The sequence below is a fragment of the Peromyscus eremicus genome, chromosome 13 (genome assembly GCF_949786415.1).
Source record: "Peromyscus eremicus chromosome 13, PerEre_H2_v1, whole genome shotgun sequence".
Lineage (NCBI taxonomy): Eukaryota > Metazoa > Chordata > Mammalia > Rodentia > Cricetidae > Peromyscus > Peromyscus eremicus.
In genome coordinates, this window is record NC_081429.1 from 47,479,319 (window position 1) to 47,551,407 (window position 72,089).

Genomic DNA, 72,089 nt, shown 5'->3' on the forward strand with positions numbered 1-72,089 from the left:
TTTGCTCAACCTGGGGCCACTCTACCGGTAGCCTTTACACCACTGCTCCCTCAGAAGGAGCTGACTGTTAGCGCCTCCCGCTCAGTTCAGTTGCAATCTCTACTATTATTCTCCCTTTTCACGTCACAGGTTTACTCCTAGGAAGCTCTTGCTTTGCCAACTTCAGCTTGGCATGTTCCTCCCAGGCGACCGTGATTCTTTCTGCCTGCTAATACTGTGAGTGATCCCATCAGGATGGACTAGGATTAGGTCCCTCACTCACCAGTAGGAAATGGTGACCCTTTGCCCCAATGGCACGAATAAACTCCAGGCAACCAGGCACGTGGTGGAGACCTGAATGCTAAACTTCCTTGTTGAGTCAGGAAAGGACTCTTCTGGTCAGTGCGACGATTCAGGTGAGAGTGAACAACGCGTACAAAGGCAATGGAATTGGCTGGATTTTGCTGAATGATATTGATGCCAGACAAGGGATAATGGGAAAATGAAAGCAGTTAGCAAACATTTAAAACCTAAATGTGAGAGCCAAAGGGCCTCCCTGGCAGCTTCCAGAAAAGCTTTATCTTTTGCATGGAGAGAACAAACACAGCTGTGGAGAGAATCCTGGATTGCCAAGCTTCCCAGATGACGGAGTACTCATCTAATAGTCTGTTATGTGAAGACCCATGCTCTGGATAAAAAGTACAGGACCCTGAAATGTGAGACAGGGATGGATCCACAAAGGCTTAGGCTCTCAGAGGCAGATAACCTACACCCCTACCCCCAGCCCCTGTGCGTGCTCATGCCCCAAATGAACAGTTTGATTTAACACTTCCCCTAAGCAGTAAGATGCTAAAAGACCACTCGCTCCCTTGCAAAGCAACTGTCTCTGCTCTCTGAAGCTTACCCGCACTTCTCACCTGCCAAATCAATTACTAGTCTCTAAAGTCCAACCCAACACAACTGTGTGTGCATGCTGAAAATGATAAGGGGAGATTAGATAGGATGTTCTAGGAGAAGGCACACAAGATTGGATTTCAAGTATGTGTGCTCGATCAAGTCCTGTCCAAGCAATGAGCTTATGATGTAGAGACACTCTCACAACACAGGATTTAACACCCTGGCAAGGACACAAACAGACAGGGTAAACTCATTGGTAAAGTGTCTTTAAAACCTTAAAACAGCCGGGCGGTGGTGGCGCACGCCTTTAATCCCAGCACTCGGGAGGCAGAGCCAGGGGGATCTCTGTGAGTTCGAGGCCAGCCTGGACTACCAAGTGAGTTCCAGGAAAGGCGCAAAAGCTACACAGAGAAACCCTGTCTCGAAAAACCAAAAAAAAAAAAAAAAAAAAACCTTAAAACAAACAATAGCCTTCACTGGATGAGCTTGAAATGTAAGAGTCACCTTGGGAGGCAATGAAGAAAATAATTAGAAGATTTGGGGAATGGGGCATTCTGGGATTGATAAATTGTTTGAGCCAGCAGATTAATCAGAGGATTATATTATACAAGTGACACTCTAGTCATGAAGAACATTGGCAGGGCAGTAAGAAGGGTACCAACATTGCTAAGGAATTCAAGGTGGCCCTCCTCTGCAAGACGTTAGTGAGGCTGAATGCAAAGGTAACAAACTAATTTATTTGGCAGGGGAAATTTCCAGGCAGCATAACTTCCAGGCTGTGGCACCGTAATTGCTTACTGCTTTTGGTCAGATCTATGGTGGGAGAGAGCAGAAGTACATGAAAGAATGTGCAGTCTGGCGAGGAGAAGAGTGTGAGGGAGTTTAAAATTCCAGACAAGGCAAGCACAGAGAAAGCAATGGTTGTTACTGAGATCAGCATCTGTGTTACTTTTTTTCATTGATGTCTCCAAATATCTGAATGCAAACATCTTAAAAGAAGAAGAAGAGTTTGCTTTGACGTAGAATTTAAGAAAGGATACAGCCTATCAAGCCGGGAAATGCACGGCAGGAGGAGTGTAAGGCACTGGGCCGCGTGGCATCTGGAAATGCAACAGAAACAGAAATGCAGAAGGAAACAGGACAGAACATGGGACTGGACTATCAGACTTCCAAGCCCACCCCTGGTGGCTGACTTTCTCCAGCCAGTCCCCATCTCCTAAAGGTTCTACAACGTTCTGAATCATTGCCACCAGGTGGTGGGGACAAGGTGTTGGAATACACGAGCCTGTGAGAGACATTTCCCATTCAAATAACAACAGCACTTGGGCAGCACTTGGGCTCGTCACTGGGACAATAGGTAAGTTTCCCTAAGGGTGAGGCCCCACTCATCAAAGACTGACACTCATAAAACTGCAGTTGCTTGAGCAGAGAGACACCGAACTGGGAATGCAGCTGAAAAGGTTCCCTGCTCAAAAACAACCACACAGGGAAGTTTTCCTACATTCAGCTATGAAGGCACACAAGGGCCACTACAGCCATGGTAGAAGGAGTCAAGACTCTATCTTGGGCTGACAGCAGAACTTGACAATGTTGTCCACATGATACTGGTTTTAGAAAAAAAACGAAAGAGATACAGGATCACGGAGGTACCCACCAAGGGTCCAGAAAGCCTCTGAGGCTAGAGAGATGTGTCAGGGTTGGATTCCCCAATAAGGAGATCTCAAGAGACCAATATATAGAGTTGTGAAGGTGAGGCTAAGTTGTGACAGAGACCCCAGAATGTTGGAGATGCCAGATCATGGGAAATCTGCCAAGGAGAGCTTAAGGTAAATGGAGCTGACCCAAGAGAGAGGTCACAGTTGCTTCCGGATGACAGAGGTGTAGGGTATGATGACTGTCTTAGTTAGGATTTCTGTTGACAAAACACCATGGCCAAAAAGCAAGTTAGGGGGGAAAGTGTTTCTTTGCCTTACACTTCAGCATTACTGTTCATCACTGAAGGAAGTCAGGACAGGAACTAAGATCCTGGAGGCAGGAGCTGATGCAGAGGCCATGGAGGGGTGGTGCTTACTGGCTTGCCTCCCATGGCTTGCTCGGCCTGCTTTCTTATGGAACACAGGACCAGCAGCCCAGGAACAGCACCATCCACCATGGGCTGGGACCCTCCCCCACTGGTCACTAAATGAGAAAATGCCTTACAGCTGGATCTCATGGAGGCATTTCTTCAATTGAGGCTCCTTCCTATGATGACTCGAGCTTGTGTTAAGTTGACACACAAAACCAGCCAGCACAGTAACCCAACTCTATTGGAGCCCAGATGATGGTTTCACAAGCCCCAGATACTGGACATGGACCTACAGGGTTTTATGTTTGCTAGGTTGGGTTTAGGTCTTATTTTGATCCAATCTTTCTTTGCTATCCCCCATTCCTCCCTCTTGGGATGAGGATGTTTATTCTGTTCTGTTACATAAGTGCAAATGAAGGGCTCTGGCAGCCTTGCCCTTCTCCCCATCCCCTCTGCCTTACTGAACTGTTAGATCACATTCCGAAAGCAAGCTACCAAAGTCTATTCCCTTATTTGGCCACTTCCTCCTCCTGAGGCCGTCCATCAAGGTCCAGCTGTAGAAGTATTGAAGTCCAGCAATCAGAAGTCCCCTTTGGCTGCCCTAATTAACACAGCCAATCAAAACAAACCAACTCATCCTAACACAGGCTTTCCCCTTTCCCCTTTATAACTGCTATTTGCCTATGGGCCACATCTGTCTCCTCTCTGTCCAGAGTCAGTCCTTTGTCCCTTTAGGGCAAATATCCCTTCCCCTTCTCCCTTGTGCCTTTTCTCGTCTCCCCTGTCCTTCGTCTCCTGTTTCTGTCTCTTATTCCCTGATCTTTGTCCCTATGGGGCAAATAAATGTCCTTTGTGCTGAGAACTTGGTCTTAGGATGTTCTGTGTCGACACCAGTCCTTTCAAGAAGTATGTAACTTTTGAAAATTTTTACAAGGGTTCACCTCACAGTTAAGAACGTGTCCAGATGGGGCTGGAGAGTGGCTCTTCAGTTAAGAGCAGTTGTTCTTCTTGCTGAGGACCTGAGTTCAGTTTCCATCACCCAAATGGCAGCTCACAACCATCTGTTCACCCCAATTCCAGATGATCCAGCTCCCTCTTCCAGCCTTTCTGGGCACCAAGCAAGCACATTGTATACATACATGCAGGCTAATATTCATATATATTTTAATTTTTAAGATGTTTTCTTTTAAATATTTTTTCTTGAGTCTCCGAGGAGACATTAGATGTTCAAACAGTATTGGGAATATTAAAGACTATAGGACCCTCGAAATGGAACAGAACACATTATACACTGTGAGAAATGTGAGACTCGGAGGGTCAAGGGTGGAAGAAATTACACGCTTAGGTGTCAGATTGAGAAGGATAAAGTTGTGGTGTTAGATCGTCATTGTCAGATTTTCTGGATTAATAATCACCTAGCAGGCACACATCTTGGCATGTCTGCATCTCCAGAGAGGTTGAATGAGGAAAGATACACGCTGAATGTGGGCATCGCCGTCTGAAGAACTAGGATCCTGGACTGGATACAAGACAAAAAGCAACCTGGACGCCAGCATTTCTCTCCCTGCTTTCCGACTGCACACAAAGCAGGTCAACCAGCACCTTGCACTCCTGTCCATCAGGCTAGTGTCTACTACCACGTCCTCCTCGCTGTGATGAACTACACCCATGAACTGGACTCCAAACTAAGCCTTCCCTTCCTTAGGTTGCTTTTATCAGATACCTTGTGGCAGCAGTGAGAAAAGTAAGCAATAAAGGGAAAAATACGTATCATGGAGAATCCTGGCCAGCAATGAATGGGCTGATCAAGAGCTTGGAAGGAAATTCTGGAAGACTGGTGTGGTAGTTTGAATGAAAATGGCCCCTATAGGCTCACAGGGAAGTGGCACTATTAGGAGGTGTGGCCTTGTTGGATTAGGTGTAGCCCTGTTGGAGGAAATGAATCACTGGGGGTGGGCTTTGAGGTTTCAGAAGCTCAACCTAGGCCCAGTGGCTCTCTCTTCCTTCCCGCTGCCTGTGGATCCAGATGTAGAACGCTCAGCACCTCTCCAGCACCATGTCTGCCTGCATGCCACCATGCTTCCCTCCATGATGACAATGGACTGAACCTCTGAACTATAAGCCAGCCCCAGTGAAACGTTTTCCTTTATAGGAGTTATTGTGGTCATAGTGTCTCTTCACAGCAATAGACTCCCTAACCAAGACAACTACTGTAAGAAGTTCTAGAGTAGAGACAAATGGACGGACAATGGGAACGAGCATGAAGTGTAAGTTTTTTTGTTTTTTTTGTTTTTTGTTTTTTGGTTTTTTGGTTTTTTTTTTTTTTTTTGGTTTTTCGAGACAGGGTTTCTCTGTGTAGCTTTGCGCCTTTCCTGGGACTCACTTGGTAGCCCAGGCTGGCCTCGAACTCACAGAGATCCGCCTGCCTCTGCCTCCCGAGTGCTGGGATTAAAGGCGTGCACCACCACCGCCCGGCAAAGTGTAAGTTTTTGTATCACAAATTCACGTCCACCAGAAAGCAACTGCCACAGAAGAGGAAATAAACAACCAAGCAACTGAGAGGGTTCAGTCAGTAAATGCCAGGAATCCTTCATCTGAAGATGAGAACAATGAACACACTAATGGAGGACTCACTATGGCGGAGATGGAGGCAGCATCTGGGTTTAATAGCACGGGCTTTTACTCTGGCCTGCCAACCATAGAGACCAAAGCTGGTCACGTAGTTGCAAGTTGACGACAGTGGACACTTTGTGTCATGGAGTGAGTGGCTAATGATGTATTCTCTCAGGGACAGACACTTATTTCCAGTTTGGCCTTATCTTGCCTTCCATCTTTCCTGTCACTGCCATGGCCATGGTTTTAGATCTTACAGTGGCCAATCTGCAGGCATAAAACCACACAAAAGAGCCGGGCGTGGCGGCACACGCCTTTAATCCTGGCACTTAGGAGGCAGACACAGGTGGATCCCTGAGTTTGAGGCCAGCCTGGTCTACAGAGTCAGTTCTAGGACAACCACAGCTACACAGAGAAACCCTGTCTCAAAAAACAAAAAAAAAGATGAAAGAAAGAAAAAGAGAAAGAAAAAAACAAAAGAAAGAAAGGAAGGAAGGAAGGAAGAAGAACAAAACAACAACAACAACAAAAAAAAAACCTCACCTGAAAAGCAACCAGCATGTTCTGTCTGTCTGGAGAAAGAGCCTGTCAAGGCAATACTCTGCAATGAACCTTGGATCCGCATGGCACTCAGAGAAGACTATTGTAGCCTTAGGGTGAATCCCTCGGATCTGCTTTCATGAACAGCTTGCTGACAATCTCCATCCATAGCATCTTCAGGAGCCGCGAAACATTTAGGCTGAACCAGTGATCTTCCTGGCCTGTCCAATTTACAAAATCATCACTTACAATTTGGAACTCATTCTTGGACAATTGTTTTACTGGAACTCCTGGGGGGCTAGTTGAGGTTTTCTCCAACTGGTACCACAGTCTGTGGCTCTCTCTTTACCCTCTCCTTTCACAGGTGACAATCCACACTGATCTGAAGACATTCTCTGTGCTTTAAATAAGAATAGTCCCCACAGGCTCATATATTTAAATGTTTGTTTCCCAGTTGATGGAACTGTTTGGGAAAGATTAAGAAGTGTGGTCTTATTGAAGGAAGTGTGTGACTCAGGGTGGGCTTCGAGGTTTCAAGAACCAGTGCCTGGCCCAGTCTCACTCTTTCTGTGCCTCCTACCGGCAGATCAGGATGTAAAGCTCTTAGCAACTGCTCCAGGACCACGTCTACCTGCCTGCTACCATGATCCCCACCATGATAGTCATAAACTAACTCCCTGAAATTCAATGAAAAAAAGGAAAATACTTCCTATGCATCGTAGTTGGAATTTTTCTTTGGGCTACCAACCAGCTCCCAAATAAAGACACTGAGACTTATTATTAATTATGAAAGCTTGACTGTAGCTTAGGCTTGTCCCACTAGCCCTTATAACTTAATTTAACTTGTATCTATTCATCTACGTTTTGCCTGGGAGCTTTCTACCTTTCTTTCATTCTGTAAATCCTACTTTCCTGCTTCCTCTACGTCTGGCTCACTGGCCCCTGGTGGCTGTTTTTCTTTCTTCTCCCAGCCTAAATTCCTCCTCCTACTTACTCTCACTGACCAGAAGTCCCACCTATACCTCCTCCCTTGTTATTGGCCATTCAGCTTTTTATTAGACCAATCAGGTGCCTTAAGCAGGCAAGGTAAAACAGCAACACAACAGCAACATAGTTAAACAAAAGCAACACATCTTTATATAATTAAATAAATGCAACACACCTTTGCATAGTTAAACAAATATTCCACAACTAAACAAATGCAATACATCTTTATATAGGTAAACAAATGCAACACATATTTGCATAGTTAAACAAATATTTTGCAACAATGCATATTAAGAAGGCAAAAGCTATGTGGGAATTAACAAGACATTAACCTTTCCAGAATCCCAGTGTATGATGTTTGAATTTCAGTGTATACAAATTTAGTATATAGTTCTATATAAATTGCTTTCAGAGCAAATCATTAAGGAAAAAGAAATAAGATCTGGACTTCAAATTCTGTGGGCTTTAAGGGGAGCCAGATGTAAGAGTTATCCAATCAGTCTGGATTGACAAGACTCCCATTCTGGGATCAGAATCGTGTACAATATACAGTAACAAATGAAGCATGACTAAGGCCCAGTTGACAGGTTCAGTCAGGAGAAACACACAGGCCTTTTGAGACATAGACATTTTATTCCTTGCATAAATGAAAGGTAGCATAAGCTCCAGTTCCATGGGCTCTTTTTCCCATACAACAAAAAGGACAACTCAAAACCGAAAGGGTCAGCTGATTGCATGAGCCCTGGGACATCTTATTCTAGGGAAGCTAACTCTAGGCTGCCACAGGGTGCTTTTAAAGTCTGTGTACTACAAATACATGAGTTAGAAAACTTCCCATCCCATCAGTATCTAGGGGACAACAAAAAGCTTATGGATCTCCAGGGCAGGCTCCATGCTCAGAAGTAGTTGGCCAACACAAATTGGACTACATGTTTTTGTTCTTGTTTTTTAAGAAAAAGAATATGAAGTTGCATATGTAGGAAGGTGAGGGAGGCTCTGGGGTTTGGGGAGGGAAGAATACAACCAACATTTATTGCATGAAATTCTCAAAGAATAAGTAGAAACACTTTATTAAGTAAAGAAGAAGAGAGAAACTCATGGATGATAGCCAGAAAATCTGGTATCATCCTCTTGTATTCTGATAGAATGAGAAATTCTGCCATGGCTATGATTCCCTGTGGTTCATGCCTTTGCCTATATGGCTGAAGTAGCTCTGTGAAAGCTTCCAGTGTGACATAGTGGAGCTGCTCCTCTACAGGCCACATGTGGATGCTGGCCTTGTGAATCCAATACAAAGTCAAGTAAGGCCTTTTCTCTCTTTCCTGCTGAGGCACCCCAGCCTTGCCCTTGTCTCTGTCTGTCACACCTGTCTTGGTGGACAACTGCTAACTGCAGTTAGCACATTTTTGCTGTAGCGAAGGACGTGTCTTCTAGTTCTGCATTTTAATTTTAATAAGAGTTTTTAACTTCATAATGGTTATGAATGGAAACTTTTGTATGTACAAAAACTAAATAAGTCAATAGTAACAAAACAAGAAAGAAGACCCAAACTTTAAGATTTCTGTGTGCTCCAATGGAAACAAGAAAGCATCTTCAACAAATGGTGCTGGTCTAACTGGATGTTAGCATGTAGAAGAATGCAAATTGATCCATATCTATCACTTTGCACGAAACTCAAGTCCAAGCGGATCAAAGACCCAGTAGATAAAAAACAAGATGCACAGCTTAAGGCCAACCTGGTCTACACAGTGAGTTCCAGGACAGCCAGTGCTATGTAGTGAAACCCTGTGTTGGGGGTAGGGGTGTGGGGGGAGGGCGAGAGGGGGGGAATGGATACACTAAACCCAATAGAAGAGAAAGTGGACAATAGCTTTGAATGCATTGGCACAGGATACAACTTCCTGAACAGAACACTGATAGCACAGGTATTAAAAAAAAAAATCAATAAATGGGACCTCATGAAACTGAAAAGCTTCTATAAGGCAAAGGATACCATCAATAGGACAAAATGGTAGCCTACAGAACGGGGAAAGATTTTCACCAATTCCACACCCAACAGAGAGCTAATTTCCAAAATATATAAAGAACTCAAGAAACTAGACATCAAGAAAACAAATAATCCAATTAAAAATGGGGTACAGATCTAAACAGAGAAGTCTCAACAGAGGAGTCTCAAATGGCCAAGAAACACTTAAAGAAATGTTTCGCATCCTTAGCCATCAGGAAAATGCAAATCAAAACTCTTTTGAGATTCCATCTTACACCTGTCAGAATGGCTAAGATCAAAAACACAAGTGACAGCTCACGCTGGCAAGGATGTGGAGTAAGGGGAACACTCCTCCATTGCTGCCGAAGCACAAACTTATACAGCCACTTTGAAAATCAATATGGTGGTTCCTCCAAAAATTGGGAATTGATCTACCTCAAGATCCAGTCACTTTAGTTAGATGTTTTTGTTCTTGTTTTTTGTTTTGTTTTTTGCTATGAAGAGACACCATGACCATGGCAACTCTTATAAATGAAAACATTTAATTGAAGGGACTCACAATTTTAGAGGTTAAGTCTATTATCATCATGGAAGGGAGGATGGTGGCATGCAGGCAGACATGGTGCTGGAGCTGAGTCCTACATCTTGTCTCAAAGGCAACAGAAAGTTGACTGACACAGTGAGTGATATCCTAAGTGTAGGAAACCTCAAAGTCTGTCCCACAGTGACACACTTCCTCCAACAAGGCCATACCTACTCCAACAAAGTCACAACTCCTAATAGTGCCACTCCCTGTGAGATTATGGGGGCCAATTACATTCAAACTACCACACCAGGTATACCATTCTTGGGCATACACCCAAAGGACACTCCATCCTACCACAAGGACACTTGCTCAACCATGTTCATTGTAGCTTTATTCATAATAGTCAGAAACTAGAAACAATCTAGATACCCCTCAACTGAAAAATGAATAAAGAAAATGTGGTACATTTACACAATGGAGTATTATTCAGCTGTTAAAAACAATGACATCATGAAATTTGCAAGCAAATCAATGGAACTAGAAAAAAATTATCCTGAGTGAAGTAACCCAGACCCAGAAAGACAAACATGGTATGTACTCACTTGTAAGTGGACATTAGCTGTTAAGTAAAGGATAATAATGCTACAATCCACAGACCCAGAGAGGCTAAGTAACAAGAAGGACTCAAGGGAAGACACATGGCTCTCCCAGGAAAAGGGGAATAGAATAGATTTCAAGGGTGGACTAGGGGCTGGTGGGGATGGGAACAGGAGTTATCCAAGAGGGGGTGAAAGAAATGAAGGGAGAGAGTACTGGAAGAGACAACTGGAAAGGAGGTGATGTAGAAACCTAGTGCTGTGGAAACTTCCTGTAATCTACAAGAGTAAGTCTATCGAAATCTAGTAACAGGGATATGGAGCCCAAACTGGCCACCTTCTATAACCAGGCGAGGCTTCTAGCATTGGGACTGGGACATGAACCCAGGCACAAAACCTTCAACTTACTATTAGACCTGCCTGAAAGATGTGCTAGGGTAATGGTGGTGCAGAATTTGTGGAAGTGGCCAACCAATGACTGGTCCTACTTGAGGACTACACCATGAGAGGAAGGCCATACCTGACACTGCCTGGATGGCCAGGAACCAGAGGCAGGATAACCCAGAAACCCAGGATAGAACCAAACACAACTGGCAAAAAAAAAATCAGTGAAATGATTCCTAATGATATTTTGCTATACACATAGATCAGTGCCTAGGCCAAGTGTCATCAGAGGGGACAGAAACTGATGGAAGCAAATACAGAGACTGACAGCCAAATACTAGGGGGAGTGTGGTGACATATTGTGTACCCTAATAAAATTTGCCTGAAGATCAGAGGCTAGAACAAGCCACTAGGATTAAACATAGAAGCCAGGTGGCACACACCTTTAATCCTAGCACTCGGGAGGCAGAGATCCATTTAGATCTCTGTGAGTTCAAAGCCACCCTGGACTACATGAGATTGACTCAGTCAAGGAGAGAAACAGAGCCAGGCAGTAGTGGCACACACCCTTAATCCCAGTACTTGCAGAAAGTGATGGCTGAACAGAGAAAGGTATATAAGGCATGAGGAGATAGGAACTGAAGCTTTTTCAGGCTGAGGAGTCCAAGAGGTAAGTGGTGATGACTTGTTCCTTTTTCTCTCCAATCTTTCAACATTTACCCCAATATCTGGCTCTGGGTTTTGTATTATAAGACCATTTAAAATTCAAGTTACAGCAGAGCTCGGGAAACCCCAGAGAAGAGGGGAAGAAAGGATTGTAGGAGCCAGAGGGGTCAAGGGCACCTTGGAACACAGCCCACAGAATCAACTAATCAGGGCTCTTAGAGGCTCATAGAGACTGAAACAACCAACACAGACACTGTGTGGGTCTGAGCTAGGTTCTCTGCATATATCTCATGGTTGTGTAGCTTGGTGTTCTTGTGGGACTCCCAGTAGTAGAAGTGAGGGGTGTCTCTGAATCTTTAGCCTTCTCTTGGGACCCTTTTCTTCCTACTGGGTCACTTCATCCAGCCTTGATATGAAGTTTTGTGCCTAGTGTTATTGTAACTTGTTAAGCCATGTTTGGTGGATATCCCTGGGAGGCCTACTCTTTTTTTTTTTTTTTTTAAGAAAAATGGAGGGAGCGGGACTGTCACTGGGATGTAACACATGAGAGAAAAATAAAAGAAAAATAAAATAAAATGGATTAATCTACTGGGGGAAAAAAAATTTCTGTGTGTTCACTGAAGAGAATTAGAGTAGGTGCTCAATCACCCAACCACACTCAGCAGGGGCAAGCAGACAGGCCAAGAATTCCGGACCCATATAGAGATCACCCCTGTCTACCTGGAAATTGTACCTTGGCCAAGTCAAAACAACTAGTGGCTTTTCCAACCTCCAAAATAAGGATATTAATGTGTGGAGCACTGATAACTAGTAATATTATCTAAAAGTGGCTGTGAGGTGCTACTTCCTTTCATTCATTAATTTGTTCATAATTTATTTATTCAATACATTTTTTTGCAAACCTATTGACAGACAGATATTGTTAGAGGCTGGACAAATATTGGGGAATAAAGTAGATGAGGCCCAATTCTGATGAAGTCTATGTGCCAGTGAGGAAAACAGACACACAGAAAATGCATATGCACAAATTACACCAAGTTTTTTTTTTTTTTTTTTTTTTTTTTTTTTTTTTTTTTTTTGGTTTTTCGAGACAGGGTTTCTCTGTAGCTTTGCGCCTTTTCCTGGAACTCACTTGGTAGCCCAGGCTGGCCTCGAACTCACAGAGATCCACCTGGCTCTGCCTCCCGAGTGCTGGGATTAAAGGCGTGCGCCACCACCGCCCGGCTACACCAAGTTTTAAGAAGGAAAAGTATTTGGCTGAATGCAGTATCTTTTTTTGTTTGTTTGTTTGTTTGTTTGTTTTGGTTTTTCGAGACAGGGTTTCTCCATTTAGTTTTGGTGCCTTTCCTGGAACTCATTCTGTAGACCAGGCTGGCCTCTAACTCACAGAGATCTGCCTGCTTCTGCCTCCCAACTGCTGGGATTAAAGGCATGTGCCACCACCGCCCGGCCTGAATGCAGTATCTTACATAATTATTACATCTTTGTACAAATCATACACTTTTTAATTTATTTTCTTATGTGCATTGGTGTTTTGCCCTCATGTTTATCTGCGTGAGGGCATCAGATCCCTGGAACTGGAATTGCAAGCAGTTGTGAGCTGCCATATGGGTGCTGGGAATTGAACCCAGGTCCTCTGGAAGAGCAGGGAGTGCTCTTAACCACTGAGCCATCTCTCCATCCCTGAACATATACATTTTTTATTTAAATATATATATATATATATATATATATATATATATATATATATATATATAAAGGCTTTTCGATTTCAGAATTTCTAGTTCTTTTCTCCCCCCTACTTTCTCTTTATTGGTACCCTTTGGGAAAATATTTTCCTACTTTCTGTAATGACTGTTCTTGGTTGCCAACTTGACTATATCTGGAATTAACTAAAACCCAAAAATGGAGGACACACCTATGAGGGATTTTTTGCTTAATTTGAAGAAAGTAAACCCACTTGTAATCCAGATCTTTGAGGTGGGAAGAGACACACCTTTAATCTGGATCTTGAGGCAGGAAGATATACCTTTAATCTGGACCACACCTTCTGCTGGAAGTCCATATAAGGACTTGAAGAAGGAAGCTTTTGCTCTTTGCCTGCTTGCCCTCACCTTGCTGGCAAATCTATTCCTTTCCTAGCATTAGGGCCTACTTCTTCAGGTTTCCAGCATATACTGAGAAACCACTGGACTCTTGGGCTTTCTGTTCATAGCCAGCCATTGTTGGATTAGCTGGACCACAGCCTGTAAGTCATTCTAATAAACCCACTTTCTATATATAGAGATTCATTCTATAAGTTCTGTAACTCTAGAGAACTCTGACCAATACAATTCCTCACATGTGATTTCTTTTGGTTTTGCTTTTAAATTGATACTTATAAATCATATATATTACACATATATAGTAGCTGGGTTAATGTCTTTTTGCAAGTCCACCTTTCAAGGACATTTTCTATTAAGTGTATCTGGTTCTTCTTCTGTGTATGGTTGTAGTTTCCTGTTTCTTTTTTTTCTATTTTTTTAAATAAAAAAATGGGTATTTTGGGATTGAGGAGATGAATCTGTAGGTAAAGTTCTTGGGACACAAGCATTAGGACCTGTGTTCAAATCCCCAGTACTACAGGGAAAACATGGGCATGCTGATGCTGAGAAGTGGAGACAGGAGTATCCTGGAGGCTTTCTGGCCAGATAGTCTAGCCTCTTGCTTCTACACATGCACACATCAGGAACATGTACATGCCCCACCCCACCCCACCTTACCACACACACACATAGACAGCACAGGTATTTAAGGCTGTACGGCTAGGGGTCAAATCCAGGGCTTTTTTGTGCATGCCAGGAAAGCACTGTTCCACTGAACCTCATTCCCAGCCCCCAAACCAGTATCTTGTATATGACATCTCTGGAAGTTGGTTATTAATGTCACTATTTGATAGTTTGGTGATTTTCACGAGCTATTTCTGTGAAGCCCGACTCCCTGTACTGTGAATCCACTGACTTATCTGTTCATTGAGCTTACTGGTCAGCTAATGATGGGTCCGAATTAATATCCCATGAGAATGCTTTATGTGTATGTGTTATCAGTATTTGCCCTCAGATCTCTGGCAGTTTACAACTCTGCCTTGGCCCTAACTTCCTGCTTAAATGGAGTCTCTAGTCAGTCAGACATGAATGAGGTCTTCTCTGGTTCTAGGGCATGAGGCCAACCTTTGTGTAACCTTTTAGATCACCAGGAGTTATCAGAGCTTTTCCCATTAACACTTTGCTTCCCAGCCCGTCCAGATTGGATCAAGTTCTTGCTTGCTTCATGTGGCAATCCTGTCCTAGGTAGCCATGATGTTAGACAATTTCCAGTAAGTGTTCAAGAAAAATGCCCTGAGAATAGTTTTCAGCGGAATTAACTCCATGTCAGGACAAACTAATATATCTCCCTTCAAACGGGGCTTTCCCCGGAAGATGTGAAGGCATGTCAAAATGTCAGTTCTGGGGATAAGGCTTTGGAGGAGCACCACAGTAATACCTCCTCTGGAGCTGCAAGACTACTGGTTTTCATAGCAACTAAATGCCAAGATTTTCTGGTTTAAGGCTACAGTGGAGCTGGTGAGTATATAATGAGAGCAATTCAAAATGCTGTCAGGCACACAATCCTGAGACTTGGAAGGTTTTCATTAATATTCATTATAGTATTGCAGGCCTTCAATTTCTAGAGACCAGAAAGCTGTTTACCTTTCTGTTTTCTCATTGTTCTTTAAGGAGGGGACAGATTTACAGAGGTCTTCATTTTAACACTCCAGAAGCTCCAGACTCTTTGGAGTTAAATAAAAACTTCTGAGATGATGTTCTAAACTAATTTTGTGGCCACAGGTGTGGAGACAAGCATTATGGGAGAATTATTTGTAGACCTCATTGAGGTGTAGGTTATATACAAACTTTAATCACTCTAAGTATAGCTTGATGGGTTAGTGTTTTTGTTTTAACAATTTTTGATGTAAAAAAATACGGTAGTTTTGTATCTCTGTAGTAGAAAGATCAGAGCATATGACCTCAAATATCCTGTGTAGTGAAAACATTAAACAAATCATTGTTTTGAAATATACACTAATTGTGACCTTTTATTACTCCTGATTGTGCCCTTGTACCCACAGAACAGTGTCAGAACATGGTCCAGGAATGGAGTCCTGGGAGAATTCTGAGAGCTTGTGAGGAAACTCCAAGAGTCTTGTGATCTTGGGTTATTCAGAACATGGAATTGCTCTTGGAATGTGTTTTCATGACCCTCCCAGGTATAGTGGATAGGAGTGGATAATCCTTCAGACTAGTCATTATAACTGTTAATGGGACTCATTCATCAACTCCATTCTCCCAAGATCCCATGGCCTAAAGAGTGGTGACAGACCACGGATCTCTCCTTTTCCCTGTCCTCTCAACCAGGCTCTCCTCTCCACTTCTGAGTTTGACATTTTTAGATTCCACACATAAATGAGATTCTTAAGTTTATATGCATTGGCCTATTTCATTTAGAATGTCCCCCCCCCCGCCCGCCCCAAGTTGACCCAAATTGTCTTAAGTGATTTTTTTTCTTTTTCTTTTTTTGTGGCTGGATAATATTTCATTGTAAACATAAGACTGATTTTATATCCATTCACATGTTGATTGACTGTGGGAAAACTTGTAGGTAAGTGAAATGATGGAAATTGTGTGAACTTAGTATGTTATTCTCCTAATCACACATGTTCAAGACTGAGGTGATTCACCAGCTGAACGGACCCAGCTTAAGGACTGGAATCTTGATGCTTCCAAATACCCTTATCAGTGTGTACTGGTATCTCCGGCAAGTAATGACTTAATTCCCATATAACTATTGTTTCTCAGAAGGAAATTATTCAGGCCTGGGAATGCTAAATTCTAATATATAATACAAATCCACAGAAGGCTTACATATCAAATATTTGTCATAAATACTGGACAGGGGTTAAGAAAAGAAACTGGATCTCATGACTATTCCATAGAGTTTGGAATAATTCATGTAATCTGTACTACAAAGTGCTTATGCTTTCCTATAAAATGTTTCTCTAACCCTAGTAAGTAAAAGGAATTTTTGCACATACCTTCACCTCTGGTGAGTGGTTTTAACTGAAAAAGATGTAAGAAAAGAATGTACCTATCTCAGCACAGAAGTACAGCGCAGAAGACTGCTTGCCACTTATGTTTGGATTCTTGGAATCCACGGTTGGCCCAGGCATGTAGGCATATTGGGGGAGGATAGAATATTAAATATTCTAATTCTAAGCTTGCCATCTGTCTTATATGATTATGGATTTTTCTTTGTGAAGTTTTGTTTTTTGAAACAGGGTCTTGCTGTATAGCCCAGACTGGTCTTCAACTTTCAATAATCCTGCTTTGGCCTCCTGAATGTCACCATCACCACACTTTGCCCCAGTTTGCAGGATGTCTCACTATACCCTTGAACTTGAACCCTCCTGCCTCAGTCTCCCTAAAATGGCTAGAATTACAGGTGTGTAGCACCAAATTTTCAGTAATAATTACCACCAAAATTAGTTGTACGAAAGTCTGTGAGATGTGTGCAAGTACAGATAACTTCCAAGCCTGATTTTCAGTTTGATCACTGGAACCCACGGGGTAGGAGGAAGCCGATTCCCGTAAATTGTCCCCCAACCCCCACACAGGCAATGTGAGCCAACACACACACAATGAACAGATCTAAGAAAACTTTAAGTGTCAATTAGTTTTTGAAGACCTCTATGAGATGCAATTCCCACCCCATTTCTGTGATTTTCCAAAGGCTTTTTCCATAAAATAAAGACAAACACGGGATATATTCTATCACCACATTTATTCAAACTGACATCACATGGCTTCAGTTAATACACACTGAGAAGAACACAGAATTCCAAAAATGCAGGTTACAAAGAAACATCAGACAAGCTCAAACTCAAGGATATCCCACAAATAAAGCAGTACTTTCAAAATGCCATGCTATCAAGTACAGACAGGCGAGAAACTGTTCCACATTGAAGAAACCAACAAAGTCCATCAAGTCCAGAAATGTGGATCAAATCCAGGACCTATAAGGACATTTTGGGATAATTTGTGAAATTTTAATAAGGTCTGCAGAGTAGACACATGAGATCAATGTTGACTTCCTGGTTTTGACGGTATCTAAATATGCTGAACAACTTAACCAAGAGGCTGTCACCAACACCGTTCCTGGCTCTGTGGCACATCTGGATTAAACCAGCAATTTGGTGGTTACCATTCTCAGATTTCAGTTCCCTGCAAGCAATCCCTCATGAAAGGATTGAGAGCATGAGGTCGTGCGTGCGTGCGTGCGTGCGTGCGTGCGTGCGTGTGTGTGTGTGTGTGTGTGTGTGTGTGTGTATGCTAAAACTGAGGACTGACTGATCACAGGGAAAAGAATACCATGCTGGGCGGGAAAAGGAGAGTCAAAGATCCAAAGAGCATTCAACACTCAAGTGCGCCACAAGAACACTCCAAAAGGTAACTCTGCTGTCCAGTCTTGGATCTGAGGAGTAATCAGACAATAAAGAAGAGCTATGAAGGGAACAACGCTAGCCTCACCGGCTGGCTTTCTCACTTGCTGTCAGGAGACAAAGACTCTGGTCACTAAAAACTGTCTGAGAACTGGAGTACAACACAGCAACAGGGCACCTAATCCACACACACAAGGCCCTGGGTTCAACTCTCAGAGGCAGAAAGACAACAAAATTAAAACTGAAGTCAATTTAAAACTACTTGCTAAAAAGTAACTAAAAACCCAAAATACTCAGCATGCTATATATAACAAAGGAGATTCTCAACCAAACAAACGAAAAACAACAAAGAAACAACAACAAAAACCCTAATCCTGATTTAAAAAAAAAAAAAAGTTAAAAAAAAAAAACCAAAGCGAAAACAAAGCAACAAAAAACTACCCAAATACTAACATAAAGGTACCGTTTTTATAAACTAAGCAGGGAAACTAAAGAAACAGAACCTAGAGGAGAGATGGCCTCTAACTGGGGGTTAACTACTCTATGCCTCAGTTTTCTCCCTAGTAATCGTTCTAGAATCCAAGGCTCCCAAATACAAAGATCAAGGGACACGATGCAGTTAAAGCTTAGGGAAATGTGCTGTCCTCAAGAAGGGCTCGATATGTACAAACACTAAATTTGGGAGGAGTAAATCTGGTAAATAAATTGCTTTCCAGGTTTAAAGGTTATTAAAATCAATAAACAAACCTAGAAATAATGTAAAGCCCCAGCAACAAACTTCTTCAGCCTCGATCTAATCCTTATCAAAGCAAATCAGTTTTAAAAAACGAAGCCCATGGCTTAAAATACTTGGAACTTTACACACATAAAGCATAAGGACAAAGGGAAATGTTTTAAATTATCCTTTCCCCCTTTAATATCTGAGTTCATTTGAACAAGAGATGAGGAAATGCTAAGTCTCCTTACCTTCCATTTCCCCAAGTTGGCATTTTGATGTATAATTCTGTAATTCCATGATTCTAAACATAAAAGTCCTTTACTACAAAGTAATTTCTCATTTGAAAGAGTAAGATATTCTCATTCTAGAAACAAACCCTGTAAGTCAACAATTCTAGGGTCACAACGCCTGGCTCACTCTTCCCTGACATACTCTCCCATGTCATCCTGTCGGGCACTAGAAGACAGGGAGGTAGATGGAAGGTTTGGGGTTCTCCTTTCCCAAAAGGGGTCAGATGGTGGGATGGATCCTGCTCCTGAACTCAATCCTTTCAGTACAGGTTCGCAAGTAAAACACAGCTACCCCATCACTCCACCACGCAAATGAGTGGTCGTTTAATCTTTTGAAATAACTACTGATTTGAGTACAACCGTGCATCTTTGGTTAAACTATTTTCTCGCCAGCATCAACATTTGCACTCTCTTATTTATCATCTCTCAGGCCTTTTACAGAGTTACTTCAGACTTGGTTACTCTCTGATTCTTTTTAAGTATTTCCAGGAAAAGGTTCTAATATGAGGAGAGAGTACACACAAATTTCAATATTTAATAAATTTATCTTGATAACATCAAAACAAGCTTACACTTTAAATTGCATTATAAAAAATACATCGGTCTTCACATTAGTTTTACATGGAAATATATAATTATTTGAATATTTAAATATAGCTTTCTTTAAGCAAAAAAAAAAGTGTTACTCAGAGCCCTAGTTACATAAATAATTTAAATGCACAAATGCAAAAAACACTCTTTACACAATATTGTCCACACACTGTATACACCAGGACAATTACAATAAAAATCTATTCAAGATACTGAAAAGGACAAGATTAACAAAATATTCACTATGGTTGTAATTTGATGTACTACTATTAAGACTAAAATGCACTCTTGACTACACAAAATAAGCAATTGTTTCAACCTAGCCTGAAAATTAAGCCAATATTCATGTAGACAAAGGGGCACATCTTGTGTCCTATCAAATTCTGAAAAATTCACTTCCAATTTAACTTATGTTTTATAATTTCAAGTTTCCAAGCTTGCCTAAAATAATATTCCTTAGAAGAACTTAGTGAACACTTGCAAAATGCTAAACAAAACCATCATATCTGTAGCAGACATTTTATATTTGGGTGATGTGAATTTTACGTAGGAATCTTTTCCTTGCTTTTCCTTAAAATGGTACTTAGAAGAGTTTCCAGTTTGTGGGGAAAAAAACTGTAACATTTTTTAACTTGAAATTTTTATCATTTGAATTATGAGCATAATCCCCATTGCAGAATATGATCATAATAGACATAATGTGGCATAATTCCATGGTAGGTTATTTGAGTATGAACTCTCTCTTTTAACTTACATTGCAGGAGTGTTTATTTTAGTGGGTGTCTGGGAACTACAAAAGACATTAATACCTGCAAACAGAGTGCTTTTACATGTTTACTTCATAATCAGTGAAACAGAGTTTTTTTCCTTAATTAAAATTTAAAGATTTAAAAAAAAAAACTAGTGGCTTACTGGGATATTTTTTAAGAAAGGGGATTAAAATGTTTGTATAATCAGAAGGCAAGGTTGAAGAAATTAAACACGTTACTTGCCAACTTAAAAAAAACACATTTGTCCACTCTGCAATATAATTACTGCTTATATTTAGAAGTAATGACAATAATATCACCATTAATGACTCACAGGTTAAGTAATGGCACCTGGAACAAAACCACATTGATATTTCATTAATTCTAAGGTAACACAGTTTTATCTCTGAAATCAACACACAGCTTAACACTGACTCTAGTTTCACTAAGATATATTAGTTACACAATAAAGGGAAACTTTGTTTCCTTGTAACATCGATGACAGAAAGAGATTGAGGTCTTGACTGAACAAGAACTAGGATGCATCTGCACCAGGTCAGTCAACGTCCCTTAAAGGAATATACTCAAGTACCAGAGGCTCACACTGTGTATCCAAGCATCTTTTATCTGAACTGTTAAAATCAATTAGGTAGTTTAGGAAAAGATGTCAAATTAGTCTCACCTTGAACTATCTAACTAGTTTAAGATAATTAGACAGTTGAAGATAAACTGATTGATGTATAAATCATTTCTCACTTGTTAAGTGGGTCTCTAGTTAAGTTACTAGATTGTTCTGAAATGTTCGAGTTTTTCACTCATTGACAATGGCCAGCCCACACACTACTATCAAACCAATGACTTTACTTCAATATTTTAAATGGTGCCTGAAATATTAATAAGTAAGATGATAAAAATTACCTGGATTTTCATTTAGACTACTAGTAAAGGGAGAAAAGGTAGTTTAAAAACCTAATCATGTTTGCAAAGTCTTTTTCCATATAAGGTTAATAATGCCAATGAACAGACCTGTGGGTATGTGTCCAAACGAGGAAAGCTACAGACTTGCAGATCCAATCTAAACGAAGGAGAAAGAATTTCTGTTGTCTATAAAAATCACCAGGCACTTAAAAAAAAAAAAAAAAAGAAAAGAAAAAAGAAAAAAGAAACCTCAATTAAAGAATTATTTCGTGGAATGCCTTTAAAAAAGAAAAATAAATTATATTTTTGTGAACATTCAAGTCAATCATAGTCGAAAACTCAGACAGCACAATGTCGCTCTTTTTATTCATCCAGTTAGAATACTTATTGACGATTCAACTTGTAAGCGTGGTAATTCAGTAAAGACGTCTGTCCAATTGTTTAAGATGACATTAATAAGTTTGCTATGTTCATTCTCCCAGTGTTATAACTTTTTGGCACGAAAGATTTCCAGAGGAAATGAATGTGGACATGATTTAAGGGACAAAATTCTATGCTAAATTATAAGACAAATTAAGATGAAGCTCTTCTACAGAAACGGGACAAAGTTTGCTTTTAAACCTTTAAAAGAAAAAAAAGGACCCTAAACACTAATCTTAAATGAATATAAAATCTCTGAAAAATAATATCTGTAGCAAAATAGTGTAAGGATAGTGTAAGGTCAGTTTCCCCAACAAAGCTGGGAAAAGTACGTTCACTCAAGTCCGAATGTGTTCCGTCCAAGTGAGGACGGATCTCTCCATCAGCTACGATATGCGCTTTTATTTTGCCTCACTGCTTCTCGATCTGCTTGTGAGACGTGTCACCCTCCCGTTTGATGTGGAACTTGAGCTTCTCAGGTCATACTCTCTCACAGGAAGCAGCTTCTTCTTCTTCCTTCGGTAGTAGGTTTTCCGGTAGCGCTTTACCCCCGCAGCATTCGCAGCATTCGGGACAGCAGGCAGCACTGCAGGCCCTGCAGCGCTGCTGCAGGACGGCTCTTCAGGAACAGCTGGGACAACTGAGATGACGCAGAGGCGCGAGCGCGCACGCGCACGCGCAAGCGCACGCGCTTCAGCTGCTGCTCTCTTGGCCTTCTTTATCTTCCTGGCGACAATCTTCTTCTTCCTCAGCTGCATTCGAATAAAAACAGTCTTTGACTGACGCCTCCGGCGTGTAAAACTACGGCATCCACCAACATACTTCCTAACGATGTCGGTTGCTAGCAGCTGAACCCAAAGAGCCATTTTTTCTGAAAATTTTGTTCTTTTCCGGACAGCCACTGTTTTGTAAGTGTTCTTGAGTAAGCTTGATTGATGTGTAGCGGCCATCTTCTTTTTCCAAAATTTCTTTTGATTTTTACTGTCTATAACCTCCTTTAGAATTAATTTGGGAATAATTCTGGCACTGTCACGATTTGAAAGAGTTTGCTGGAAATTGTTATCCTTTGGAACTGCAGGAGCACCCACACCTGAATTTTCTGGAGGTGAAGACTGGCTGGCCCCAAGGATCCTGAACACGATTCTTTTCTTCGGCATTGCCAGAATGGCTCTTGAAGCCACACCTGGGCTTGGGCTTGGTCTGTCGGCACCACTCTCTCCTGCACTGGGCTTTGGGTCAGTCTTGCTGACACCACTGCCAGCTACCTCGTGGTGTTTGTCACGGTCTGCTACCGCTGGGGTCTGTGGAGGATTAGTCACAGGTTTCTTATGTGCTGGGCTAGGAGCGCTGTGCTTTTTACAACTGTATGTGAATCGTAAATCCCTCTGCCTGCCAGGCTTTGTTTTAGGTGGTTTCAAAGACTGATTTTCCTTCATACTTAGAGAAGAAAAAATAGAGACTAAGGACTCGGGCTGTCCAAGCTCCAAAGCTTTAGTTTGTGGTTTGGGTAACTCTGTTTTCTTAGTTTGGGTTTTCTTTTTCTGGCTGTCAGGTTGGGAATGCTTCCCTTTTGTTAATCGTTCTTGTCCTGCCATTTTTCTTTTCTTCCCAGACCTTGCTTGAGTTCCACATCTGACTCCTTCTACCTGGTTCTCAGAAGCCACATGCCCATGTTGCTGATGGAGCCCCTCTGCTAGGGAGCAAGATGGTTTACCTACAGCCACTGAGACGTCATTGGTGTCTCCAACTTTACCTTTAATAAATTCAAGATGTGGCAGTGCGTGAACTGATGTGGTGTTCTGGTTATTGTCAGAGCAGGCAGTCTTTTCTTTTGCACCCAGAAGAACTTTCTTGGTCTCAGAGCAACTGGAGAGATGACCTTGAGATTCCTGTGCGTTGCTTTTCACCTTATTTTTCCTCGTCTGAGACCGAGTTTTTCCAACAACTGATCGTGCTTTGCTCATCTGAGACCGAGTTGTTCCAACAACTGATCGTGCTTTGCTCATCTCACACCAAGGTGCTTCAACAACCAACGGAGTTTCGCTCAACTGAGACCGAGTTGTTCCAACAACTGATCGTGCTTTGCTCATCTGACACCGAGGTGTTTCAACAACCAACGGAGTTTCACTCATCTGACACCGAGGTGTTTCAACAACCAACGGTGTTTCACTCATCTGACACCGAGGTGTTCCAACAACTGATCGTGCTTTGCTCATCTGAGACCGAGTTGTTCCAACAACTGATCGTGCTTTGCTCATCTGACAACGAGGTGTTTCAACAACCAACGGAGTTTCACTCATCTGACACCAAGGTGTTTCAACAACCAACGGGGTTTCGCTCATCTGACACCGAGGTGTTCCAACAACTGATCGTGCTTTGCTCATCTGAGACCGAGTTGTTCCAACAACTGATCGTGCTTTGCTCATCTGACACCGAGGTGTTTCAACAACCAACGGAGTTTCGCTCATCTGAGACCGAGGTGCTTCAACAACCAATGGAATTTCACTCATCTGAGACCGAGTTGTTCCAACAACTGATCGTGCTTCACTCATCTGACACCGAGGTGTTTCAACCACCAACGGAGTTTCGCTCATCTGAGACCGAGTTATTCCAACAACTGATCGTGCTTCACTCATCTGACACCAAGGTGTTTCAACAACCAATGGAGTTTCACTCATCTGAGTCCGAGTTGTTCCAACAACTGATCGTGCTTTGCTCATCTGACACCGAGGTGCTTCAACAACCAATGGAGTTTCACTCATCTGACACCGAGGTGTTTCAACAACCAACGGAGTTTCGCTCATCTGAGACCGAGGTGTGCCAACAACTGATCGTGCTTTGCTCATCTGAGACCGAGTTGTTCCAACAACTGATCGTGCTTTGCTCATCTGACACTGAGGTGCTTCAACAACCAATGGAATTTCTCTCAACTGAGACCAAGTTGTTCCAACAACTGATCGTGCTTCACTCATCTGACACCGAGGTGCTTCAACAACCAACGGAGTTTCACTCAACTGAGACCGAGTTGTTCCAACAACTGATCGTGCTTCACTCATCTGACACCGAGGTGTTTCAACAACCAACGGAGTTTCGCTCATCTGAGACCGAGGTGTTTCAACAACCAATGGAATTTCGCTCATCTGAGACCAAGTTGTTCCAACAACTGATCGTGCTTCACTCATCTGACACCGAGGTGTTTCAACAACCAATGGAATTTCGCTCATCTGAGACCAAGTTGTTCCAACAACTGATCGTGCTTCACTCATCTGACACCGAGGTGTTTCAACCACCAACGGAGTTTCACTCATCTGAGACTGAGGTGCTTCAACAACCAATGGAGTTTCGCTCATCTGAGACCGAGGTGTTTCAACAACCAATGGAATTTCGCTCATCTGAGACCAAGTTGTTCCAACAACTGATCGTGCTTCACTCATCTGACACCGAGGTGCTTCAACAACCAACGGAGTTTCGCTCATCTGAGACCGAGGTGTTTCAACAACCAATGGAGTTTCGCTCATCTGAGACCGAGGTGTTTCAACAACCAACGGTGCTTCCCTCATCTGACACCGAGGTGTTACAACAACCAATGGAGTTTCGCTCATCTGACACCGAGGTGTTTCAACAACCAATGGAGTTTCACTCATCTGACACCGAGGTGTTACAACAACCAATGGAGATTCACTCATCTGACACCGAGGTGTTTCAACAACCAATGGAGTTTCACTCATCTGACACCGAGGTGTTTCAACAACCAATGGAGTTTCGCTCATCTGACACCGAGGTGTTACAACAACCAATGGAGGAACCTGAGGTGGCACTTGAAAAAATAGTTCTGCAAACTCTTCCATTCCTTCCATTTCCTCAAAGTCTTCATATTCATACTTAGTTACTTTCATGTCAAAAGTTATCTTCTTACTGGAACGTGCTTTCTTGGCAGGTTGAGGTTCATCAGTGTCAGAATCAGAGTAAAAACGCAGGTCAGATGGAGAAGTTTCTAGATCCTCATCTGGTATCTTCAAAGGGATGTGCATCACAGTTGTCCGGCTCATCACTGACATAGGACAGAGAGGAGGGCCTGGTGCAAAACTGCTAGATTCCCAGTTGCTGTCTCGACAGGCAACACTTCTTGGCTCTTCCCAAGGACTGACGCTTTTGACAGTATCTTCCGAAGTGAAACGTCTTTTATGACGATTAGAGCCATTCTTCTTAACTTCTGGGACAACAGAACTACGATCAGTTCCTTGTAACTGGCAGGTAGTGGGCTGTTCAGAGGCATCATGACAATTAGAGTCATAGTTCTTAACTTCTGGGACAATACAATTACCATCAGGCCCTTGTAACTGGCAGGTACTGGGCTGTTCAGAGGCATCAGGACAATTAGAGTCATAGTTCTTAACTTCTGGGACAATACAGTTACCATCAGGCCCTTGTAACTGGCAGGTACTGGGCTGTTCAGAGGCATCAACATTGAAATTGAGTTCATGACCACAAGATGAACAAGTGGAATCTCCCAGAATAATGTAGTCATTCTTCCGATTTATTATTTTGAAACTTTCCTTGGATTGATTTGTCACTGACTGAGAGGCTCCATAATCACAACCACAGAATTTGCAATAGTACTTTTCTATTGCTGCAGAATCAACAGAATCTGTGTTTATCTCATTGGTTTCTCTAACAGTCAACTGAGGTGGCTCAGTTTCTAGCTGAAGAGGGATATTTGAATCAGAAATTACTTCCCGGTCACAATCACTATCACTGGACACAACATCCACAAACACCACCTGTGGTGAATCTGTTTCTCCATCATCTGCTGTTTGAAGCTGGTTAACTACTATCTGAAAAGAGACGTCAGAATCATACAGCACTTCTGGCTCACAAGATTCGTTGTACTTTTCTTCTATGTCAAGCTCTTTCTTCTCAAGATCTGCTACTGTGCAAGCCACTTGAGGTGGGTCAACTTCTGACTGTAGATGAACACCAGAACTGCATGTTACTTCAGAACAACATGGCTGGAAGGTCTCATTTTCTAGGTCATTATGAGTCTCTCTTTGCAAGTTTACTTCTGTGATAGACGCATCCTCCACAGATGGATATGTCACCAACTGAACAGGATCATCAGGATAGTAAGTTGGTTCAAAATCAACTAGCCTGTAGCTCTTATCTTCCAGGTAAATATGGTCTTCCTTCAGAGTCATTTCCTTGACAGTTTTCTGAAGATGGCCTGCTACTGACTGACAAGGATCACTGGAATCCAAATTCGTTTCAGGACCGTCATGGGAATCAACACTCACCTCAGGACCACAAGGACTGCTGCTCTTTACTTCCGAACTGGCACACTCTTTTTGCAAACACTGTGGTTTCCGAGTCACTGAGCAAAAAATGACATTTGAAATAGCCACTATTTCAGAGCCACAGGGCTCACAGTCACTGTCATGTGGTCTAACATGTTCCCTCAGTAAATGTATTTCTTCAGCAGGCTCTTGGGTTGTATTAGTCACAGACTGAAGTGGTTCATCAGAATGTAAGTTGATTTGTGAGTCACTAGATTCACCAATTGTATCTTCCAAATCCCCCTGCTCCTTCCAATGGCTGATCTCCTGAACTACTTCAACTTCAGTTTGGCCAGCCAATGGCTGAGGGACATTGGAAACACATGTATTTCCCAAACCCTGCACCTCATCCTTCTTACCCTCCGTGTCCTCTTTATCCTTCTGACTTTGGTTTTCCTCACTGTCACTACGCTGATCAGCCTTTGATTGGACAGAGTCATTAGAATCACAAGACTCGTTATTCCTACCTTCAAGTTCAACGTGTTCAGGCTCTAAAACAGTTATTTCAGGTGCTCCAACTACTGACTGGACTGACAAATCAGAGTGCAAATTTGTTTCAGAACTGGCATCCTGGCTGTTATCTTCTGAGGGCAATTGATCATTACTATCAAGATTTATTTGTTTAAGAGCTAGTTCAAGGTGATCCATTGCAGAACGAAAAGAAACACTAGAATCATGCATTAGTTTTGAATAAATAAGTTCACTGATCTTCTTTTCAAGGTCCTTTGCCTCGTTTTTCCACTGGCTCATTTTTGTGATCACATCGTCTTTAGGTGGTGACTGACAGTGGCCAGTAGAATCAACACTTGCTTTAGAATCACTGGGTTGGCTGTTTGTGTCTTCCAGTTCAACATGGTCTTCCTTCTCGGCTGGCTGAGGTTGGCTAATGACTGAATCAAGACAACCAGCAGTATTCAGACTGGCTTCAGTGCTCTCATCCTTTGGGTCAGCATGGCCCTCTTTCAAAGCAGCTGGTTGAGGTTTTTCAGTCATTAACTGAGGCAAACCATCAGAATGGAAAGTTGGTGGACAGTCATATTCATCATCGCTCTTGACTTCCTCAAGATGCTTTGTCTTTCTCTTGGCTTTCTTACCTACGTAAGGTTCTGTCACTGCTTGAGGAGCAGAAGAAGAAGCTGAATTGATTTCAGAATGAGACTCCGTGCTTTGACTTGGCAATTGAGCATGCTTTTCTTTTGGAGGGCATACATTTTTGACAATTACTTCACATTTGCGAATAACTGACTGAAAGGGGATATGAGAATCCAATTTTGTTTCAGAATCACATACTATAATAGGATCTTCAGAACGTCCAGGGTTTGAGTTAAGAGTGTCTAGTTCAGAATCAGTAGGTTCATTTTCCTTTTGTTCTGTGTGTACCTGCTCTTCGTTAGGGGAATTTATCTTTTCAACAGCTACATCAGAATTAGTCACTGAATGAAGAGGGGCATTAGAATCCAAACATATTTCAGAACCACTGGGACTGTCATTCTTCCCTTCTAAATGAACGTTTTCTTCTTCCTGAATGATTACTTCTTTAACAGCTACTTCAGGGTGATCATTTCCTGAATGAAGAGGAATATCAGAATCATATGTTATTTCGGAAACACAAGATGCATTACTCTTATTTTCCAGATCAACAGGTTCCTCCTCATAAACAGCTACTTGAGGTTGGTCAGCTACTGAGTCATCGGGAATATCAGAATCAAAAGTTATGTCAGAACTACTTGACACACAGCTTTCATCTTCCAGGTTAAAGTCATCTTCGTTTATTCCTTCAACATCCAGCAGAGACCGCTCAGTAACTGACAGAAGAGGGGAATCGGAATCAAATGTCAACTCAGAACTGGAGCACCCATTGCTCTTAACTTCCATGTCGACATTTAACTCATCAAGATTTACTTCACCCCAAGCCCCTTGAGGTTGATCATTAGCTGACTGATAAGAAGCACGGGAATCAGAACTTAGGTTAGAAATGCCAGAGTGAACACTCTGATTTTCTAGGTCAAGATCTACTTCCTCAGGATTTAGTGGAGATTGATCAGCCTCTAAGTGAGCATCAGCATGAAAACCCATTTCAGGACCATGAGACTCACAGTTCATATCCCCACGGCTGGTACTCTGGTTCGGAACATTTATTTCTTCTGCTTCTCTCTGGGATTCATCAGACACTGTCTCAAGAGAACCATCACGTTCAGGATGTGCTTCAGCACTACTGGGTTGCTGTTCATTTTCCTGTTGGACAACTCTGTCTCTGGGGCTTCTTTCTCGAACAGGCATTTGGGGAGCCGCATCACTGTCAGAACTGAAACTACTTGACCCGTAATTCTCATCAACCAGGTGTGCATGGGCATTCTTGGAAGGTTGTTGCTGTCCTGCTGCTGCTGGAGTCTCATCAGCTGAGGACCCAGAATCTTCACATGCTTCAGAGCTGCCGCTTCCGTAGCTGTCGACCAAACGGATGGCCATCTGTGTACGAAGGCTTGCTGCCCTCACAGGCTGTGGAGGGCAGTGACTAGCTGACGGAAGTGAGTCATCGCCATCAAAATTCTCTTCAGAGCCACTGGACTCATAGCTTTCATCAACCAGACTGATGAGCTGTATGTTCTGTGTAATCACTGGAGAACGGTTGGTAGGCACCTGATGAGAACTGCTGCCATTATCTGAAGTTGCTCCAGAAACAGTAGGTGTTTCATCCTGAGGCTGTACATTGTCAGCATGTGTTTCTTCTGATCCATTTATTTCTCTAGCCGTCAGTTCAGATAGGGCACTCGGTGACTGACAAGAGGACTCAGAGTCAAAACTCGTGTCAGAACCTCTAGATTCATAGCTCTCCTCTTCTTGATCAGGTTCCTCTTCTTCTTCTTCTTCCTCTTCTTCCTCCTCTTCCTCCTCCAGATAACGTAAGTCGTGTACTGCAGCTTGGGAATGACCAGGTACCAGCTGAAGAGAGCCATGCTGGAAAGTCATGTCAGAACTCACTGGGCGCTCCTGTCTGTTAAAGACCAAACATGTCTCTTCTTGGGGACGAGCCACCTCTGAACGAGATGCCTCCCGACGCTTTGGAATGGCACCTTCACGAAGCGCTCGTGCTAGTGTGTCAGTGTCACTGGGGTTTCCTGATGTGCCTTCCCCTGCCTCAGAAGACAGCCCAGCTCTTACAGAACAAAGCTCATCACCTGTTAACTCACGAACTCGTACAACAGGGGAAAAAGACGCACCCTGAGCTCTGAGATTTTTCTGTGCAAGCAATTTGTCTAAATTTATGTTTAAAGGTTTCTTTTTCGGGTCTTTAGTTTCGGGCTGAGATGGCGGATTGCTAGTGCCCTGATCTGGGGAGTCAAAGTATGTTTCAAGGTTTTCTGTGTCACAAGCTGGAAAGGAATCTGAAGCAACTGCCAGTACTAACCGAGGAGCACTGGTAGCCGCAACTGGTCTCTCAGAGCCTCTAGGCAAGGCTCTGGCAGGAGCATTACAAATCACTGGGGGACGCACTAACTCTTTTCCGCTAGTTGTAGCCTCAACACCGACTGAATTAACTCTTTCCACACCACTCTCAACTTCCTGAGCCAACTCCAAGGGCTGCTGCTGCCCCCGCTCCAGCCTTTGAATAACCGATGGTCGAACTGCAACCTCTGCACACTCCTGGGAAGTACCAGGTCTACAATCTATCTCTTCAACAGAATCCGAATCCTCCGAGTTCTGCTCTCCAGTGCTCTCTGTAGTATCATCCTCCTTTTCATCGGAGTCATCCAAAACGACCACTTCAGGTGACTCAGGATTTGCTGCTGCTGCTGCTGCTGCTGCCCCTGCCCCTGCCGCTGCTGCTTCCGCCGCCGCCGCCGCCGCCGCCGCCGCCGCCGCCGCCGCTGCTGCTGCCGCATCATCTGGTGCAGGTCTAAGAATAATGAGGGAAAAAAAACATTAACATACCCTAGTTTTTGCTTAGAATTCATGGTATTGTTTTCTATTATGGACTATTAGTGGGAAAAGAACACAAGTTACCACACCAGATTGTACACTCTATATACTTTAGAAGTGAACTGGTAGAGAAGATACAGTAAGTCCACCAGCCGCTATTTCATCAACAAATGGCTCCTGAACATACAAAAATGTAAATGAATCCCTGTCTCCATTTTTCAGTTATCACAAAAGACAGCAAAGTCTGATCCAGAGGCTCAGGATGTCACTCAGTCGGTAAAGCGCTTGCCAAGTATGTGCAAGGCCCTGGGTTTGATTCTCAGAAACCTCCGTTTTAAAGAGCTATGTCAAAAAAAGACAAACTGCAGAGTTAATTCTATCTATAGAAGCACATGGAAGAAGCTAGCCCTATCTGTTACCTTTAGGAAAGTAAACAGAAAAGTCTGGGCTCTCAGCAGGAACACAGAGAATATGTATTTGTCTCCTTTTTTTTGAAGGTAGTGACCTGGCTATGCTGCCCAGGTTGACCTTTCTCTAGGATGAGCAATGCTACCACCTCAGTTTCCCAAGCAGCTGGAATTAGAAGCACAATAGCATCACATCTAGCTTACAACTGAGTCACTTCTGAATGTTCTTTCTGAATTATGTCTACATACACTGTATTTTCCATTCAAAAGTTCAAATTACTTTTTGTTCTTTCTTAGTGTGTTTTGTTTTGTTGAGACAGGTTTTTCTGTGTAACAGCTCTAGCTGTCCTTGAACTCACTGTGTAGACCAGGCTGGCCTCAAACTCACAGAGATCCACCTGCCTCTGCCTTCTGAGTGCTGGGATTACAGACATGTGCCACCATGGCTGGCTGATTAAATTACTTTTCTAAAGATCTGAAATTCCGTATCTAAACATCTGTCAGTCATCTTTCTACTACCGCCAGCACAACAAGCGTGATTCAAAACATTTTAGAAAACCTTCTTTCATATAGACAAACAGCTGTCCGCAAGACAGTCACAGTCTTCATTCAAGTCATACCAATCACCTACTAAAGGTTCTCTACTCAGTGGTACTCTCTATGGTAGACAGTGAACAAATTCAAAGAAAGACAATCTGGCTCTCAAGAAGCATTCAGCTGGCAGCAACATCCAATGCAAAATGTCAGTATCATCTCATTTAGACCCACAAAAAAGGTATCACAACTAAGAGCAGCCTAAGGTATCATAAGCTAATTTAAGGTGGATATCCTAAAACAGAAAGAAATCAAACTTGGCCGGGCGGTGGTGGCGCACGCCTTTAATCCCAGCACTCGGGAGGCAGAGCCAGGCGGATCTCTGTGAGTTCGAGGCCAGCCTGGACTACCAAGTGAGTTCCAGGAAAGGCGCAAAGCTACACAGAGAAACCCTGTCTCAAAAAAACCAAAAAAAAAAAAAAGAAAGAAATCAAACTTGAAAATCTTAGTTTAAAAATCCAATTTAAAAATTTCTAAAGAGGCTGGGTAGTGGTGGTGCACACCTTTAATCCCAGCACTCAGAAGGCAGAGGCAGGTGGATCTCTGTAAGTTCAAGGCCAGCCTCGTATACAAAGTGAGTTTCAGGACAGCCAAGGATACACAGAAAAAACTTGTCTCGGGAAAAAAAAAATTATTAAGGAAACAAGTTATAGACTTTAATGTATTATCAGTTCATTAGTTATAACAAATGTACCAGACTAATGTTGAGGCATTAATATTAGGTAAATTCAGTGAAGTCATATTATAAAGACCCTCTTTAAGGGTGGGGAGTGACAGGGTCTTACTATGTAGCCAGATGTGATGGAACTATGTAGGCCAGGCTGGCCTCAAACAGAGATCCACCTGCCTCTCTACTTCCTGAGCGCCGGGATTAAAGGCGTGTGCCATTATGCCCAACTTTATAAAAACAAACAAACAAACAAAAAACCCTTCTTTATTAGCACTTTTAATTTTTCTGCTAAAATTTTCTTTAAAAGATTACAGCCTAAGGCTGGAGGAGATGGCTGCAATGGTAGAGTACCTGTTGTTTGAGAACCTGAGTTTGGATCCCCAGCACCCACATGAGAACCAGAAACAGGCAAAGCAGTGCACATCTATAACACCAGCATAATGCAAGCTGGAAGGATCCCAGGAGCTCACTGGCCAGCCAGTCTAGTCAAAACAGGTAGTTCCAGGTTGAGTGTGAGACTGTCTCAAAAAATAAGGTGGGGAGCCAAAGACACTCACAGCATCAAGCTATAGCCTCTTACACACACATATAATACTACAGTTTAGCAATAGCAAGGTGGTAAACACCTGTCATCTCAGAACTCAAGAGACTATGGAGAAAGGGATCAAAGCCATGCTGGGACACATTCTGAGACACTGTCTGAAAAACACCCAACAGGTGCTCACTTCGGCAGCACACACACAACAACTGGACTGACAGAGATGAGCACTGGCCCCTGCACAAGGATGACATGCAAATTTGTGAAGCATTTATATCTTTGTGTTTGTGCTTTTAGTATTTTTAAAATATGAAATGAAATAGTGTGTTACCATAAAAAGTGACAAACAAATGTCTATAAAAATTAGAAAATACAGCTGGGTGTGGTGGTGCATGCTTTCAATACCAACACATGGGAGGCAGTGGCAGGTGGAGCTCTGTAAGTTTGAGGCCAGCCTTGTCTAAATAGTGAGTTCTGGGCCAGTCAGGTCTACATAGTAAGACCCAATTACAAAGGAAAAAAAAAAGAAATGGTAAAAATTAAAAAACAAATATTTTTTTTAAACTTGAGAAATGCCATATTTGTCTGAAAGCATGTGTGCATGTGCCAGCAACTGGCAACTGCAGTGGGTGGCCATTCCAGCTTTGATCTGGAAGTTCCAACCCCCACTGAGGCTTCAGTAACTGTCACACCTACAAGGCGGGGCCAAGAGAGGGCCCTGAAGACCCGAGATCTGGATGTGCCACCTTCTCTTGGTTCCTGGACACTGGACACTAGAGGCAGACCGAGCAGAGTTCTCCAGAGAACACCGCTGGACTTCGCTACCTCTTCTCTAGACCCTACAACCTACCTATCCCTTCATTTGTAAGTTACACCACTAATAAACCTCCCTTTTAACTACATGGAGTGGCCTTAATAATTTCACCAATATCTGGCACCCAATTGCTCCTGACAGCACCAATTTGATGCCGAGAGAATGTTGGGCTTCTAAGACATTTCCATTTGGAAGTTTGTCTTCTTGGCACAAAATGGCCTACTGGGCAAAGAACTGCCCTTGCCTCGACTACTGACAGTACGAATGCAATGCTGTCCTTTCTGGACAAGCAGGACAAAAGGAAAGTGACCACTGTACTCTGCCTAGACAGGGTAAGATGGTCTTTCAGAATTCCTGCTTCTGAAAATGGTCTGTCAGATACTCTAGGCCTGTAGCCAATTTGAATGCACCACCAATGCTGAGAAACATTAGGTGACTGTCCAGGCTGCCAGCTGTCTCTGTCTACTCTTGCAAGATTCCCAAAAGTTGCTTGCATTCATCTTCCATTTCTCAGGTACCATTATATTCCTTCTCAGGTCTTTGATGGGATTGAAGACTAGCAGTTATAGTTACAACTTAAGTGTGTATATATATTATCTTATATATGTATTATCATATATTATATTACCTTATATATTATATATTATCTTATATTATTAAAATAATATATATTTTATATATATTTGCTATGGGATGTTCTGTACGGCAAATGTGTTGCTGATTGGTCAATAAATAAAACACTGATTGGCCATTGGCTAGGCAGGAAGTGTAGGTGGGACAAGGAGGAGAATAAAGCTGGGAAGTGGAAGGCTGAGTCAGAGAGACACTGCCAGCCGCCATGATGACAAACAGCATGTGAAGATGCCGGTAAGCCACGAGCCATGTGGCAAGGTATAGATTAATGGAAATGGATTAATTTAAGCTGTAAGAACAGTTAGCAAGAAGCCTGCCACGGCCATACAGTTTGTAACCAATATAAGTCTCTGTGTTTACTTGGTCGGGTCTGAGTGGCTGTGGGACTGGCAGGTGAGAGAGATTTGTCCTGACTGTGGGCCAGGCAGGAAAACTCTAGCTATATATATTATCTTATATAGAACATATAAGTATTAGATTCAGGTTTTTTTAGGATAGGACACCTTTTGGAATGATCTTTGTAACGTACCATTTACCTACGCTCTAGACTTGTCTGGATTTTAGTATGTGTTTCTTGCTTGATATTGTTTGCACTGATTATAGTTCCATCTTATCTAGGTCATTATCCCTCATTACTCCTGGACAATATTTGATAACCATTCCTTTGTATATAGTCTTGTATTAGCTTAGAACCTTCTTATTTAGACAAAAGGGGGAGATGTAGTGGGTAGCCATTCCAGCTTTGATCTGGAAGTTCCAACCCCCACTGAGGCTTCAGTAACTGTCACACCTACAAGGCAGGGCCAAGAGAGGACCCTGAAGACCCGAGATCTGGATGTGCCACCTTCTCTTGGTTCCTGGACCCTGGACGCTAGAGGTAGACCGAGCAGAGTTCTCCAGAGAACACTGCCGGACTGCGCTACTTCTTCCTCAGACCCTACAACCTACCTATCCCTTCACTTGTAAGTTACACCACTAATAAACCTCCCTTTTAACTACGTGGAGTGGCCTTAATAACTTCACCAATAGACAACTGCTTTTATTTTTTTTCTAAAGACTTATTTTATGTGTAGCCCGCGCTACAACCCATTCACCATGTCCGAGCAAGGGGCTGAGGATTAAAACAGAGACAAGACATCAGGTCATTCATCTCAATAGAATGCTGTTTATTGAAGGGAAGCTGGGGCCTTAAATACAGACTAACAGCACAGTGGAAGAACCTGGGAGAGCAAAAGTTTGCTACAGAAGTTTCACTATTTCACACCCTTGCTGTTTACCCCCACTCTGCAGGGTACACTAAACAAGGAACCTGTTTTCCAGGAAGGAAGCTGGCAGGAAGTCAGCATAGGGAGGACATCTGGTGAAGGTCAGCAAGTAAGGCAGCAGCTACCCAAGGAGTGGGGCCAGGGCCAACAGTGTGGGTTTTGCCTGCGTGTATATATGTGCACCACATGTATGGCTTGTATCTGTAGGGGCCAGAAGAGGCAATAGAGCCCTTTGTAGTAGAGCTACAGGTGGTTGTTAGTTACCTGATGTGGGTGCTGGGAATCGAATGTGGGTCTTCTGTAAGTACAGCAAGTGCTTTTAGCCTCTAAGTCTCTAAGCTGCTCTTTTATTAACCTATCAGAAGTAGTACTGCTTTCATTCCATAAGTCACTGTGGTGATTTGAATAGGTATATCCCCCACAGACTCATGTGTTGAATGCTTGGCCTATAGGGAGTGGCACTATTAGGAGGTGTGGCCTTGTTGGAGTAGGTGTGGCCTTGTGGAGGAAGTGTGTCACTGTGGGGGCAGGCTTTAGTTCTTTTTTTTTTTTTTTTTTTTTTTAAAGATTTATTTATTTATTATGTATACAGCATGTATGACCGCAGGCCAGAAGAAGGCACTAGATCTTGATACAGGTGGTTGTGAGCCACCATGTGGTTGCTGGGAATTGAACTCAGGACCTCTGGAAGAGCAGTCAGTGCTCTTAACCTCTGAGCCATCTCTCCAGCCCCCAGGCTTTAGTTCTTTGATACTCAAACCACACCCAGACTCCTTCTGCAGCCTACAGATCGAGATGTAGAACTCACAGCTCCTTCTCCTGCACCATGTCTGCCTGCATGCCACCATGATCCACCATGATGATAATGTACTAAACCTTTGAAACTATAAGCCAGCCCCAATTAAATGCTTTCCTTTATAAGAGTTGCTGTGGTAATGGGGTCTCCTCATAGCAATAGAAACCCTAGCTAAAATAGTCATCTTTTAAAAAAGGTTTTTAAATTTATTTTATGCATATGAGTATTTTGCCTGTGTGTATCTAAGTGCACAATGTGTGTGCCTTGTGCCTGTTGAGGTAGGAAGAGGGTGTTGGATACCCTGGAACTGGAGTAAAAGATGGTTGTAAGCCATCATGCGGGTGCTGGGAACTCAATCTGGATCCTCTGCAAGAGCAGTAAGTTCTCTTAATTGCTGAGCTATCACTCCATCCATCCCCTTGATAATTCATTTTATTTAATACTAATTTGGAATATGGGTAATAAAAAAGATAACTGTCATCAAAATAGCATTACACAATGGTTAAAAAACAATTTTGACTTCTAATCAATGAAATGATAATGCAAGAACCACTTTCACCTCTTTTTCAAAACTCTAGATTACCTTCATTTGGTTTGTTTTTTGTTTTTAGAGACAGGGTTTCTCTGTGTATCCCTGGCTGTCCTGGAACTCACTCTGTAGACCAGGCTGGCCTCGAACTCAGAGATCTGCCTGCCTCTGCTTCCTGAGTGCTAAGATTGAAGGTGTGTGTCACCACCTCCTGGCTACCTTCATGTGTTTTAAAGTCTATCACAACATATTTATAACTACTTCTTTAACAAGACAATACAGAAAATGGAAGGAACCAAAAATAAGAGAAGAAAAGATAGAATGATATGGCAACTACCACCTAGAAGCTTCCATGTGCATCTGTATCTGTATTTAATAGTAACAAATTATAATTCAATTTCTAGTCATTTGTCACTTTACGACAAAAAAAACCTTCAAATATACAACTATTAAAAGTAAAAAAAACAACAACAACAACAACAAAAAACCTACTCTTGTACACCACTCTTGAGCTAAAGGGGTACTTTAAGGACTACTGGCTCAGTGGGTAAGTTGGCAGGCACAGCTTTAATCAAGCAAGTCAATCAAGTTAACACCATCCATGTTTGAAGAATGGACTAGCAGGAGTGAGAACACCAAGGGCAGTAGGGGTGAATGCAAGCAAAATACAACAGCGCACACACAACAAAATGTCACAATGAAATCCATTCTTTTGTAGCCTAACTAAATGAGATTAATCATTTTTCAAAAACATCATCAGCAATTAAATATGTCAACATCTTGTGCCTCAAAGGATACAATCTCAGCTCTAAGGAACTACTGCCCAAAATGTATACTCTTAATCATGGGAAAACATCGACACAAGCCCAAATTGGGGTGTTGTCCATAAAATAAATATGCCCAGTGCTCTTAAAGTGTCATAGTCTTAATAAGTAACTAAGTAATAATGAAATGATAGAGATGAAGGGAGACTAAGGAGACAGGACATTCACTGCAGTGTGTGAGCATGGGTGGTCCCAAGCACAGGGCAATGGCATGACAAAGGGTACATCTACAGACAAGCTAGCAGCATCTGGCAAAGTGGTTCCTAGTTTAGAGGATTACACTGTGCTCACTTTAGATTGCACAGTTAGGGCTCAAGTTCCTTCTGTCACTTTTACAAATGTTTGTGGTAAGCCTGATATGTTATCCCAAAATGAAAAGTTAAAAAATAAAGACTATAACAGTAGTTCTCAAACTTCCTGATGCTGTGACCCTTTGATGCAGTTCCTCATGTTGTGGTGACCCCCAAGCATTAAATTATTTCTGTTGCTACTTCATAACTGTAATTTTTGTACTGTTATGAATCCTTGTTTTGTATGTTTAATTATTTTTTATTTATGAGTACTCTGCCTGCATGCCAGAAAAGAGCATCAGATCCCATTACAGATGGTTGTGAGCCACCATGTGATTGCTGGGAATTGAATTCAGGATCACTGGAAGAGCAGCCAGTGCTCTTAACCTCACCAACCCCTACTGCTTTGAATCTTAATGTGAACATCTGTATTTTCTGTTGGTCTTAGGTGACCCCTATGAAAGAGCCCTTTGACCCCCAAAGAGATCATGACCTACATGTTGAAAACTGCTGTTTTATAATGATCTATACACTTTAGCCTAGAAATTCAAATCCTATGAAATTAAACTATAGAAATAGTTGCTGTGATGATCTGAATGATAATAGCCTCCATAGATTCATATGTTTGAATACTTGGTCCCCAGCTGGTGGAAGTATTTGGGAAGAATTAAGAGGTGTGGCCTTGTTGGAGGAAGTATGTCACTGAGGGTGGGCTTTGAGGCTTCAAAAGTCCAAACTATTCCCAGTTAGCGCTCTCGCGCGCTCATGCTCGCGCTCGCGCTCTCTCTCTCTCCCTCTCTCTCTCTCTCTCTCCCTCTCTCTCTCTCCTCTCAATCTCTCTCTCTCCTCTCTCTCTCTGTCTCTCTTTCCTCTCTCTTCTCTCTCTCCTCCCCCCCTTCTCTCTCTCTCTCTCTCTCTGTCTCTTGCTTATGGATTGTGGATCAGATTTAAGCTCTCAGCTACTGCTCCAGCACCATGCCTGCTTGTTGTCATGTTCCCTGCCATGATGCTATTTTAGTCTGGACTCTAACCCTCAGGAACCAAGAGTCCCAGGTTAAATGCTTTCTTTTTTAAGTTGCCTTGGCCAAGGAGTCTTATCAAAGAAGACAAAAAGTATCTTGGACAGTTGTACAAACATATTTGTTGAAGAAATGCTTATAAGGTTTATAAGTCAGAAAGTCTTATGTATGATCCTATGGTTAATCTAATCTCATCTTTCTACCAGCTCTTATAAGAAACAACATTTGAAAAAAACGTTTCCCTATTAAAACATTTTCATCATTTCATCATTCTAGGTTAGTATCTTGCAAAACATAAGTTTCTTTTTCTACTACTGGTATGCACCTCAACTAATTCTTCATAGATAGATATGTCCCATTTTGCTTTGTTTATCTTATATACTTTTTATAATCTGATTGCTAGGCTTTTTTAGCCCAGAAAATTAACCATTAACTTTTAAGTGTTATCAAATGTTTCTTTTTATTAAAACAACCAAAACAAGCTGATTGGGGGGAGGGGGGTATCAAAGGCCAGAAAGACAGCTTCAAGGGTAAAGATATTTGTCACCAAGCCTATGTGTGATTTCCAAAACATACATGGTACTTAAAAGAGAAAACTAGCTCCTGCAAGTTGTCCTCTAACTTCCACATATACATAAATGAACAAATATAATAAAAATGTAATCAAAAATCTTTTGAAAAGACATCAAGATCCTGATATATTAAGAGACCATTCCCTGAGTGGTGGTGGTGCACACGTTTAATCCCAGCACTTGGGAGGCAGAGTCAGGCAGATTCTCTGTGAGTTCGAGGCCAGCCTGGTCTACAGAGTGAGATCAGGACAGGCTCCAAAATTACACAGAGAAACCTTGTCTCGAAAAAACCAAAAAACCAAAAAGAGTCCTTTCAACCTAACACATCCTCCACTCAATCAGCACTCAGTTCCATTATATAGAACTGACTTAGATTTTCACTTTGACTATCTTACCCTATTATGGCCTCACTTTTATGTTACTAATCTTCCAAAGCATTTTGCTCCACCTCCATCCAACATTTAATCTTATGACACACCTAAAAAGCACCTTAATAACACATAATTACTTATCAGCCCAAGACATTTACTTAGGAAAAAGCATAGTTATTTTCTGCAGAGGATTGTTTTTATTACCAGTGCTGAGGACCGAAGCCAGGGATTCACTACTACTAGACAAGCACTCTACAACTCAGCTAACACTCCCAGACCTACAGTGAAATGTCATACAAATAACTGAGGTGGAGAAATGGGTCGGCAGGCAAGAGGACTTACTGCATAGTCATAAGGCCCAAAGTTTGGATCCCAATAGCCATATAACAAGCTAGACTTCTATACAGGCCTGTAAAAGTGGCTCAGAGGTGGTCTGTAGAAACAGGGGGATTGCTGAGACTTGATGGCTTTCAGCCTAGCCTAGAAAACACTAACCTCAGCATGCAGGTGCACATGCACACAAATATGCTCTCGTGCACGTGCTAGCACATGTAAGCACACACACAAGCTGATGTTTAAAAATAAATTTAAAAATATTTATTCTTATAATATGTCTATGAATGTTTTGCCTGCATGTATGTGCACCACATACATGACTGCAGAGGTCCAAAGAAGGTGTCAGATCCCCTGGAACTGGAGTTACAGGTGGTTGTGAGCCAATGTGTGGGTGCTAGGAACTGAACCCAGGTCCTCTGCAAGAGCAAGTTCTCTTAACCACTAAGCCATCACTCCAGACCTCCTACAAATAAATCTTGTAAAATAAACAATTGGAAATGGAAGTTACTAGATAAAACTTCACTTTAGGGCTAGGTAAGTACTAACTCTTCTCCTAGCCCTAAATCAAAATTGTATCCAATTAACCAGACTACAACCCACAACTCCAGAGAAGCTAGCTAACAAGACCCAAAGAGGGACTCATGGATCACCCTGGGAAGGGGAAATAGATGAGATCTCCATGAGTAAACTGGAGGGGGCAGTAATGGAGGGCAAGGGATGGGGGATGAGAACATAAGGGAATGGGATGGTCAAGCTGGAAGAGGGACAGAGTGGGAGAGCAATGAAAGAGATATCTTGATAGAGGGAGACATTACAGGGATAGGTTGAAACCTGGTGCTAGGGAAGTTCCCAGGAATCCACAAGGATAACCCCAGCTTAGACTACTAGCAATAGTAGAGAGAGTGCCTGAGTTGGCCTACCCCGGGAATCAGAATGATGAATACCCTAATTGTCATCATAGAGCCTTCATCCAGTAACTGATGAAAGCAGATGCAGAGATCCACAGCCAAGTACCAGGCTGAGCTCCAAGAGTCCAGTCAAAGAGAGGGAAGAGGGATTCTATCAGCAAGGGGCATCAAGATCATGATGGGGAAACCTACAGAGACAAGCAAACCAAACTAGTGGGAACTCATGAACTTTAGACTAACAGCTATGGAGCCTCCATGGGACTGGACTAAGTGAGACAGTTGTGTAGCTGGGTCTATTTGAGAGGCTCCCGGCAGCGGGATCAGGATCTATCCCTGGTGCGTGAACTGGCTTTTTGGAGCCCATTACCTATGGTGGGAGACCTTGCACAGCCTTGATGCAGGGAGGAGGGGCTTGGATCTGCCTCAACTGAATGTACCAGGTGTTGCTGACTCCCCATGGGAGGCCTTACTTTTTCAGAGGAGGGGATGGAGGTGGGCTGGGGGATAAGAGGGAAAAGGAATGAGAAGGGGATAGGTGGTTGGTATGTAAAATGAATAAAAAATTTCTTAATAAAGACAATAAAATTTAAAAATTTCTTAAGAAAACAAAATTGTATTCAATAACTTTCATTTCCAATTATTTGTTTTTATTGGTTAAATAAGACAGTTCACTACAGAGCTGAGAATACATCCATAGTAAAGTGTTTGCCTGGCATGTTTGAGCCCTGAGGTTCAATCCCTAGTTCCATAAATACAAAAAATTTTGCATTTTTTTTTTCTTTTTTTGATCTTTCAAGACAGGGTTTCTCTACGTACCCCGGGCTGTCCTGGAAATTGCTTTGTAGACCAGACTGGCCTCAACTGACAGAAATCCGCCTGCTTCTTCTTCCTGAGTGCTGGGATTAAAGATCTGCACCATCACTGCCTGGCTGTACTTCCTATTTTTTTAATTCAATTACAGACCTTAAAAAGTAGGTATGGTGGCATTCATATAATCTCATCTCCTGAAAACAGTGTGAAGCTAGTCTGGGCTACAAAGCAAGATGGTAGGGTGGGTGGACTGTGACACTGACACAAACATAATATTCCACTGAACTACCTTACCCGTTGTTGTCTTGATAATTGTATGGGTGGTGTCGAAGCACATCCTGCAGGAAGCGTTCCATCAAAGTGCTGCTGGTAGCTGTCCGTCGCCGGCTCTGTCTGGTCAGGCTTCTGTGCTGAGCACTAAACAAGTGCTGCAAAGAGAAACGGGGGTTGTAAATGAGGACCTGCTACTCATGGCAGCACAATACGGACTCATGTATGTATTTCTTGCAGAAGTTGACATTCTTTCCATATAGCACTTCTAATACAAGTATCTAACACCATAACAGTGTGTCTCCCTAAATATAGTTGTCACATTCCTCTAAATCCATCCTAAGGATGACATCAAAAAAGAACCTTAGCACACCATATAGTATTCAACAGGAAACTGCGTAAAAATATCCTTAAATGACAGTGTACATTAAGATGTAATACCATGCGGCTACCTAAAATAATAAAGAAACCATAATAACATAAAGAAATGCTAAGTATTAAAAAAAAAATCATATGTGTGGCTCTATCTCAAACTATAGTTTAAAAATATACAGACAAGCAAATGGAAGAAAATGTACTAAAATCTTAAAAGTATACTTTTAAGTGATATAGTTTTGGATAATTTTTAATTTTTCTTACAATTTTATATTTTCCAATGAGTATTTTTACAATAAAAAAAAACTGTGAAAAGAGAGAACAGGGTTGGATTATGGTATTAAAAAAGAACAAAGATTAACTCAAAACCCTTCATTTCTTTTCCTTCAGTGATTAAGAAGAATCCTGCCTTGGCAGAATATTAGTGTAAGCACATTAAAGTCTTCAGCTTTACACAGATACTAGTATTAGTGGATTAGCAACACAGTAAGAAGGACTCTAACACGGGCTGAAACAGACCAAATGCCACACACAGGGCTATTCAATCCCTCTAAAAAGCTCACTGCATTTCACTCCGCAAGAACAGTGCCCTCTTTTGACACAAAGAGAGTGGGGCACAAAAAATAAAAAAATAAAAGCAAACCGCCTTAGGTTCTGTACCCAGCAAACAACAAAGCCAGGATTTGAATGTGAGTCAAACTGTAGTTTATGTGCTTTTCACTGTCACATAGCTAGTATAAATGGCATATTAATCACATATGTTCTTTATAATACAATAACATGCTTTAACAATACTTAAGAAAAATCGTGTTTTCATATATCATAGTTAAGGTACTATTTAAAAAACAAAAAACAAAAAACAAAAAAAAAACAGGTTGCTAGTTCCTGACCACTGTTACAACTCTTGGAATTATTTCCCATCATGCTGATGTGAGACTCTTCCTGCAATGTTACCTTAGCCCCAGGAAAATCAAGTATGCCAGTCTCAAAATCCTCTTGCTGCAAACTCCCCCACTGTCCAGTACCCATCACCAGAGCTAGACTGCTGGTAATAAAGAGGACAAGTGCACAAGGGAACAAAGATTCCACTAAAATCCAACCTTGTCCTCTCTGCTAAGGCCAACAAAGAAGAGCAATGTGAATGGAGAAGTGCGCCTGTGTGAGCTACAAGAGCCACATTATACATGCCCCACATGGGCTCACTGAGAACTTTTCAACAGAGATCACATAAAACACACAAAATACTGGTATGTAGGGCACTACACCATCACAGAACTAACACATCCATAACCATCTATCCACAAATATAGCACCTAGAAAACCCTCTACTGCCCCATACCAATCTAACAGCCCTTCTCTCTTAGCCAAGTGTAACTATAACCCTGATTTCTGATACTGTAGCTTTGAAAGGTTCTGAAATATATATAAATGACACCACACAAAATGTATTCTTTTGCACTGAGTTCCTCTCATTCAACACTGCATTTATATTATTATTCAACATTAGTTGTCTTCTGTTCATCTTCATGTACACACCTGAACTCTGTTGTAGGAATGTATCCTATTTTGTGCATTCTGCTCTTGATAGATTTTGAATATTATAAAGAATCCTGCAAAGAACCTTGTTGTCTTGTGTGACAAGGCACGTGTATTTTGGGGGATAGATTACTAGGAGTAGAATTTCTGTGCCATACAGTGCATGTATGTTTAGCTTCAGTATCTAGTTTTCCAAAGTAGTTGGAACAACTTATGCCTCAACCAACAGTATATCTTTATCTTTGCATTGCTCTCCTTCATCATCAACACTTAATATTCTCTTTTTTACATTTTAGCTATTGTGGAAGGTGTTCAATGCCATATATTGTGGTCTTAATCCATAATCTGATTGACAGCTTTTCATTTTTGCTGGCAGTCCAGATTGTGTCTAATTATGGCTCCATTCAAATTTCTTCCTGATGTCCTTTTTTTTTTTTTTTCCAAGATAGGGTCTTCATTACGTAGCTCAGGTTACCCTTGAATTCAGTATCCTTGTCTCCAGAATGTTGGGTTACAAGCAAATGCCACCATGCCAGCTCCTCTTCCTGTTTTTCAAATAGATGTCTTCTCTATTAACTTGTAGAATTTATTTATTCTGGACACAATCTCTTCTTTCAAGTATCATCTTCCTTTCTGTAGCTGGTCTTATCGTCTCACTTCCTTCCTGTAGCTGGTCTTGTCTTCTCACTTCCTTTCTGTAGCTGGTCTTGTCTTCTCACTTCCTTCCTGTAGCTGGTCTTGTCTTCTCACTTCCTTCCTGTAGCTGGTCTGGTCTTCTCATTTCCTTCCTGTAGCTGGTCTTGTCTTCTCACTTCCTTCCTGTAGCTGGTCTTGTCTTCTCACTTCCTTCCTGTAGCTGGTCTTGTCTTCTCACTTCCTTCCTGTAGCTGGTCTTGTCTTCTCACTTCCTTTCTGTAGCTGGTCTGGTCTTCTCACTTCCTTCCTGTAGCTGGTCTTGTCTTCTCACTTCCTTCCTGTAGCTGGTCTTGTCTTCTCATTTCCTTCCTGTACCTGGTCTTGTCTTTTCACTTCCTTTCTGTAGCTGGTCTGGTCTTCTCACTTCCTTCCTGTAGCTGGTCTGGTCTTCTCACTTCCTTTCTGTAGCTGGTCTGGTCTTCTCACTTCCTTCCTGTAGCTGGTCTTGTCTTCTCACTTCCTTTCTGTAGCTGATCTTGTCTTCTCACTTCCTTTCTGTAGCTGGTCTGGTCTTCTCACTTCCTTCCTGTAGCTGGTCTTGTCTTCTCACTTTCTTTCTGTAGCTGGTCTTCTCACTTCCTTCCTGTAGCTGATCTTGTCTTCTCACTTCCTTCCTGTAGCTGGTCTTGTCTTCTCACTTCCTTCCTGTAGCTGGTCTGGTCTTCTCACTTCCTTCCTGTAGCTGGTCTGGTCTTCTCCCTTCCTTCCTGTAGCTGGTCTTGTCTTCTCACTTCCTTCCTGTAGCTGGTCTTGTCTTCTCACTTCCTTCCTGTAGCTGGTCTGGTCTTCTCACTTCCTTCCTGTAGCTGGTCTTGTCTTCTCACTTCCTTTCTGTAGCTGGTCTGGTCTTCTCACTTCCTTCCTGTAGCTGGTCTTGTCTTCTCACTTCCTTCCTCTAGCTGGTCTTCTCACTTCCTTCCTGTAGCTGGTCTTGTCTTCTCACTTCCTTTCTGTAGCTGGTCTGGTCTTCTCACTTCCTTCCTGTAGCTGGTCTTGTCTTCTCACTTCCTTTCTGTAGCTGATCTTATCTTCTCACTTCCTTCCTGTAGCTGGTCTTGTCTTCTCACTTCCTTCCTGTAGCTGGTCTTGTCTTCTCACTTCCTTTCTGTAGCTGGTCTTCTCACTTCCTTCCTGTAGCTGATCTTGTCTTCTCACTTCCTTTCTGTAGCTGGTCTGGTCTTCTCACTTCCTTCCTGTAGCTGATCTTGTCTTCTCACTTCCTTTCTGTAGCTGGTCTGGTCTTCTCACTTCCTTCCTGTAGCTGGTCTTATCTTCTCACTTCCTTCCTCTAGCTGGTCTTCTCACTTCCTTCCTGTAGCTGGTCTTGTCTTCTCACTTCCTTTCTGTAGCTGGTCTGGTCTTCTCACTTCCTTCCTGTAGCTGGTCTTGTCTTCTCACTTCCTTTCTGTAGCTGATCTTGTCTTCTCACTTCCTTCCTGTAGCTGGTCTTGTCTTCTCCCTTCCTTCCTGTAGCTGGTCTTGTCTTCTCACTTCCTTCCTGTAGCTGGTCTTGTCTTCTTACTTCCTTTCTGTAGCTGATCTTGTCTTCTCACTTCCTTCCTGTAGCTAGTCTTGTCTTCTCACTTCCTTTCTGTAGCTGGTCTGGTCTTCTCACTTCCTTTCTGTAGCTGGTCTGGTCTTCTCACTTCCTTCCTGTAGCTGGTCTTGTCTTCTCATTTCCTTCCTGTACCTGGTCTTGTCTTCTCACTTTTTTTAACCATCTACCACCTTCTTAATTTTATTGCAGCCACTTTAATTTTCTTTCAATGTATTTTGTTAACAGAAAGCTCTTCCTCACAAGTTATAAAGTGTTTCTCCAGTCTGTTATTAGTTCCTTTATTATGTTGCTTCCAACATTCACATCTATAATTCATTTGGGATGATTTTTACACACAAGATGATTCAACAACACTTTCATTTTTTTCTCAACTAGTTACTCAGCTGGCACATCAGCATCTACCAGCAGCAAGCCTTGTTCCTGGCCGCTCTCAGCGTCGCCTTTGCCCCAGATCCAGTCCACACACTCCTCCATCTCTGGACTGTTTCTATGCTCTTTCTACCTTTGCACCAAGACTGCCTTGTCTAATGAGTAAAGGTGAGAAAGAATGGTTCGCTGCTACTATACATCATCTCATTCCGACCTTCTTTAATTCTAGTACTCATCTTTTTCATTTCCGTATTTATATTGGCTTAATTTTTCATTAATTTATGTGATTTTCACTGTAATTTCATTGGATAAGTACAATAATTTGGGGAAATTGGACATTTTTAATATTAACTCTTTCAATCCATGAAAATATTACGTCCCTCTCCTGCCCAGTGCTGGGGATTAAACCTAGCCTAAAGTATGCTAAAGCAGGCATGCTATCACTGAGCTAAATCCTCAGCCTTCAGTGTTTACAGATTGTATGTAAAGATTTTATATATATGTTATTATAATTATTCCTCAGAATTTTATTTTCATGGATGTTACTGTAAATGATATCTTTAGATCTCATTTTCTTCAGAGTATCTGCATATATGAATATGACTTTTTCTGTTGTTCCAACCACCTTGGTTTTTTGGTTTGTTTTTTAGCCAAAGGCTCCCCCATGGTGCCCAGGCTGATGCCAAATGCACAGAAAGACTCAAATGATCCTCTTACTTCAGCTCTCCAGAAGTTAGGACCACAGGCATGCACTACCACATCCAGCTCCAACAAGCTTTTAAACTCATTAATTCTAATAGTTTATCTATTTTTTGTTTTCTAGTCCATCATCATGTTATGACAACTAACTGCTTTTTATCTTCTTACCCAATTATCTTGATCATTTAGTCATTTTTATCTTTTTCTTTCTTACTTCTGTGACTAAGGCCTCCCATAAAGAATTAAACAGAGCTCTAGTTTTTCCTTCCAGTTGCTGTCATCTAGAGCAGGCAAGTGCTCTACCACAGCAGGAAACACACGCACACACTCTAGTCACTGAATATATTTTAATTGAAGCAGTAAGTCTATTTTCACTTAGGTATACTTGGAAGTCTGTTATTTATTATTCTTATGGGTATTTTCTCTCTTCTTTCTTCCTCTTCATTATTCTAATTTCCCCATTTTGTTAGCTCGGTAGTTACAGACTCTCTTCACAGTCTACTAGTAGGGACAAATGACAAGTCTAAACTATCAAAGTCTACAATTACTAACTACCTTATTCTCTCCTTAAACCATGTAAGATCCTTAGAAATTAACTCCACTTACTACCCTCCCAACCTACATCGCTCTTAATCCCACAAACATGATTTATTGATTGCCTACATATTTACCTGTCCATTGTTCTTCATTACTTCCTGATAGCTCTGAGCTTCCATCTGGAATCATTTTCCTTCTGCCTGAAGAACTCCTTTTAGTTTTTCCTTTAGTGAGGGTCTGCTGGTGACAAATTCCCTTAATTTTTGTTTCCTGAAAATATTTTTATTTTACCTTACGTTTAAAAGTTATACTTATTGAGTAGAGAATTCTAGGTTGGCGGTTGTTTTCTTTCTTTTGGCTCCCATTGTTTTCTATCGAATACTCCACTAGGTCTTGGCCCCATATTTCTTCACTGCCTTAGTAGTTTTCCAAAGCCTTGAAATATATATATATATATGTGTGTGTGTGTGTGTGTGTGTATATATGTATGTGTGTATACACACATACATATATACACACACACACACACACACACATATATATATATTTTTTTTCCAAGCTTTCAAAGTTAATATAAATTATCCTGGCTGTCATCAACAGAGTGTTTTTAAATTCCAATTTAGTGCAAGAGTGTCCAAATGAATAAAAAATACTTTAAATGTTAGGCAAAAAAAAAAATGCATCAAATCTTTATTGAATAGAACCTGTAGTTAAAGAAGTAATGTTTGAAAATTGCCAAAGGTTCAACAAGTCCAGTCATGTAATGAAACAATTTATCATTCATAAGAGAAAGATAAAGAGACTTCATTTATTTTCTGCCTCATGTTTATGACCAGCATTAAAAAAAAATTTAAAAGAGTAGAGGGGTTAAAAAAAATCACAACAAAAAAACTTTTTACTATGAAATTGATTGATTTCTATTAGATAAAGAAGACAAATGCCACCACATATTATACAGTTATCTTAGATATCATCTAAGATAAAAACAAGTCAGCATTTATAAAACCAGAACATCATTATAAACTGTTTCACATACACAAAGTTACAGCTTAGATCGGGAAGAAAAACTTGAGACACTTCTAAATGAACAACCCTGGTCAGAAAACGGTAGCTACTACTACCATGAATACTTGTGTCAAAATATACACAACAGTCAGTAAAATTCTTTCAACAAAAATGGAAGGGCACACTATTCAATTCAGTCTATGAAACTGTTATTACCCTAATACCAAAATGACACAAAAGACACCACAAGAAAGTCACACACCAACACTCCTTACAAATATATATGTAAAAATCCTTAAAAAAATTATTAACAAACAAAATCCAGCAACATCAAAAGAGAACTAACTGTATGCCCTAACCAAGTAAGATCTATCCAGGAATGTTAAGAGTAGAGTAACATCCAAAAAACCAGTCTGTGCTACACACTGACCCACAGCTAACCAAAACCCTAATGTGACTAAATCTAGATACAATTTAAGGAATTAGGATTACATGACACCAAAAGGATGAAGTTCTAATACAGCATTGATTGTTGACCTTATAAGAGGAAGAGAGATTATCCTCCCTGCACAAGGGAAGACACATTGAGAAGGCAGCCATGTACAAGCTAGGAAAGTAGACAAATAAGTCAGCTAGTATCTTGCTCTTGGACTTCCTAGCCTTTAGAACAGTAAGAAAAAACTCAAGTTGCTTACACCAGCTAGTACTACCATGTTTTATTATGGCAGCCTGAGCTTCTACACTTATATAACAAATATGCATGTGACAAATCCTGCACTCTTTCATAAGGAAACATTCAATAAACTAGGAAATAAACTGGGAACAGAAGATCATTTCCTAAATCTAACAAGGTCTTCTATATAAAACCACACTATGTATCATATTTAATATTGACAGGATGAAAGCTTTCTCCGTAAGATCAAGAGAGACAAGAGATATCTATTCTCGCCACTTCTACTAGATACTTACTAAATTAGAGAGGTTCAAGGAAAGAAAAAGGGGATCCAGATTAGAAAACTAGTGTGATGACTTTGTACATGGAAGACTCTTATACACAAAATGTCTTAAGGACTCACCAAAAAAAATTAGAACTAGTAAGTTCTACAAAGTTGCATGATGTAAGAGCAATATTTTAAAAAGTATTATAGTTCTATACACTAGAGATAAACAAAAGTATATTTAACAAAACAATAGCATCAACAATATTAATGAATAAATTTAACTGTACCCTGAAAAGCCCAAGACGAGGTTGAAAGGTTTTTAAGAAGCTGTATGCAACGGAAATACATTCTCCCTGCTCACAAATTGGAAGGCTCAGTGCTAAGATGGATACTCCACAAATTCCTCTGCAGAAGCAACACAATCCCTAACAGAATCTGCCTGCCTTTCTGAAGAACCCAACCTTAGGGGAAAAAAAAACTGAAGAACAGAGAAAGCCTATCGTGTTTAGTGGGGACGATGAAATGGGGACATGGTGGTATATCTGTGTTCTAAAAAAGACAGAAAACCTATTCAACCTAACAAACTAAAACTGCAAAGATATGGCTGATCAAAGGACCTCTGAAACTTGACCCAAAAAGGTTGTATGTACTACAAGATGAGATCTTGAATGCTTTTCAAAGGCTCAATATTGAAAGGTTGGTCTTTAGTTTGATACTATCAGAACCCTTAAAAGGTGGGGGTCTAAACCGGAGGTTTTAGGTCACTCAGAGAATGCCTCCAGTGAACATTTAGGAGTCCCGTTGCTTTGTCTGTTTTTCCCACTCCACAACTTGTGTCACTACACTCCATGCCAAGCTGTGTTGTGTCACCACAAGCCCACAGTAATAGAACCTATCAATTACAGACTAAAGTGTCTCCAAACTGAGAACCCAAACCAAACTTCTCTAAACCAAACTTTCTCTAAAAGAAATGTCCGTTAGAGTTCTACACTAAAAGTAAAGACCACTACCATCATAAAATATGCAAGTATAAAACTCAACAGTTGTTCAGATATACAAGAGAAGAATCATACAGAAGATCATCAAACCACAAAAATGAGTAAGGAACAAAACATATACCAAAAATTAGGAAAAAAACATTAAAAATATAACAAGAGTGTATCATTACTTGTCAATAATAAGCTTGAACAACATCAAATTCTCAAAAGAAAGGATGTAGACTGGCTCAATAGGGATTTTTTAAAAAAGACTCAATGTTATGTTGCTCTAAGAAACTTATTTCATTAGTAAAGTGACAATACTTCCTAGAGGAGAGGGACAGAAAAAAAGACAGACCATGTAAACAAAACCAGGCAGGAGTACCCATATTTGTATCAGTATCAATAGACTTGGAGTCAAAAACTGGGGAAACAAGACATAATGACAAAAAATTCAACTCAATAAAAGGAAATAATATATATATACACTATATATAGTATATATATATATGTTTAAAATAAATGCCACCACAAATAAAACACCTAAAAATTATATATAATATATAATAATTAGCTCTAAATATTAGATCTAAAAGGAGATTCTGGTACAGTAATGGGAACTCAAAATCCCACTTCCATCAATGGAAAGACCATCTACACAAAAACTATAAAGAAGCTGATTATATATTACATAATATATTTTTATGATTATATATTACATAATATTTTTCTTTATATATTATATAAAGAAACTGTTTATATATTACAGACCAAAGGGTCCAGGCAGACATTTACAAAACAGTTCATCCAATACCTACAGAATAAGCATTATTCTCATTAACAACATGTGGGACATTCTCAACAAATTTAAAAAAAAAAATCAGCACATGTATCTGATCAGAATTGAATAAAACTAGCAATAAAGAGTATCTTCAGAAACTACACACGGACATGGAAATTAAAGATGTTCAAGTGGGTCAAAGAAGAAATCAAAAGAAAATTTTAAATGTCTTAAAACAAACTGAAATTGGAATAGCACACTACAGCCTATGGAATGAAGCAAAAGCAATACAGATGAAAGTTTATAATGCATTACAGCTTACATTTAAAAAAATGTTTAAATACCACCACAAATCAACAACCTAAAAGAATCAAGAACACGGGCTGGAGAGATGGCTCAGCTGTTAAGAGCGCTGGCTGCTCTTCCAGAGGTCATGAGTTCAATTCCCAGCAAGCACGTGGAGGCTCACAACCATCTGTAATGAGATCTGGTGCCATTTTCTGGCCTGCAGGCATACACGCAGGCAGAACACTGTGTACATAATAAATAAATAAATCTTTTTTTAAAAAAAAGAGTTGCTTTGAGGCTGGGCGGTGGTGGCACTCGCCTTTAATCCCAGCACTTGGGAGGCAGAGCCAGGCATATCTCTGTGAGTTCAAGGCCAGCCTGGTCTACAAAGTGAGATCCAGGACAGGCACCAAAACTGCACACAGAAACCCTGTCTCAAAAAAGCCAAAAATAAATGAATGAATGAATGTATGCATGAATGAATGAATAAAAAATAAATAAAATGAAGAGCTGCTTTGGTTATGGTGTGTCTTCCCAGCAATGGAACAATAACTAAGACACACTCCTCGTAAGTGTTAAGACCCAAAACTATGAAACTACTAGAAGAAAACATAAGAGGCATGAACATGCCATGGTGCACATATGGAAGTCAAAGGACAACCTCAGGTGCCAGCTCCCTCCTTCTACCTTGTTTTAAGACAGGGTCTCTGCCTAGTACTTGTTCACTGCCACACATCATTCTTTGCCTTGCCTCCTCCTATCTTGGCACAGATTCGCTCCAAGTACAGAAGCACACTACCATGACTTGCTCTACAGTGTTCTAGAGATTCAAACTCAGTCCTTAAGTTTGTGTGGCATGTGTTCCATCAAGCTACTTCACCAGCCAACAATTCTTACTTTACTATTGTTTTTTGGTGGTGGCAGTGGTTTTTTGAGATATGATCTCATGTATCTCTGCCTTGTCTCAAACTCATTATGTAGCTAAGGCTAGCCTTCATCTCCTGATACTCTTGCTTCTACACTTCCTAACTGCTGAGAAGGCATGAGCCACCATATCTAGCCACCCAAAGGATTCATTCTAGAATATATAAGGGACTCAAATAACTCAACAGCAAAATATAATTTATTTTGAAAATGGGCAAATATCCTGTGTATAGACATATTTAAAAGATAATATACAATATACAAACAGCAAACCAATATATGAAAAAGTTTGATATCATTAATCATCAAGTAACTATAAATCAAGACAATAAGCTATCTTCTCAATCCTGTAAGAAGGGCTACTAAGAAAAAGATTTTTAAAATGGCAAGTTCTAATGGGACGTGGCAAAGGAGGAGCACTACTATAAGACTAATGTTAAACATAGAACCATTACAGAAAACAGGACAGAGGTTCCTTGGAAAACTAAAAACAGAACCTCTTATAATAGAAAATCCCACTACTGATGCATATCTAAAGGAAATAAAATCTGTATGCCAAAGCAACATCTGCATTCTTCCGTTTACCCTAGAATATTCACAATGGCCAAAAAAGGAATCACTACAGGTGTCCACAGACAGATGAGTGGATAGAGTGGTCACCCAAGCTTGACAAGGACAGAAGGATGGGAAGAGGAGGGTTAATGGGGATGAAGGACAGGTGAATAAGTGGAATAACGTCTAATGTTCTACAGAACAGGAATAGTAACTATGGTTTACTTTATCATATAATGATATACATTAACTGTCTATTTCAAAAGAGCAGAGAGAATGTTCCTAGTACAAAGAAATAATAAATGTCTGAGATGACAGGCCAATTATCATGATCTGATCATTACATATTGTATACATGTGCTGAAATATCACACAATTATCTGATAAATACATACAATTACTATATGCCAGTTTAAAATGTTTTTTTAAAAAGACTATGGTACTAGCATTACGATGCATATGTAGACCAATAGAACAGAACTGAGAACAAGGAAATAAACTCTTACAATTTTAAGTAGTTGATTTTTCAACAGATGTGACAACTGAATAGGAAAGACTACTCTTTCCAACAGAGAGTGTAATGATTACTGGATATCAAAAGCCAAAGAATGAAACTGGATTCCATCTCTCATCTATATAAAAATTAATTCAAATTGAACAGAAGACCTAATTATAAGAGCAACTATGAAACTCTTAGAGGAAAATATAGGCATAAATCATGATGTTGGGCTGGGCAATCTTTCATCAAAGACAACCCAAAGAAAGACTCCGTGGTGCACAGCTGCAGTCTTAGCACTGAGAAGGTGAAAGAGGAAGACTCCTCAAGCCTGAGACCAGCCTGGACTGCACATAAGAACTGTCTTTAATGTTGAAAAGAGAACATAAACAAATTGAAATTGTTTGGGGGCATGGAGGAGAAACAGGTCTCACTATGTAGTCCAAACTAGCCTGGAACTTGTAATATTCCTGCTTTTGCCTCCTAAACTGTGGGATTGCAGGCAAGCAATACCATACCTAGCAAAATTTAAAATGTTTACGCATCAAAGCATACCATCAACAATGTAGAAAGACAAGCCACAGAATAGGACAAAGTATTACAATCACATTGTTTCATAAAGGTCTGCTAGCCAGAAGAAAGGCTTAAAACTCATCATTAAAAAAGACAAAATGGACCAAAACATGGACATAGGATCTGAATAGGCATTTGTCCAAAGCATGTACACAAACAGCCAATAAGCACACGAAAAGATGCTTAACGACACTGGTGAATGCAAATCAAAGTCACAATGAGATATCACTTCACATCTACAAAATGACGATAATTAAAAAAAAAAAGAGATAGGTGCTGGCAAGGATGAGGAGAAACTGGAACCCTCATGCATTGCTGGAGGTAACATAAAATACTAGAGCCACTTTGGAAAACAGTGAGGCAGTTCCTCAAAAAAAAAAAAGTTATCATATGACCCAACAATTCCACTCCTACATATATACCCAAGAGAACTGAAAATGTATGTTCACACAAAAAAATTATACACAAATATCCATAGCAACAATATTCATGGCAGCCAAAAAAAGTTAAAACAACCTAAGCATCCATCAATTGTTGAATGAATAAATAAAATGTGATATTACTTTTATAATGGAATATTATTCAGCCATAATGAGGTAGTAATACATGCTATGATATGAATGAACCTTGAATATATTAGGCTAAATGGAAAGTCAGACAAAAAAGTCACAAGCATACGCTTCCATTTTGAGAAAATATCCAGGATACCCAAATATTTTGAAACAAAAAGTAGATTAGTGGTTGCTAGAGGTTAGAGATCCAAGGGTACAGTTCAGTGGGTATGTGGTTTCCTTTTAAAGATGAAACTTAGACAATATATCACTTTGTGTATACACTAAAGGTCACTGAATTTCACTTTAAAGGGGGGAAGTTTATAATAAAAGAATTACATTCCAACAAAATAAATAGGAAAGAACCCCCATACCAACCGCTCTCATCAGCATCCAGAATGATCCTTCTAAAATATGAGTTTGGTAATACAGTTACCCTTTTCATAGTGCTATGACGGCCACCAACCTCAGTGGCATAAATAAAAGTCAATGTTCTCCCCTTAACCTACAAGGATGGCTGTACATTTCCTGAGACAGGGTCTCACTGTATACCTGCCTCTACTGCTCTCCCCTTAACCTACAAGGATGGCTGTACATTTCCTGAGACAGGGTCTCACTGTATACCTGCCTCTACTGCTCTCCCCTTAACGTACAAGGATGGCTGTACATTTCCTGAGACAGGGTCTCACTGTATACCTGCCTCTACTGCTCTGTGCTGGGATTAAAGGCGGGCAGCCCTGTGCCCAGGAACCTACTGAGTTTTACAGACTCTATTACCCTTCCTTTTTCACCTGGTACTTGGCACCTATGGCCCAGCTTCCACTGCAGTCATACTGGCCTCTTGACTCCGGTCAGCATAATACTCTTCTCCTTCAGGGTATTTCCTTTGCCTGAACTCTTCCTCCATATGTATGCAAACCTGGCACTGAAGTTCTTTCAAATGCCAATTCAAATGTCACTTTAAAAAAAAAAAAAAGCCTTATCTGGCCTTTCTACTTAACCAGCACTCTCTCGTTTACCTTCTTTTCCTCATAAAACTAATCATAATTTGACATATTATGTATTAAAAGTATATGATTACTTATTTTCTTACTAAACTATACTGTAAACTCTATGAAAAAAATTTGTTTTTGTTCATGATCATAGTCTCATACTCTTAAGCAGTATCTGCAAACCAGCAGATTCTCAACAAAATCCATTCAGGGAATGAATGAGACAATCTAATCAAATGGAAAGGAGAAACTCGCATCTAAGGTGCGAAGTGTGATCGTGTGGGGGACCTCTCACCTGTTCCAGGTTAGGATACTGCACACGGCAATAGCTGCAGTACCCTTGTCTTTTCTGCATCTTAACTAGTCAGTCAGGAGGCTACTGGCTGAGCTCAAATGGTCAGACTACAAAGGAAGAGAAAAGAAGCAATAAAAATAATAATAATAATAATAATAATAATAATAAACAATAATTCTTTATTACTATTAGGAAAATAGCTCAAAATCATTCCTGTTTGTTTTTTGAGGCAGGATGTCACTATATACCTTAAGCTGACCTAGAATTCACTATGTAATCCAAAACTAGCCTGGAAATCGCAATCCTTCTGCCTCAACTTCGTAAGCACAGGAATAATAAGCATGCACCATCATGCCTAACTTCCACCTGTCCTGTTTCTATTGATGAGGAGAATAATACAAAGCAGACATGAGCTACTGAGTCAATATGCATCACTGGAAAGAGCAGTTTGCTGCAGTTATCTGAAGACAATGAAGGTTCTTATCAATTTTCTATAGCTCTGAGTTACTAGGAAATTATTCCAGATGAAATAATACAGCACTAGATTTCTAAAGACCATATTACTATAATATACTTACTAAACCCTTCTGAAACACTATTTTCCCGAGTTCTTATAACAAAAGCTCCAGGTTATCTGAACTTGTGGTATCAGAGAGAGCATCTAATTCTCTATCATAAGAGTAGAGATGTCATGTGGCAGTTTATGCTCAGCTCAAAGCTTCTATTATAATTTATCAGAGTTGCTAAAAATATAAAGAGCAACTGAAGTGGTCTCTGAATCACAAAACTTCCTAACTGTATAAACCACAAACAATTGAGAGTTTTTATTAGTAGTACTTTTGAGATTTCTTGACCAATAAATGGTTTACTAGTTTTTATGCACCTAAAACTATAAGTCTTCCATAATATATCCAAGTTCAAAATCAAGCTGAATGCTAAAATCATTCCCCAAATTCTGAATCAGTAGAATTGAGTTAGCGCCTAGGATTCAGCATTTTTAAAGATTCGCCATGCTGTTTAAAAGGGGGCTTCAGAGTAAGTCTTACACTGCTCCCTACAGTGTGTCTCTTCTGTGCTTGTACTTTGCTTCTAAATGAAACCCTGCTGCTTTGCAAAAATAAAATAAAAAGGTATTCCTCTCTTGAAGTCCTTTCCACTCTCAGGAGTACTTTACTTTTCTAAATAAATATGCATTTACTCTGCTAAAAGAGAGATTGATTCCCTAGATATCTCCATACATAGCCAATTAATTTGTTGGCAACGCACACGCACACTCGCGCGCGCGCGCGCGCGCGCGCACACACACACACACACACACACACACACACACACGCGCGCGCGCGCGCGCGCCGTTGCAGCTATTTTAATAAATTCAACGCAGTGTACTTGCTGTTTTGTTAAAACTGAAAAGTTTAATTCTAATTATTTAAACATTCTCGTCTGTTGGAATATATATATAACAGAATCATTCAATGTGCTGTATTTAGAGGGAGAAGGTGGAAACAGTCTTCATGTATTGCCCGGGCTGTCTTTTGACTCCTAATCCTTAGTGTCTCAAGCACTGAGATTACAGGCTTGTGCCACCAAGCCTGGCTCTGTACTTCTGAGTAAGATTATTCCACAATGTAAAAGGCGTAACTATTAAAACCAATGGTTGAAAAATTAAATTATAACCTCAAAACTAATAAAATGAGCAAAAGCTTTATCAAGTCAACACCTCATCATAATATTCACTTACCTATCACTCTGTACTGAGACCCTTTGCTTTTCTGCCTTCCCACACTTATAGTGAAAATAAATCAATTAAACCAGCATCTGAAATAATGTATGTGAAATTTTAAAACTGGATCTTTCCCCCCATTAATTCACCTGATTTATTAATTGAAAACCAGAGAACAGGACAAAGCTCATAGTTATATTTGCAGATAAGACAATTTTTATCCTAAGTGAATCCTAGAACATAAAACTAAACTTGGAAAATTATAAAATAACAAATGTTTTAAGCACTTAACTATCTAATTAAAACATTCACTAACTGAAGGCAAAATGAGTGTAACGTCACATACACAAATATGAAAGCTTACAGCCTTGAACTCTAGGGCTCCAGCAGCTGCTGTTTCTATCACCTTTCACGCCACAGTGAGTTACAACAGATCAGAAGCACGTGCTGACATTTTTTAAATTTAACATTCCAGGACCTCACCTACAACTTACCAGATCCAATCCCTTTGGAGGAGGAAGACAACACACATATATTACACAATTAAAATATTCAAGCTGATTCTAAATTGACCCAAGAACATGAGTACATTTTTTATGAACTAATAAAAGTTTAATTATTAAAAGGATCATTTATCCAGGGTCTAGAATTATACTGCTTTGCATGGGTCAATAGGTCTTTTTATATAGATTTGAATTCTACTAGAACCAGGTTGATTGATTGCTTGTTTTTTTTTTTAAATTAACAAGTGGATTACCTTGAGTAGACAAGATCAGGTAGGTCTTCAGCTGCGCCAATCTGGACAAGCGTCTGTAAATTAAAATAAAACAATTCTTTAGACAGTAAGTCTCACAGATATAGTTGGCCGAACGAACACTCCCTAGTCAGACTGGTATTTGAAAAGTAACACAATTATTTCCAGTAACAGGAGAAAATATTAAATTTTGAACACAAAGCACTTTACATACTACCATACACCTCCCCAAAAGGCAGAGCAGAGACTGTGTGCCCACCAAGCCCCTATGCACTTGGCTCTCTGGGCTCCAGGAACAACAGCTGTAAAAGAAGGTAAGGCACACTTGTGCCTTCAGCAAGTTAAGGGAAACAAAAATTGCCCAAAACCAAAGTAGGTTTCTGGTGAAATTTTGAAAGGAAAACACACGCGTGAAACGTAAGTTTGGTCCTGGTACCTAATTCTCGGTTACCATACTAGTTTTAATAAAAAATAATTGTCACTTCTTATCATCTATCTGTATCAGTAGACAGTTACGAGGAATGATCGAGGCTTTTAAATTCCTTGTAATTATGGGTCAAGTGTTAACCTGTACCCAGGACCACTTGTAAAGAAAAATTCCAACATTTAGTTTCAAAAGAACCAATAAAACCATTTCTTACGCAAGTATATGTTGTCAGGCACCTGCCTGGTACAGAACTCTGTCCTGGGAGCTTTAGGGGATGAACACAAGCTCTCCTGCCACCGAGGAGTGTAAAATGGAACTGGAAAATCAATGCAAAAGTGTGAAGTGGTATCTGAGAACTGATGAAGTAAAAATAGTACGCATGAGGCAGAGTAAGGCTGCGTGCTAGAGCTCTTGCCTGGCATGCGAGAGGCTTGGACTGGATCCACTACTACTGCCAATGATAAAAATGTGATAATGGGTCAAATTATCAAGATCAACTGAGAAATCTAGTGGCTAAGGATATAAAGGTAGGTATTGTTTTTAACCAAATTTTGGGAATGAGTAAAATTTACTTACAATAAGGTTAGGAAAAATAGTCCAAGAAGCAAATGAACGAATATAGGTATAAAAACAAAGAGGCGTCAAGTGCATTTGGAGAGACTGAATTAGTAAGTTCTGTGAAACAAAGGTTTGATGTGAGAACTGATGGGGCAGCAAAACAGAAAAAGTAGGGTGAGTGTGGACATGGCAATATTCAAAAGCCAACCAAAAAAAAATTAGAGTAGGATTTTTTTTTTACAAGAGGTATATTAATGTTCTAAAGAAATTGTGTAACAGGAAAATACACGCTATTTTTCACTTTAAAATATCCTTTTTAATACAAGACATTTCTGTTGCACAATGGTAAAAACAAATAAATACAGAATATAAATATAAGCTGCGACCCTATCTTACCATTTGTCATTTTTACAGAAAGGGACTGACAAGGGGCATTCAATTCCATCACCCTCTGCTTTCCTCTACACACGTAAGGATAAGCACCTTTCCACGCCATTACGTACAACTCCAAAACACAACGTTGGATTGCTGCTTAGTCCCTCATTTTATTTGTGCAAGACAAAAACCTCTCATCCAACAAGAGAAAAACCAGTAGTTGGTGAGCCAATAATTTTTAAAACACATACATACATAATCTTAGTATTTTAATTTAAAACGTATAATATATGTATTTGTTTAAAATTGGGTTATATTTTTTTTTCTTTTTTGCTTCGATGTTTAGAGAGTTTTTGTCTTATTTGGGGGGGGCAAATTAACCTGTACTTCAAGCCATATTTCTTTCACAGACCAATGTGATTCACTCCCAGTAAGCCTCCCTTTTACCGCTGTAACACAAGAGCCTAAATACATTTTCAAATCCAAGATTTGATTGTTTTCCATTTTTCCCAACCTCTTACAGATGTCACACCCAGTTATAGTTTTGAAAGAAACGCCTTTTTTTTAAGTCCAAAACAGACTATTTTTCATAAAAATTCTAATACTATTTTTAATGACAATGTTTATACTCTTCATTCATTGGTTTTTGTAACATCTAAAATTGTATAAACCAGTCTAGGGCACTAAACAGATATCTGAATTGCATGGGATGCTGCTGCTGCTGCTTCTTTTTTATTAAAAAAAACAACAACAAAAACAAAAGCAAAAAAACCCTCTCTTGCACGTCTCAGATGCGTACTAGGCGACAACGAGATAACCCAGTAGCACTGCTGTCGTGGTCTGGAGCTATACTGTCTTCCAGCTGTGTCACTGATGAGAACTGGCAAAATTCAGAATCCTCATAGGAAATACTTCCCAACTGCATGACAAAGGACATCAACGTAATAAAAAAATAAATAAATAAGAAAAGACAATAGAAGGGTATCTGATTTTTAAATAAAACAATCTGAGCTGTTTATGGTGGTGCACACCTATAACCCTGCATTTGGGAGACTGACACGGGAGGATCGTGAATTCAAGGGCCGCCAGGGCTACAGAGGGAGACCCCCGTCTCAAAAATAAAAAATAAATTAAAAAGTTAAATTTCAAATAAACAAACCCCACAATCTAAATTAGCTGTCTAGCAGTAGGAAATATGTGAAACAACCATAATCATAACAATGGCCAAGCCATATATTTAAAAAGACCATATTTTAATTTAGTGTCACTTCCTTCATATAACACTATCAACTACTTTTCACCTTTGCTTTTTTTTTTCTTTTGGATTATCCATGCTATGCTGGCTTCCCGATGGCGACAAGCATCCTGGACACTTCCATTGGGTCCTAATAAAATAATAATAGCTAACCGTGAGCACATAATCTGAGCCAGGCATGCTGTCGGCAGCTTCATATCTTATCAAAAGATAGGAGGCGAACCGACGACGTTGTTTAGAAAGAGGAGAGATATTGTTCCAGGTCTCACACCCAAACCGGGGTGGCTGGTGAATCTGAGCAAAGGGGGCTTCGGTTCTATAAAACGTTTCTTGATTTTTTTTTTTTTTAGAAATAATTTAGAATAATTTAGGAATCATTGTTTTAATATTAGTTAGATAAAAACAAATAATAAACAACCAAATTTGGTGCAATACACAATGCTACTACGCCAAAAAGAAGAAAGGATAAAATTAACATTTAGTTTAATTCCATCGTTTATCTCATTCTGAGTGTTTAAAGTACTTTAATGACTTTAAGTTTATTTAGCATGAGACCATAAGAAGCAATACCATTTTTATATTACAACCCAGTGCTTGAGAGAGAGAGAGAGAGAGAGAGAGAGAGAGAGAGAGCACGCGCGCGCGCGCAGAGGTGTGCGCGAGCCCACACACACATATGCACGCACACACACGCATACGCAGTTTTTTTTTAAAAGGTTTCACAAAACAATACCCTAGTAACGTACATTCTGGAACTTTCTATGTTACCTTAATTCATTTTTTTAAATGTTAGTCATGAATAATTAAATCAATTTAACAATTGACTAACCTGTAGAAAACTGCAGTGTGAAGAACAGTGCCCCAAATTATTAGGCAGAGTAAACAATATTTTATAGAAACTGGTTGCTACCCTGATTTCAGCTTTCTTCCAGCCAATAGGCTGGCTACTGCAGTGATACGTAATCAAATTTTCAACGAGTTTCTTGCTAGCCTTTTACGCTTTGGTTTCAGAGCATACAGAAAAGTCCTCGATGTATTAAGTGAAAAGAACAGAAAATGAACACCCCCGCTTACGTAAAACACGCATATAAATCAAGTACATGAATTTATACATTCTCAAAAAGGAGGGACCGATAATCGGAAATTGTTAATGGACTCTCTCCAGTGGGTGAGATTTGCCACGGGCTTTCTACATGCCCCTCGCCGCCCCTGGGAGCGCAGAACTGCAGTAAAAACAAATACACATAAAAAATACTATCATTTGGGGACAGAAACCGTTTTAGTGCCTTGAGACCCCGCATCTTTTGCATTTCTTTCACGAGCTACCCAGAACTGTCGTCAGAAACCGTAGGACCTGAAAAGGGCCTTCTTGGGAGTTAGTAAAGACGATGGCGTCTTTGACCAGCTCCACACAACTGTTGCACGACGGCAGCAAAAAACGATCGTTAACACGCACACACTCACACGCCCCAGCATCGACGGTCTCCTGCAAAACTCCGCGCCCGGGAAGGCCGGGGACCGAGCGCGCGGGCAACGCGGGGAAGGGGGTGTGTGGACAGGTGGCGCCCGACTGCCTCGCGGCCCGGCCCGCCCGCAGCCCGCCGCCCGCCGCCCGCCGCCCGCCGCCCGCCGCCCGCCCGCCGCCCGCCGCCCGCCGCCCGCCGCCCGCCGCCCGCCGAGTCCCTGCTGCCCCCCGAGGCCCACCTCCTCCCTCCGCTGTGCCCCGCAGCCGCCCCGAAGCTGCGTGCCGCGAAGGGCCGCTCCGCTCCGTCGCGCCGCGCGCGGGAGCCCGGGCAAGCCGTCCACGCTGCTCCCGGGCAGAGAGCGGGTTTCCCGGCCCCGCACGCTGCCACGGCCCGCCCAGCCACGGCACTCACCTCCGTGGAAGCCGCCTGCACTCCTTCCGGGCCGCAGCCGGCCGCTGCCGGCCTGAGCGCGCTGCCCGCCGCTTGGGTTCCGCCGCGCCGCGAGGGTCCCGAAGCCGCCAGAGCCCCCAGCCACGCCCGCCGGGAGCAGAAGAGAGGAGCTCAGCGGAGCGCGTGTCGCTCGACGCGGGCTCCCAGATGCGACTGGGCGATCGACTGTCAAGGGGCTGGTCAAGACACCGCAGCCCCACTGCAGCTCTGACGTCAACCAAGGTGCGAACACTGGGCCCCTTCTGACGCACGGCCCCGGCGCCGCCCCCGGCCCCCGCGCCAGCCCCCGCCGCCGCCGCTGCTGCTGCTGCTGCTGCTGCTGCGAGCCCCTTCCTCCCGCTCTTAAAGCGCACACTTCCTGCAGGCGCCGCCCCACGCGGCCCCCACCGGAATCTGAGCTTGGAGCAGGGACTCAGCGCCAAGCTTCAGCTTTTGGAGAAATGAGGGCCAAATGACCAGTTGAAAAATGTCTCGCAAAGCAACATGTGAATGCAGGCGAGGAGACCGGCGTTCAAGGGGTTAATCGAGCGCGCTCGGTTGCCCGGAGTCTGCAGTGAGGTGCCTCAACCAAAAGCTGCTTTTCAAAGATCCGTTTACTCAGGGATAGACACTGTTTTAAGGTTGCTATCTCGTCCTGCGTTTCACTGCCAAAGAGCAAGCATAAAATGAATCCTGAGCCCCCTTTAACAAAGCGAGGACCTAGGCTCCTTTAAAGAGGCAAGGTATTCAAAGCCTTCTGTTGCACAAGAAAGGATTACAAATATTAACAAATATCTATTTATCCTCACTTACTTACATTCACTGCCCTGTCTCCTACAAATGCGGTGGTGAGCAAAAACAATTAAGTCGTGAGGGACACAAAACTAAATCAGACACACTACTGAATGATATGTGATAAATACTAATGATATGTGATAAAGAAAATAATCGTTACCTAAAATCGGGACAGCCTCTGAAAGCAATCTTTTTTTTTTTTTTCTCTCTCTCTCTCTCTCTTTTCTTCTGCAAATAGGGTGTCCACTAAATAGCCAAGGCTGGCCTCAAACTTTCAATTCTCTTGCACTGGCCTCCTCACCAAGGCTCACGGCTAGGTAGCCATGCTTTGTGTAATAATCTTGATGGCTTTAGAAGGAGCTGTTGGTATTGCCTTTCTGGAAACTCATCCCAGCCACTCAACACAACACACGCCAGGCAAAACCCTCCCAGTCCCTAGATTGTTAAACACCAAAAACACAAATTTCTTTTCAGAGAAACTGTTTGACACAAATCAGCCTTGGGATTATCGAAGAAACCCGATCATACATTAACCCAGCCCTCCGGACATAACTGTACTTCAGCTAAGGCACACTTTTTTCTTTTTTTAAAATCTTCCCACTTCAACATCTCTGAAATCAGAATGCATCTTGAAACTCGGGGCCTCTTGATTTTGTTGGCCAGGTGGCAGTATTGCTTTCACATACAAAAGATGTATGCAGCTGTTCAAATTGTCCTTGTTTCAAATAAGTAAAATGCATTGTTTAATGAAACCCACGAGGAAGGGAATTATCAGACATCGGGTGTCGTTTTAACTTGAAAACAACGCGCAAGCTTGTGCGCGCTCACACACAGCCGAGCGCATACGTATGTACATACACACACACATACACACACAAACAATAAACTTGAAGAGATTTTTCTGAGGAAAGGGATGATTTTTCTTATATATATATATATATATTTTTTTTTTGGTTGTGAGCCTAGCCTTTAACGGCTGAGCCATCTCTCCAGCCCTGATTTTTCTTAAGAAGAGGATTTTTCTAAAGCCAAAAACAGTTTCTCCGGGTCTTTGAAATGAGGGTGATAGGATGGGCTATTACCTTGGTGACGGTCCCCAGTTACTCACCGAGAATATTAGTTCTCGGTGCTTTCGGGGGGGACCTGTAGCGGCAACAAGCCAGCTGGGCAATGTGCCACAGCCTGGGCTACATAGCTAGACCATGACTTAAAAAAACAACACACATGCACATACAGCTAGAAATCTAATTCTGAAAAAAAAAAAAAAAAAAAACCTTGACTATCTGTCATTTTTATTACTGATTGCCAGCCTGATCACATATAATCCCTTTTAAACTTTTAATAGAAAACACTGAAGAGCAATAGCACGGCTTGGATGTCCATCTACGTAGATGAAGAAAATGCTGGCATCAAAATTCGAGGGAGGGGTACGATCAGCTGCTTGAATGACTAAGCTCTTGTACATTACCAGCAGTTTAAAGCGTTTAGAATTCATTTTTACTGTATTATATGGAGGGTCAGCGGGCATGTGTAGGTGTGCGAGGCACAGAGCTCGTGCGTCACAGAGCCCCAGTAGAGGTCAGAGAGCTGAAAGAATCCTATCTCTTCCTCCATCGCGGGTTCCAGGGCTTGAACTCCTGCCGGCAGGCAGGTTTGCAAGGCAAGCTGAGTCATCTCGCCAATCAGCCCATCACCGGCATTTTTTTTGTATCGCAGCAATCAACAACTGACTCAACGTGTGAGTCACCAAAATTAAAGTCTGAATGCCAGAAAGTTTTTAGGGGGGACATTTTAGCCAATTTTACTTCTACTTCCCCTTATGTGCATTGATGTAGGAAAAATGACAGCGATCCCTGTGTTGTGGGTTGAGGCACAGAACTTTTCTTCCAGTATGATACAATCCAGCGTTATGAAGAGGAGAGGGAGGTGTCATTCTGCGTCAGATTTGCAACCCATTCCGATCAAACTTCCATCTATCTGCTGGTAACAAGTGATGGGAGGGTTCATGATCAATAAGAGTAAAGATCAAACGTTGTAATATCCTTTTTAATATATTATAGAGCTGTACACAGCAGGAATTCATCCACAATTCCTTGGTCAACAGGTCTGCTTGCACCCCTCTCCTCCCCAGTATACCTGGTCTTAGGAGAACAGGATCCTAGCTTTGTATTCTCTCAGATTTTCTTCCCTTAAATAAAAAGAATGCTCATCTATGTCCAGAAATCATTTCCACGGTGTCTACTTTGCGATTGTCATTTCAACTAACATTAGGTTGATGTCTTATGGGAAAAACTGTACAGGCAGTCTGGAACTCACTGCTGAGTCACAAAACAAATTTAGACTATCAACTTGAGGGTTTTGTTACCCCTCCCCAAAATCCATTATTGTGTCCTTTATTGTACCTATTCATGTTCCACGGGGTCATTCTGAAGCTTTCAAACAATGGCCTGGCATTTTACCATTTTAAAGAGTGTGGATCAGGTATAGGGACACATGCCTGTAATCCTAACACACAAGAGGATGACGGTTCAGTGAGTGAAGACACTTGCCACCAAGTCTGACAACCTGAGTCCATCCAGAGAACTACTGCCAAAATGTTCTCTGATCTTCACACACACAAGAAAATGTTTTTAAAGCAGTTGAGATGCCATTCATGGTCATAAACGCCTTTAATTCCAGTGCGGAAGAGGCAGAGGCAGGTGGATTAGTGTGAGTCTGAGACCAGCCTGGCCTACCGAGTTGACAGGCCCCACTTCAACAAGGATGGCATAGTGAGGAACCTATGTCAAAAAGAAAATTAAAAAGAGGCTGGAGGATCATCAGTATGAGGCCAGCTTAGGCTATACAGCAGAAAGTCATTGTCCAAAAGGCAAAATAAAACAATACTGTACGTTGCAGCAGGGCACTGGTGGTGCACGCCTTTTATCACAGCACGTGGGAGGTAGAGGCAGGTGGATCTCTCTGAGTTTGAGGGCAGCCTGGTCTACAGAGTGAGTTTGAGGACAGACAGGGCTACACAGAGAAACCCTGTCTTGAAAAACAAAACAAAACAACAACAACAACAACAAAAAGAGCGTATGCTGGCGTTGGAAGCACATGTACGTTAGTTAGCTTTAAAGCACTTGCTCAACGTGTGTGTGCGCGCGCGCGCGCGCAAAAATCCTATGTTTGATCACGAGTATCGCAAAAAGTGTGTGACATTTTTAAGGGTTAATGATTCACTTATATTTCACATCTAAATCATAATTTTAAAACTCATGAGATTGGTCACAAAATATTTGCATTTTTGTCCTGTTGTCTCCTCTCTGAGAAACATGCAAGAATTCCGTTTGAATGGTAGAGAGGACAATAATGCAGTCAGAAAAGCTGCGGGTTACAGCTGGCAGCCGCTTTTGCACAAACCCGTAACAGGCTCAAGTGCCGAGAGTAAATGATGGTGGAGGGCGCAGCCCTAAAAGGGACAGCTGTACCGCCAGCTCTAAGGCTCAGGGAACATTCAGGGGACGGGAACAGAAAGAATTCAAGAGCCACAGGGTGGGAGATGTACAGCAAAAAGCATCTTCTGTGCGTGGCATAGCTGTTGTGATTGCGAACTCGCTGAAGCTGTAACAATCCACACAAAACCTGCACAAGATTGGGCCTGTCTACGTTTAATCATGGATGGGAGAGGGGTCCTAGAGGCCAGACCCTTCCCTGAGGGACTATCCACAGCTAATGGTTGATGGGGGAGGAGGGTGTCATTTTCTCCAGTGATGTACTCACTGATGAGTGGCCAATGCACCAGTAAATTACCTCCTACCCACGCTCCAGCAAGAAACTCTAATTAAACTCAGTGGGTCACACAGAAAAGAAGACATGGAAATAGGAGGGGGCTTGTTGATAAGGGTTTAACTGCAGAGCGGGGACTGAGAGTGAAAACGACCAAAATTCTTTATACAAATGTAGAAACTGTCAAAGGATTTTTGAAATTTTAAAGATGATAATGTCCTTGCTTTACCGCCTGTTTAAAAAAAAAAAAAAAAGTTGGTGAAAAGCATGCATCTTAAAGGTAGATGAGTGAGTCTGTTGCAGAGCTCTAAGATAGGCATATGATGGGCTGGCAGAATACTCCATGTGAGAACCAGAGTGCAGCGGGGAAAGCCTGCAAAAGAGTAAAATCCATATCACGGAAACAAACATAATAGTGCCTACAAAATTAGTAAATCATCAAATAGTGCTACAAACAAACCAATTCTTTCCGCATGTCAGATGTACGCAAAGGCATAGTAAGCAAGATCCTGGACAGATCTTTCCCCCTCCTTTTTATAATTTTTATTTTGAGAGACAGGCTCTCTTGTAGCCCAAACTGACTTTAAAATTGCTCAAACTTGCTAGGTAGTATAGAAGACTTCTATCATGAGGGCCTTCCATGGTCCTGGAGCTCAAACCCAGGGTGCTCACCAGATGCTCCAGCATACACCTAACACCTGAGTTTCACTGTGCTGGCTCTGCATAAAGTCTAGTTTTCAGGCTTCCCCACTGCTGAAGTCCCCTTGCTGGCTTACTTAAGACAATAAAAAATTATTCCTTCTCCCCTGTTTTTTGGAGAACTGATCTCAGCCAAAAACTCAGCATGTCCACAGCCTTTTTTTCCTTGCCTGTGTTTTTCAAATGTAATGGTAATAGTAGCGGTGATATTGTGCGTCTGTGTGCAGGTGCAGCCGCGCTGCAGCACTCAGTTCTCTGAGAGCAGGCTTGTAATAAGCTGTTTTGCCCGCTGAGCCATCTCGCAGGTTCCCTTATCTGTCTCCGAATGCGTGGTTTCTTAGCGCCCCAGCCAGTGTTCCTATTGCACAACAATGAAGAAACATTGAAGAAGATGCTCAGTCTCCTCCAGTGCTTCTGGTCCTGGGTTTGATTTTTTGTGTGTGTGTGTTTTGTTTTGTTTTGCTTTGACTTGGCAAGGATTTCTCTTTTTCTGTTTCCAGTCTTTTAAAGTAGGCACAGATTTGCTTACAATAAAACTGATTTCAAGAACCCATAAAAATTAAACCCAAACAATGAGATTAAATCTAGCAATCAAGAATGATGAAAAACACAAGACACAAGAAAATTGACTGACTGGGGTGATGACCTGACAGCGAGATTGGAGTCCTGGTTCTGCACACCATAGAAACCGTCCAGTGAGCTTCGGGGATGGATCTTGATACTCATTACTTAATAACAATCCGCATAGAGTTAAGTGGTCTTTACACACAGACAGCAGCCATTTAAACAAAATACATTTTATTTTCTACAAGGTAACGCAATTATAAGGCCACAATATTCCCTTTAGACAAATCCCTGAAAGTAGTGATTTAATATCAGTGTTACTCATTCTTTTCAAATATAAATTATTTTAACCTAATTAAGGTTACAGATAATTTTTGAATACTACAAACAACATGACTGGTATATTAAAATTATTTATAATATTTATAACCAATATCCGAAGGAAATTTACTGCCAAATGCTTAGCTGCCGCCCATCTGATATGCTTACTGATTGATCTCATAGACATAATTATAGGTCATGATTTTAGTGTCTGTTCTTTCTTCTCACTAAATCAGGAACGCTGTATTTACGGACCGGGTAAACACAAGCGGTGCGGGCACCCAAGGATCATGACGGCTCTTCAGTTAGCTGTCGGAGCTCAGCTATAAATCCTTGCTATGTGAGAGCAAGTTAGATCCAATTCTTTATCAAAGGTACTGTGCTGATGGAGGCTGTCATATGCCTTCAATATAGACCCCCAATCCAACAGCCAAAGGGAAGGAGATTCGACAGAGGTGGAAGAAAAACCGTTAGAAATGCTGCGGAGACAATGCCCCCTTTCTGCCTAACGCTTGTTTCTCAAGCTAAACGGAGCACCGCACATTGAGTGTTTAAAATTGAACTCCTGGGGCCCATGAGATGGGTAAAATCACCTGCCGGGAGAGCCCGACAACCTGAGTTTGATCCTCAGAGCCCACCGTGAGAAGTAGTGCATGCACAATAATAAATTATATAAATTAATAAAATGAATTCTTTTTTAAAAAAGGAACTCCAGTGGGTAATACTTTCTGGCCTACTTAAAACAATCCTAGAAGCGTTATGAGACGTTTCTTTGAGACACTTTTCAGCGGCTTTCCTTCTCCCAGACGGAGAGTTTTGTTTTCTTTCCTGTTGTGCAGATCTACTTCAGAAACACGGTGAGGGTCTTCATCTGAGCAAGTCAGACAAGCTGGCACACTAGGCACACTTGCAGCTACTCCGTTAGGCAATCTGGCACACTAAGCACACTTGCAGCTCCTCCGTGCAGGCTCGTGCTGGGAGCCCAGCAGTATTTTTTTTTTTTTCTTCCACACCACCATTACGCACAGAACCTGAGGTGGAATGCTGTGGCGGTTTCCATGCTAACACACTGCACGCTACACAAGAGCTAGCAGGTTCTCCCGCAGCTGAGGCCATTTGCTGCACCAGCTCAGGTCAGAGCCTCCTGAAGGCTTGCGTTCACCGGGGCTCCACCTCAGCAGCGTCCCAGATCTCTCACCTTTAAGGTTTTTCTCGGAACATACTGAAGACATTCTGTTTTTCACAGGCTGAGAAGTTTACGGATTCTACGATCTCTGTGGGCTCCAGGCTAGTAAGATGCTACAACAGAGTTTCGATCAATTCACAAATTATCTTCCCTTCGTCATTTTCCCTCTCTCTCTTTCTTTTATAATCACCAAGAACACCTTTGAGGGGCAGAGGCAGGTGGATCTCTAAGAGTTCGAGGCCAGCCTGGCCTACATGGTGAGTTCCAGGACAGCCAGTTTTACCCTGTCTCAAACAAAACAAAATAAACAAACAAACATTCAGATTAGTAAAAAAACTCAACCTCAAGTAGATATGCACTTTCTACAGTGCTGCGGTGTCTCTACCAGGAATTACCCTTCCTCAGCAGCCGGCAGAGGGGAACAGGACACTGTGCTTGACGGAAACCTAAACCCAAACCTTCCAGTCTTTACTCAGAGCAGCAGCAGCAGCAGCAATGTTTGTGGCCAAACACTACTCCGAGTACGAAGCTTGCTGTCACACTCTGCCACAACACGTTTCTGGCAGCAGGTGCCTGGGAAGAAGCTACTGGAAGCAGCTGACTGCCGCCCAGGCACCACGAAAGAGAGCTAATTGTTCCGTGTAGACATAAGCCGCTATAAGGAAAACACGGAGGCTAATTTTATTTCCCATTGACTGTATTCCTAAAATTTTTATCACTGGCATGGCATTGATACGTAAAGAGTATTAGAAAATTCCATAATGTCAGAACACCAGGAGTGCTGTACAGTTGGTTTTCTTTAGTTCAGACTGAGTTCCCGCCTGGAGAAGGCCGCACCCACGCTTTCCCATTGAGCTCGGCCTCAGTTCCTAGTTTCTATTCATTTTATTTTTTTACTCTATTTATGTGTTCACTAGCCATGGCACCATGGTACACGTGTACCATGGCACAAGTGTGCCATGACATGCATATACCACAGCATGAATGTGCCACTGGGTATGCGCGCATCGCACGGGTGTTCCACAACCAGCATGTGCCACAGCATGAGTGCTCCATGGAGTCCGTGTGCCATGATACAAATGTGCCAGTGTGTGTCAACGGTGGGTGTGTTCCGAAGCACGTGTTACAACATGTGTGTGCCCCAACATGTGTGTGCCATGGTGTGTGCATGCCACAATGGGAAAGTGCCATGGCACGAATGTGGAGCTCAGAGGACTAGTTGTAGGAGTCAGTTCTCTCCTTCCACTATGTTCTGAGGCTCGAACTCCAGACTCCACGCACTTTTACCCA

At 41.5% G+C, this 72,089-nt stretch overlaps 1 protein-coding gene and 1 non-coding gene across 2 annotated transcripts; one reads left to right on the forward strand and one right to left on the reverse strand.

The window, feature by feature from the left end:
- Nucleotides 1-21,348: 21,348 nt before the first annotated feature.
- Zdbf2 (zinc finger DBF-type containing 2) lies at nt 21,349-59,014 on the reverse strand. The gene is given in 4 exon segments (XM_059278129.1): nt 21,349-30,591; nt 42,354-42,495; nt 56,483-56,589; nt 58,960-59,014. Coding segments are annotated over 3 exon segments (8,952 nt in total). The 5' UTR covers nt 56,543-56,589; nt 58,960-59,014; the 3' UTR covers nt 21,349-21,841.
- LOC131923763 (U6 spliceosomal RNA) lies at nt 33,080-33,182 on the forward strand. The gene has a single exon (XR_009382693.1). It is a non-coding gene; the product is annotated as a U6 spliceosomal RNA (small nuclear RNA).
- Nucleotides 59,015-72,089: the final 13,075 nt, after the last annotated feature.